Source organism: Numenius arquata, chromosome 2, assembly GCF_964106895.1.
Source record: "Numenius arquata chromosome 2, bNumArq3.hap1.1, whole genome shotgun sequence".
NCBI classification, from domain to species: Eukaryota; Metazoa; Chordata; class Aves; order Charadriiformes; family Scolopacidae; genus Numenius; species Numenius arquata.
In genome coordinates, this window is record NC_133577.1 from 35,974,017 (window position 1) to 36,045,455 (window position 71,439).

General features: G+C 44.5%; 2 protein-coding genes across 2 annotated transcripts; one reads left to right on the forward strand and one right to left on the reverse strand.

The window, feature by feature from the left end:
• Nucleotides 1–9,317: 9,317 nt before the first annotated feature.
• SUPT7L (SPT7 like, STAGA complex subunit gamma) lies at nt 9,318–22,953 on the reverse strand. The gene is made up of 4 exons (XM_074168959.1): nt 22,541–22,953; nt 15,251–15,575; nt 13,110–13,347; nt 9,318–9,580 (listed from the first exon to the last, which is right to left on the reverse strand). The coding sequence occupies exons 1-4, from the start codon at nt 22,951–22,953 to the stop codon at nt 9,318–9,320; spliced, it is 1,239 nt and encodes a 412-aa protein (XP_074025060.1).
• Nucleotides 22,954–23,764: 811 nt separating this feature from the next.
• SLC4A1AP (solute carrier family 4 member 1 adaptor protein) lies at nt 23,765–41,485 on the forward strand. The gene is made up of 14 exons (XM_074168441.1): nt 23,765–24,314; nt 25,185–25,368; nt 26,089–26,211; nt 27,100–27,160; nt 28,042–28,181; nt 28,318–28,478; nt 29,222–29,291; nt 32,980–33,169; nt 34,023–34,134; nt 34,716–34,956; nt 36,306–36,380; nt 37,409–37,479; nt 39,691–39,763; nt 40,986–41,485. The coding sequence occupies exons 1-14, from the start codon at nt 23,781–23,783 to the stop codon at nt 41,033–41,035; spliced, it is 2,085 nt and encodes a 694-aa protein (XP_074024542.1). The 5' UTR covers nt 23,765–23,780; the 3' UTR covers nt 41,036–41,485.
• Nucleotides 41,486–71,439: the final 29,954 nt, after the last annotated feature.

Here is a 71,439-nt window from a genome sequence, read left to right on the forward strand (position 1 = left end):
TGTCCAGCAGCAATAGACGAAGCAGCTGAGAAGACCCATCAACGTTTACACCAGAGACAAGAGGTTAATTTCTCATAAACCTCCACAGCTTCTCAGAGGAACATGAAGTCATTAGCACTCGCTCTACACTAATAACAACCCAGATTATCTCAGCACATGACCTGAAAATCCATAGTTTCCATGCAATCCAGTATCCCACCTCTGACTTGCCTCCCAATCAGATGGACTCCATGGGCAAGGGGACAGACAAGCCCCGGGGACTGTATAATGCTCATAACAAAAGGACAGAGGGTCACCACCCCAAAGTCTCATCACAACCAAATTTGGCCTTTTGAGAGAGGCATCTTTCCTTCAAAGCATATCCAAGTTCCAGCTTCTTTTCCTCCAGAAACAAAAAAAAAAAAAAAAAAAAAAAAAAAAGAAAAAGGAAAACTTTGGCTAAAGTGAAGATAAATAGTCTTTTTAGATTTTTATCACTTGGAGAAAAAAGTGTTTCCTGAAACTGCTTTGCAATTCAAGACAGGTAGCAGCAATGTGCCACGAGAAGCTGGGCAGTGAGGGCACAGAAACGCCGGCAGGAGCTCGAGAGGAGAACGAGCGATGCAGGTCAAGGGAAGGATGAGGGCAAACCCAGGTGAAGAGCCAGGGGTGGCACAGGGCGAGCAGAGCGGTGGGACGCTTGGATGGGGCATGATGCTGAGAGCGAGGCACAGCTATAGGAGTTCAGTTTGGGCTCAGAAGCAGCAGCTGAGATTTGAGGGAAAAGCACAAGAGAATGGATGCCAGGACCCTGACAGACACCAGGCATCAGCACAAAAGGGGCGAGAGCCCCACCACCCCCTGCCACAGACCCCCTGACCCCGCTCTCCCCGCTGCAAGGGTGCTGGGCTCCCAGCCCACCCCAAAGGAGATTTCATCATAACTCATAATGAGGTCGTCTTCTTTCATGCGAGGGTTTCCATAGCAACGAAGAGGCGATTCTAATCTCCAGTATAAAAGACGCAGCGAAAATGACATGGTTTGGGGTTTTGGGGGGGAGGAGAGAGGTTGTTGTTGCAGCTGCGAGCAGCCCTCCCTGGGCTGCAGCATCCCCCCGGCTGGCAGCCCCCCGTCAGTGGCGTGTGGCCAGCACCACCACATGGCCACAGCCGCCCCCAGCCCTGCAGGCCACCGGCCACAGCCACATCTGCAGCAGGGCAAGGGGACAAGAGTCAGAGGAGAGCTCAGGAGACAGCACAGGGAAGCGGGGTCTCTGTCCATCCCCCCGCCCCGCCCCGCGGTAGTCTCTATCATCAGCACCAGCACTTCAGGTTGCTGGAGCAGAGGGAAATAAAACTGGGATGCAACTGGACTTGTGCTTTAATCTGGTGGGGTGCAATGCCAAGGGGTGATTGCTGTCCTCTTCCTCCAGGCCCTGCCAGGGAACTGGAAAGCACGCCCCCAAGGCTCACTCGCAGCCTGGGAAATTAATTGTTGTATGGACTTTGGAGGACAGCAGTCCTGTGGACAGACTGCTCTCAGGTACAGGGTGATGGGAACCACTATGACTATTATTCCCTCTCTCCTGGCAAGCAGCACAGGCCTATATCCTAATTCATGATGTGCAATTTGCAATGGCTTAGCCGGGCTACTGAGCATCAAACACACCCCCTCAGCTCTACGATGACAGTCTGAGCAGAGGGGAAAGTATGCCATGCTTCATTCACTGCAGTCTAAAGCAGTCCCTGACAAAAAAGCGGTACGTAGAACAAGTAGACCAGCACATAAAAGGGGAAAGCACAAGACTTGGAGCAGGGCTCCTAGGTAGTCTGGTAATAGAAGAAGTCCAAGTTATATATATTTAAGTAGTTGCTTCAGAAAGATCAACTTGTGTATGCCAGATGAACACCAATACTAGCACTGTGGTACTAATATCATTTCTGGGGCTCACTATCACGGGCACCCATGAAAAATAAGACTTCCATTTTCTCTGGCCACGTCCTGGAATAACATCTCTTCTTTCCCTAGTTGTGACAGTAACACTGCTATCATCTCAGTACCATATTCAGTCCTGCAAAAGGTCTACTCCAGACCTCACATAAGAGTAGACAGAACCCGAAGACCAGGCTCTGTGAACAGTGCATTCACAGCACCATTCTTCAAAACAAACAAAAAAATCCACACGACACCTTTAGGATTTTTATTTCCAAATAATTCTTTTTATTTTCTTAGAAATTACAAAGAAACTCTCTCCAGGAGAGCAAGGAAAAAAACCCAAGTCCTGAAATATTTCCAAGCATTTTTGTTCCATATAAACACAAGCAAAGTTACATATTTCATTCACATGCATGTACAAAAACACTTGAAGTAAAACAATCTTCACACATAACATGTGCATTAGTCTCAGAATTGAGCACATAATCAGATTGGCCTCACCTACCCTACCTAATCCTATTTTCCTGTTTTCTTTTTAAATTGTAAATTTCTATGCAGGAAACATCTCTTTTTCTGCACAGCATTATGCATATTCAAATTAGTACGGATGGTATTGGAATTAAATCACTAGGTAGCACAGTCTGATATACAGCTGTATACTAAAGTTGTTACACTGCTGTTTATACAGTGCGCTTTGTTGGATACCAGGCAAAACTCTTCAAAAGGAATAAAAAGGTATTGCTAGAGGGAAAAAGGAATATGATACACAGCGCTCTCTCAACTACAGTCTTGTATGATTCCCATGCAAAACACTTCAAAAGCCAAGTAATTCACAGATCTTGCTCTCCAAATTGATATCAAAGTTCCCCCAATTTCAATCATAGCAATATAAATCACTAAAGACATCAATGCTACTGGATATGGACGTGGTCAATACTCAATATTCCAATTTGTCACCCACCCACCTTTGGAAAGAGAAGGGAGAAAGATGAAAGAACCAACAAAACTGCAGACAACGGAAGCGGGTGGGTCGGCAGAGTGCTTTACCAGCCACCAGCAAAAAACAACAACTGCGAGAGCTGAGCTCCATTCCAACCCACTGCATAATCTAACTGTGGCTTGAAATTTGAGGATTACATGGTCAATGAACTCCTCACTAGTTGCCCAAGGCTGCGTTAACACCTAGAAAAATCGTATTTGATTCATCAAAAGAGCATATTGTCTGTATCTGACTTTGTGAGCTAGATTTGAGATTTTACTATTTCATGCATGATGAAGACCACCGTAAATCTAAGGACGGTAAACATTCAGAGCGGGAGGGCTCACCCAGAAGGTAAAGCTTCCATATGCATAAAAGGAAACATCAAGCACACAAATGTCAGAAGCAACACTTAACATAATGGGGGGAACGGGAGGTACAGATTTTACTCTGCCATCATTTTTAAATGTACAAGTGATGCATTTCTCATCTTTGCACAAACATGCATCTTAAAGAGAATCAGTAACATCTCTCTCTTACACTGCAATGACACAGCTGAATCCGTGGAGGGTGAATTTCCACTGTGTTTAAATATACTTGAAGCACTTGGGCTTGGCTTGTTGCAGCGTGTGGGTGTTACAGAGCGAAATGGGTGTGGAAAAGGGTTGTGAAATATAAAAATACAATTAAAAGTAAGACAGAACACCTGTACACGAGCAATATAAAGAAAGCACTTAAGATTGACGCTTAGAAGATTTAACTGAAGCCCTAGAGAACAGCACATTTTCATTTTTAGCCCACTTGCAATCTTTCAAATGAGCAAGCGATGCTGGCAGCAGCCACTCTGTCCTCTGCCTCCTCAAAACAGTGCAAGGGACTTAGATGCCCTGGCCTCAAGAATACTTTACTACAACAGTTTGGCAAAGCATCTACAAAGAAAGGCCCAATGACAGGTGTTCTCACATAGTATCAAAGACACAAGGGCCAAGCCTCCAGGCCCCAGCCTCGCACATTGTGTGTGTTGTGGAGAACACTGGATCTGCTGGTTTAGGTAAGATGGACAGTCTGCTTTTAGCCCAGTACTACCATTTCAATGGCGAGCTCTACAAAATGTGTAGGAGAGAAAAAGCACCAGCCCAGTAGGAGGGAGTCTCCTCTGATTAATCTCCATCCCTTACTGGATGCGGGGGGAAACATTGAGACCAAGGATGAGGAGAAGGCTGAGATACTTAATGCCTTCTTTGCCTCTGTCTTCAATAGTCGGACCAGCTACCCACAGGGTGTACGGCCTCCTGGGCTGGAAGATAAGGATGGAGAGCAGAACAACCCTCCCATAATCCAGGAGGAAGTAGTTAATGATTTGCTTATGCACCTGGACACGCATAAGTCCACGGGGCCAGATGGGATTCACCCAAGGGTACTCAGAGAGCTGGCGGGAGAGCTCACCAAGCCTCTCTCCATTATCTATCAACAATCCTGGTCAACAGGAGAGGTACCAGATGACTGGAGGGTGGCCATTGTGACGCCCATCTACAAGAAGGGCCGGAAGGATGACCCAGGAAACTATAAGCCTGTCAGTCTGACCTCGGTACTGGGAAAGATCATGGAGAGGATCATCTTGAGTGAGCTCTCACAGCAAGTGCAGGGCAGCCAAGGGATCAGGGCCAGCCAGCATGGCTTTATGAAAGGGAAGTCCTGCTTAACCAACTTGATCACTTTCTATGACCATGTGACCCACCTTCTCGATGCAGGGAAGGCTGTGGACGTTGTCTACCTGGACTTTGGTAAGGCCTTTGACGCCGTCCCCCACAGCGTTCTCCTGGAGAAGCTGGCGAATCATGGCATAGACAAGTGTACTCTTCACTGGGTAAAAAACTGGCTGGATGGCCGTGCCCAGAGAGTTATAATTAATGGGGTGAAATCCAGTTGGCGGTCGGTCACCAGTGCTGTCCCTCAGGGCTCAGTTTTGGGGCCAGTCTTGTTTAATATCTTTATTATTTAATATATTAATATATGGGGGATATGGTATAGGGGAGAACTTTGTAGAGTAGGGTAGATGGTTGGACTCGATGATCCCAAGGGTCTCTTCCAACCTAGACGATTCTATGATTGATGATCTGGATAAGGGGATTGAGTGCACCCTCAATAAGTTTGCAGATGACACCAAACTAGGTGGGAGTGTTGATCTGCTTGAGGGTCAGCAGGCTCTACAGAGGGACCTGGACAGGTTGGATCAATGGGCCAAGGCCAATGAGATGAGGTTTAATAAGGCCAAGTGCTGGGTCCTGCATTTCGGTCACAACAACCCCAGGCAACGCTACAGGCTTGGGGAAGAGTGGCTGGAAAGCTGCCCAGCAGAAAAGGACCTGGGGGTATTGGTGGACAGCCGGCTTAACATGAGCCAGCAGTGTGCCCAGGTGGCCAAGAAGGCCAACGGCGTCCTGGCCTATATCAGGAATAGTGTGGCCAGCAGGAGTAGGGAAGTGATGGTGCCTCTGTACTCGGCCCTGGTGAGGCCTCACCTCAAGTACTGTGTTCAGTTCTAGGCCCCTCACCACAGGAAGGACATTGAAGTGCTGGAGCGTGTCCAGAGGAGAGCCACCAAGCTGGTGAGGGGTCTAGAGAACAAGTCATATGAGGAGAGGCTGAGGGAACTGGCCATGTTTAGTTTGGAGGAGGCTGAGGGGGGACCTCATTGCCCTCTACAACTACCTAAAAGGAGGTTGTAGAGAGGTGGGTGTCGGCCTCTTCTCCCAAGTGAATAATGGCAGGACCAGAGGAAGTGGTCTGAAGTTGCGGCAGGGGAGGTTTAGATTAGGTATCAGGAGGAATTACTTTACTGAGAGAGTGGTCAGGCACTGGAACAGCCTGCCCAGGGAGGTGGTGGAGTCGCCATCCCTGGAGGTATTTAAGAAAGGTGTAGACATGGCACTTCAGGGCATGCTCTAGTGCCCGAGATTGTTGGTTTGTGTCTGTTTGTGGGTGGGGTGGTCTGTGGTTGTGGGCGTTTGGTTTGGGTTTTTTTTTGTTTGGGTTTTTTTTTGTTTGGGTTTTTTTTTGTTTGGGTTTTTTTTTGTTTGGGTTTTTTTTTGTTTGGGTTTTTTTTTGTTTGGGTTTTTTTTTGTTTGGGTTTTTTTTTGTTTGGGTTTTTTTTTGTTTGGGTTTTTTTTTGTTTGGGTTTTTTTTTGTTTGGGTTTTTTTTTGTTTGGGTTTTTTTTTGTTTGGGTTTTTTTTTGTTTGGGTTTTTTTTTGTTTGGGTTTTTTTTTGTTTGGGTTTTTTTTTGTTTGGGTTTTTTTTTGTTTGGGTTTTTTTTTGTTTGGGTTTTTTTTGTTTGGTTGGTTTTTGGTTTTTTTGTTGGTTGGACTCGATGATCTCAAAGGTCCCATCCAACCAAAAATATTCTGTGATTCTGTGATTCCCAGACAGGAAGGGCTGAAGTTGAACTCACTTTACGGGCACACAGAGGAAAAATAGACATTTCTAAAAATGCCATTCATCTGAGCAGCTTTATACTTCTACTTCACAGCCAGATGAACAGTGACCTAAGAATGACTACTTCTCTTCAGCTGCAAATGGGGCCCAGAGGAACAAATTTAGCTGCAGACATCTAAAGCTGAGTGAGAAGATACCATCCCAAATGCATTCCTTGTACCTGGGCAGTTAAACAGCACAACTGTACGTATTTCTTCATAAGCTGTTTTCCTTAGAACCAGTATCATAAAGGTCAGTAACATTTCAGTGTCCATCTAAGCATTCTCCAGCCAGCGACAGTCCCACCCAAATGGAAGAAAAGCTCACAACTCTCATAAAACTCTCTGAAGGACCACAGTGCCTTTTTTGAATAGTAACTAAATCTCAAACACACTTCTAAGAGGCAAATACTACTATTCTCTTTTTTACAGCTGAGAAAACAGGGACATTGCAGCATGCCTAATGGTGACTCAGAGGGAATCAAAAGAAAGATTTCCTGATAGGCTGGTCCACTGTTCTACTACTGACTAGGCTTCAAATAGCTAGAATTTACCCCCCAGGAGAAATCTTTAAAACTGTGATGGACAATTTAACTCCAATGTCCATAAAAAAAAGCCTGTGGTCACACATTCTTATTAGACACTGAGGAATTTTATGTTTGGCTTCCTCTTCTATAAAGTGGAAAAGAAATATAGTTAGGAAAAAAGAATTAAAGCTAGGCATGTTATACAGAAACAAAAATACTATGCCTGGAGCTCATTCTTTCGAAAGATAAACTTGCAATTGTAAGGACAAATGGGAGGTTTGGTAAATCTCTCTCAAACATCCCAATGGGTTACAGGTATAAAGCCAGTTTAAGTGGCTGTTCATTCTTGATTCATGTTCATTCTAGCTTTTTTGAGAGATACACTCACTGAATCAAGTTAAAGACTGAGTTGATCAACTGAGGATTGTGCAGAACAAAAAAAATACCATCAGTCAGCTAAGCCATAAAAGCAAGCAGCAAAATAGATTCTGTTTCAGACTAAGTTGTCAAGATAACAACTTTGAATAGGAAACCTCTGCCAGCCTGAAGTTGCTGCACTCAATCCAATGAGAGCAAAGGAAAAGTCTGCATTGCCAGTACTGGCTCACACCAATAGTAAAAGCTGCTTTGTTCTCTCCAGAAAACCGTATCAACTTCCCTGATTAGATGATCAAGAAACCAGCTAGAGAAGCAGCTCTGCTAGACTTGTTACTAACAAGGAAGAATTGGTGGAGAATCTGAAGGTCTTGGCTGCAGCAGACATGGAACTGTGGCATTAAAAATCCTGAGAAACATGTACAAGACAGAGTCCTGGACCTTTAGGACAACATATTTTGGTTTATTCAAGGAATGCCTTGGCAGGATCTCAGGAGGAACTGCCCTGGCCTCCCAAAGGGGACCAAGAGTGCTGCCTTATCTTCAAAGACAGTTTTCTCAAAGTAGAAGAACAGACCTTTCCGATGAGCGGTAAGTAAAGCAGGTATGACAGAAGACCAGTACAGATGATCGAGGAACTCCTGACTGAACTCAAACACACAGAAAAAAGTACACAGAGGTGGAAGTGAGGATGGGCTGGCCAGCAGGGATACAGAGACACAGCCCAAGCATGCAGGGACAGTTAGGAAAGCCAAAGCTCAGCTAGAGTTGAAACTGGTAAAAAATATGAAGGGCTTTTTTAAATATACTGGAAGCAAAAGAAAGGTTAAAAAAAACTTGGGTTTACTCCTCAGTGATGCAGGCAACCTGGTGACAAAGGATGCACTTTGTAGTTTGAGGCTGATGTACTCAACACCTTTTTCGCGTGTTTTCACTGGTAAGGTCTGCCTTCAGGCCTGCCAGGTCTGGCTCTACTGGCAGAGTGTTACCTCCAGCAGAGGAGGACTGAGTTCACAAGAACTTAAGCCAATTGGACATACCCAAGTCCATGGAACCAGAGTGGATACATCTGAAGGCACTGAAGGAGCTGGCTGATAGCACTGTGAGGCCACCCTACACCATCTTTGCGAGCTTATCATCAGCGATGGCTCCCCAACCAGTGAAATATCCTTAAGACTGTTTTGTTGTCCACAATATTTGGCAAGAGTGTAGCCAGCACACTGACGGAAATTATTATTTCTCTCTATTCAGCACTTGTGAGGCCATATCTGGAGGACTGCGTCCACATTTGTGTTCCTCCTTACAATAAGGGCACTGCAGCAATTTCAGTGGAAGACCACAAAGGTGGTTAGGAGGCTGCAGCACAGAACATACAAGGAGAGGCTGAGAGAGCTTGGTTTCTTCAGACTTGAGAAAAGCAAAGGCTAAAGAGAGATCTCATTGCATACAACCACTTAATGTGCAGGTTATAGAACACAAGAGTCAGACTCTTCTCAAATATGAACAGTGATAGAACAAGAGGCAATGAACGCAAGTTTGAACATGGGAAATTCCAACTAGATGCAAGAATATATTTTTTCTTAGTATGAGGGTACTCAAATATGAGAAAAAGTTGCCCAAAGAGATATTCAAAACTCATCTGGACAAGGCACTGAGCAACCTGCTCTAATTGGCTGTGCTTCAAGCAGGGGACTGGACTAGAGACTAGAAACCTCAAGACATCCCTTCAACCCAAATTATTCAGCGATTCTATGACATAGCAAATCTCCTCACAACTACTTTCCACTGGTAACATTCTCATTAATCCACCAAAGCAAGCCATGACACCATCAAATTTAGAGGATGATCTTCAATCTCATGAGTCAGGATGGAGTACAGAAATCATTAAAGAGGGGAGCTGGGCACTACACATCAAAAGGCTCATAATGATTTTATGCAAGGTCCCTGACACACCATAGCCAGCCCTATTTATGAATCATAGCCATCATAGTGCTCTCTTTGTTTCAAGTTTATCACATACCACCGGGATTAAATAAAAAGACTGTCTCTTTTCACATCTTCTTCATTTTTTTCTTGCAGCGCTGGTTGAAGACAGGTGAGGATCCCATCAGACTGTCAGCAGAATGAGAACCATAGCTGCTCTCAGAGCCATTGGGACTCTGTGGCATCCCAGCTTCGCTCATGCCTGACATAGGTTCCTCAAAGACATCACTGCCTAGGACCCCGTGGCCATGTACATTAGCCTCCTCATTTTCCTGTGGCTCCATTTTTACCTGTGCCAAGTTCCAGAGTGGGGAAGCATTCACCTCAGCCCCTAGAGAAAGAAAAAGCACACAGTTGTAACAGAGTAAAAAGACCAATTACAAACAGCATGCAGATGCCTGGGACAGTAGCACTGGTAAAGAACAAGCAAAAAACAGAGCTACAAGTGAACTAAACTTGGGGGGGTGGGAGGGGAGGGAGGAGGGGGAAGAGAACAAAACACACAAACCAGTGTGAAAAAATATATTTAAAAAATCTGTTTTTATTTTTTTAATACCCCATTAATTGCCACTCTAAAAAATGCGATGCTATCCTTTCACAGCAATCCTCCATGAGGTTTTCTCCATGTGAAACAACAGCTTAAAGAGTCCACATCACTCTCCAGAAGGAGTGTCTCAGCAGCAATGAGTACACCAACAGCACATGGACGAGGCCCTGCACAAGCAGAACTCGGAAGCAGTCCAGAAGCCATTCACGATGGTGAGGTCCTTGCAATATCAGCAACCTCCTTTAAACTGTGAGACATACTAGACTTCTGGTAGCTCTGCAGGGGAGGTGAAGGGAGAGGGCAGAGGACTAGGTCAATGAACAGTCTCAAATACCGCTTCCAGCACTGGAATGCAGGGACATCCAAGCTGCAGTCAGCCACCCGACTGCCTGCCTCCTTGTACTCAACACCCAGGAGTTTCATCCCATCCTGCAGCAGAACAGAAAGAAACCCTCTTGGCTCAACCTCGCAGATAACCTGCTGGGAAATAGCACCCCCCACTCTTTTTTTTTTTTTTAACTTTTGGAGTAGCGTGCCATCTGAGCAGACTGAGGATTTTCTGTACAAGATTACAAAACCATATTTCTTGATAACAGCAAATATTTTTCTCCCCAAGAGCAGTAATTATAGATTGCGTTATTTCTGCTTATTTACAATTTTAAGAGAGACAAAAATCCTATTAAAAATACACTAATTGGGCCCCTTGCTGAGATGGGCATAAACAGCCCAGAACTGAACAAAGCCTGAAATCTTCTCACTTTTAAAGCTGGTCCCTCTTGTGTGGGGTTAAATTCACATGGAAAATAAAAAAACCTAGGAAACCAGTTTTAGTAGGTTTTCCAAAGCTTTTGTCTCAAGGAGCTTGGCTACAGTTTGAAAGCACAACCAAACCTCTTGTACTCAGCCAAACCTCCTACTATTCCCTATTATCAATATACAACTAACAATAGTCCCTTATTAAAGCAATTACACAGAGACCAAATCTTCCACCATGTATTTGTACCATGAATTCTCCCTTATGAAGAAATCAAGAATCTTTTCCAGAGCAGCTTAGCCCAAACCAGGGCTAGTGAGACCTTTGTGGTAACGCAGCCCACATTAGCTCAGCAGTTAAACAGCAAACCAGAATGAAAGTGCTTGTTGGTGTCCAGTTGTCTTAATGAAAAGTCCTTTTTATGTTAATTATAAGTAAAAGTTCCTCTTAACAACAATAGGCACATCATTAAAATGCTATCAGTTCCACAGAGTTGCAGCTCCAGTCTACACAATAATCAAAGGTGCTCACTGAACTTACTGTGTCTTTCTTTCATCAATTGCTCTTCAATGCTCAGCCTGGCTCCTTTCAGCTCTATCACCTGGCACTGACAGTGTCACTAACGACTAAAAGTACTAAAGCATCAACACAGGACGTTTTATCTTCAAAGCACTTCAACTTCAAAGCACATTAACAAATGAGCTAATCCTCATGTTATCCTGCTGGGTGGAGGAACAAGGTCCCCAATTTTGCCTCCATTTCCCCAACTGCAATGAAATTAAGCGGCTAGCCCACAGCCGCAGCCGCAACATCAGGCATAAGCAGAAACACCAGCAGAACACGGAAGGCTGTAACGAGAGTTTTGCCCTCAGACACTGAAGTCTTGCTGCCCTCTCTACAGGCCTCATACTTGTATTTTCAAGATGTTGGTGTCCTAATTGCAGCAGCTTTTTCTCACTCCTTATGATATTATGCTCTCCAGCCTACCCAGCTCTAGACTGGGACTTCTCAGTGATGAGATTTCCAAAGGCCCTTGTGAAGTGAAGAGGGATTTTCAAGGAGGAACAGAGCACTTGTATTCTTAATTAGAAAACAACAATTTGGTATCAGAGAGGCAAGAGGCGTTTAATATACAGCCAGCGTGCTAACCTCTGGGTCTCAAGTGGTAGGTGCTAATACAAAGCTTTCCAGATGAATCACTCACAACCCCAGATGGGCCAGAGGAATCTGCTGTTCCCTCTCCCACAAAAATGTGAGCATTTCACATTTCAGAAGTACTATGGAAAATAATATGAGCTTCCAGAAAAACATCATATGGATTTGTGCTGTTTAAAAATTCAGTAGAATGTGCTATTTAAAAAAAAAAAAAAAAAAGAGTCAGGTATATTCTAACCTCACTATATATACTACTTAGTTTAAGAGGACAGCCTTCATTTTTTTAACCAGATTTTTAAGTGAAACAGTTATTACTGCGTGATTTCCAGAGTTCAGAAGGTTCTAAACAAAAATCAAAACTGGCTGTCTTTGGGAGAAGAATATCTTCTTCATTTTCCAGGAAATTTAGCACTACTAAAGAGTGCACAGAATAAAACTTGTATATAGATATAGAAAAGGCACAGTAGTAGCTGATTCCCCCATGCTGGCCACCAGTGTGCTTCAATATCAACATCGAGGGATGGCACTTAAAGGAAAAGAGTGCAGAACCTGACTACTTCACTCACCATTTCACTTTCCACTTGGCCTCAGCTAATACAGCAGGCTTTGGGATAGAGATGCTGGAATAGGAGGGACTCCCACAAGCCCATTTCACATAAGTCACTGATAAGCTTTCATAAAATAATGATTGTCATTACCAGGGTGACTTCTGAACGTGGAGGACTGCACCACGTATCATTAGTATTTCCATTATTCATTCAGTTCCTAAACTTTTGAGGGTCTTGAATTTACTCCAGTCACAAGGAACATGGCCTTCAACTTTTCAGTAACATAAATCTCTGGATAAGAATCTAAAACTACTCAGAAAAAAAAAAATGAAAAAAAGAAATAATTGGTACTCTCCTCACTAGCAATAAGGATAAAACTCTAGTATCTTTTAAAGTAAAATATATAAATAAACCCAAAAGTTATTTTTGTCTTTGTTACATCAGACTGGAAAAAAAATAAAAAAGGTACTCACATCTGCAGCAAATACCCTAGTTCACAAAGCAACAGCAAAGCCCTTGGGCCACCACAGTAGAAAAACAATCTACCTCACACCAATAACAAAGACAAGAACTTTAACAATCCCCTGAAAATAAACACCATATAAAGCATTTCGTGTTCTACAGAGTCCACAAATGGAGTAAATATTTAACGAACCCTCCTAATTGATACTCTTGATTCTTCAGTTTTGCATTTAGAAAGCAAGCAAGGGTTTCTCTCCCATCCAAATCTTTTTATTAAAATCTAAAGAATTTTTCTCCCTCTCCTTCCTCACATTGGGATCTGCTATTAAAAATGGAAACAAGATCACACGGAACAGCTGATAGACTGTTTCCAGCAGTAGCAAGAAATCCCTACCTGAAGTCTGTGGTGAAGCTTCTACTTCCAAGTTGGCAGAGAAGCGCTCACTTTGAGCTCCAAGGACTCCAACAGGTAAAGACTGGTCACCAGAAGCCAGATCTCCTTCCAGCTCCTCACTTATAGGGAAAGTAATATCACTAACAGGTTCTTCCTTAATTTTCACAGGCTTTGTGTCTTCTGCTGCCTTTTCAGGGTTGACAATCTTCTCATACTCTTCAGAGAGCTGCTTGCTAACCTGTCAAAGATCAGTGGGGGTGAAAAAGAGTCCAGAAAGGTCAGAGTGACTTCAGAGACTCTGATGGCAATTACATTGCAGTGCGCTCTGTTCCCAGAATATTATTAACAACTGACCTGAACGAACAAGTAAATAGGTTATCAGCTACACAGGAAAGATTCTTTTTTTCCCCTTTAAAAACACCTTCTAGCCTGTAACAAGCGACTTTAATAAGAGGTTTAATCCATTAACACATCTGCTTGATAAACACGAGCACCTTTATTTCACAGACGGTCATGATGAGGCCCAGAATTTTAAACAGAGCATGAAAAAAAAGCAAAGTGTCTCAGCTTACTTTTTGGTTTTACCTATAGGACTATCGCCCATCCACCAGTAACAACTTTACTCCAGCATTAAAAAACAAACAGCTCAGGTATTCATCAGCTCTGTAGTCACCGCTGGGCAAAGCCTCAGTACCTTCTGTTAGGTTCACAGCAAAAAACACAGAAGTTTCCTCCAGTCAGAGAAGTGAAGCAAATACAGGAATGAGATTTAGAACTACCCTGTACTTCCAGAAACTTAACAACTGTAAGCAATTAAATTAAAAATTTCAGATTGCATCTGCTTCTAACAAATGCTTGTTTATAACACTGAATCCCAACAGTCAGTGAACTGTGCCCAGGAAAAGTCCAAGGCTTTTTAACAACAGAAGCAAGAAGGAAAAAGAATAACAAAGCCTATTTCCCCCTTCTAGATGTACTTCCAAACACAGAGGCTACTGTGGACCTCAGCCCTGCATGAAGAATAGAACAAGTAAGAGAATGACCAGCTGCAGTATGAGAGTGAACTGTATCAGCAAAATGGTGCAGAAAACCCAAATTCCAAAAGGAGACATCTGAACAAAAATGAACTTTTTTTTTTGAAAAAAATGTTTTCAATGAAGACAGGTCTTGATGATGTTATTTTTATGCACAAGGTCACAGTCCCTCACAATTTACATACTACATGCACTTACAGATGCCTCTGATTTATATTGCCTCTGTAAGCCACAAAGTACCACCCCTGGGAAAAGAAGGAGCACAAGGTAGCTGCTTCAGGATGAGTCATCTGGCACTCAGATAATATGACAAGGAGGAAGGGATGGCAGGTTTTGCCTTTGGTCACGGTCTCCCTACTTGATTCAAGTCTTGTTTTTTGATGAGTGGGAGTAAAATTCCCACTTCAAATCCTTGCATTTCTGTAAGTTAACAGCAGACAGACAGCCTTACATCATTCAAATAAAATGCATATGTTTAATTTCACAGAATACCCAGACCAAGAGAAACCATACCCTTATTCTTACAGCCTACACTGATATGGCAGCTCTTACTCCAAGGAATTCAACAATTCCTCTTCTTTCTCCACAGAAGAACAGTCCCCTCTAGAGTGGAAGGTACTACCTGTGTGACAACCCAGATCAGCACAATACTACCTTATACTCTTAAAGCTTAAGCAAGTCACTGCTTGCTTAAGCGAGTACAAGCCACTCTACAGACAAGTAATTTTCGTTCATCTGCTTACCTGCTTTCTGAAATGGTAAGCAACCAAATATCCCATTAAAGCAGAAAATTTAGTTAATCAGTCAGTACTGATTTTACCTCTACTTGGTATTTTTGTCTGGGCCATTCAGGAGCTGGGAGCTTCCTCTTAAACCCAGACAGATCATCAGTAGAGTATTCTTAGACTCAGTACGGTCACAAATAAAGGGCTCTCTCTTCCAGTCAAAAAAAATCCTGCTTCTCTTTTCCTTGAAGACTCCCCTCCGCACCCAAGAGGTTTCGTAATCAGATTTTACTTCAATAAGACCCAGGACTTGCTGTAGGAATATGGAATTGTACTGGAGGTACATTTATTGGTGTTGCCAGGTCCCTACTGCTCTTCTCACCTGAAGCATGTAGCTGTGATAATCCTTAATGCGGTGTTGCCAGAACTTCTGCAGCGAGAGCACACTGCCAATGCCCACTTCGTGGAATACCTGCTCCATGACATCTGGGAAAGGAGTGTGCCCAAGTCGAGCTTCTCGATCCACAGCAAAGCGCAGCAGTTTGGTGAACTTCAAGCAGTACTCGTGGGCAATGTCTGTCAAGGTCTCCAGGACACTCTCATTGGCACACTCAAAGCCTGTGTGAGCCAGGATGGTGGCCATTGACTGGTAGAGAAGCTGCCGGCAGGAGGACCAACTCAGCTCAGTCACTGGCTCCCCTTTTCCTCTAAAAGCCAGAAAAGATAAAAATAGAACATCTCCAAAAACTGAAAGGAACGTATCCGTGGAAGAGATATTGTCAATAATAAGGTGATGTACAAAGGGAAAGCAGACTGTTTGGGGCTCTCCACAGCTTCTCCATTACATACAAACACCACCTATTAAGGGTTTATCTGCTTTCCCTTCTTCCCCTCCAAATCAGCACTGCCAATTCTCATTTTCCCTTCTAATGCTGGAAGATTCCTTGGGTAATGCATGAATGTGGGATGCAAATCTTCTGAACCCTTAAGCAACTCCCTTCCCACCCAAGAGCTTTTCTCCTGGAGATGTGAATTAAAAGGGTCCTTGACACAAACAAAAAAAGGCATTTTAAATAACATGAATGCAAATCATTTCCCCTCTCAGTTAATTACATTTCTCTTCGTTATTATCTCTGATGTCACAAGCCTAATAGTCAGATACAAAGGCTTCTGGGATAGACAAGATCTGAATTTATAATGCAAAAGACACATATAAAAAGCAAGAATCGGGATACATACGTTTCATAAAGGTACACTGTAGCCAAAAAGACAAATTTCCCTGCCCTCATTTCCAGTAGTCACTACACATGACACTGAAAGAAACATCCCTGTATGCAATCTAAGTAGTGAACACCAGGCTCTGGGAGGAAGCCTGGAGAGGTTCTGCTGTAGAGCAGCACTCCCTGGCCTTGGCTTTGAGACCTCTCTTCTCAGTGTTGCTAAGCAGGAAAGAGTGACCATGCAGGATGGAAGAGATGGAGAACAACTGACATGAGCACTTCAAACACCAGCCATTTACAGTCAGGCAAATGAATTTTTCATCAAGATGAGTTAACAAATAGAAATTCCACATAGGAAAAAGAGAAGATGAGATAAGGCAAGGCTTCTGAAGGGTAAACATATTTCTACCAGATTTCTCAACTCACAATTAAATGCATGTGATGTATTTGCCCATATCTGTAACACGGTCTTCAAATGCTTTTGTCAAAAAATCAGATTTCCTTTCTGCTAAGTATGGCATTTATATACTTTTTTACACTTCATTCAGCATCAATGGCAGAATTAAGCTAACAATTTCACCCTTCATTTGTTTCTGATCAATTTCTCCCAACATCTTCCGCAGCCCACCCTGAGATTCGCCTCGCTCTCACCCTAGATTACTTGCATATCACCACACACTTTCCAGTTACAAGGCCTGATTAAACAGTACGCAGACACCATTGATGCCCTGATAAAATTCTCACTACTCTTGTTTCTCCAACGAGTGCATTAGGTACCCTTCAGTCTCGCTGAGACACTGGGTCACAGAGCCTCAGCTCCCCCTGATCCTCAGGACTGACACACAGAAAACCACTGAAACACAGCGGTGAAAAAGGGTAACATTTCAGGGGAGTGAAAATGGAAGGTTAAGCTTCAAGATATCAGGACCAAAATCATTCCTTTTCAAGAACACCAGCTCAGCACTTTCTGATTATTCAAATAAAGGGGGAATCACACCATATTAAGAGCTGCAGATGATGATATTTCTAAGTGAATATTAAGAACAGCATGTGGATCTCAGGTCATGGATTCATCCCAGTTATTAATTGCTGGAAAATGACTCACATCCCAATTCCTACTCAATTATGTAACTACTTTGTAAAGAAGACAGCAGGCGCTCTGACAAGATGAATTAAAAGATCATCAGTTCCCTTATAAACCAAGTGTCACCCATACTGTTCTTACGTCTCCCTCATCCTCCCCTCCGCCATCCAGTGACAGATTTCTGAAATTCACAAGCACCATGTCTCATACAACACTGGGACCAGGAGGTTACAACAGAAAAAAACAACCATCAAACAAAACCAACCAGAAAACAACCATCAAAATTAATGCCTATAAAAAAGAATCTTTTTTAACACATATAAAGAACATACCTAGTTTACCAGCAGCCATCAGTTGAGAGCATCTTATGCTACCAAAAACACTGACCACCAGACTACTACCAATACAAATAAAGAGCCATTATTGACGGTCTGCCATTCAATCAAAACACTATAGACAAACTTAAACTAGATACAGAATTTGGCAAGCCCAGGCAGGATACTCAGCCACTGGTAAAGTAGAGCACAACAACCATTTAGCAATGCATATCACTGCTCAGAAGCAGCAGAGAAAGTTATAGCTCTTTTAAACTCCTGGAGGAAAAGAAACTAATTGCCAACATTAAAATGCAGCTAGGTCACTATGCTGAAAGGGATATAATCAACTTGAAATCTCATCAATTAAAGACAGAGAGAAAAGAAATTTCAGGTACTGTACTCAAATCCAAATCCCCACCTCTTGTTCTTAGTAAGGTCAGTCAATTATGTTTTGTTTTTCTTATGTTTTCTTCTCTTGCTTTCCTGTTTCCAAAATAAACGATAAGAGATGATGATTAAAAGCCTGATTAGACAGCAAAAACTGAAATATTGTTATAGATGTTAATAGAAAACAACAAATGAGAAAATATCTTTTTTTCTTTATCTCCTTTAACCTTCAGGTACTGTCTGATAAGAATGTACATAAAAACAAAAACAGCCATATAGACACATTTAAGTTGAAAGCAGCTATCTAATGTCAAGCCTTCCCAAAAAGGAGCAGCAAACTTATTTTCCCTGACGATCATAGGTGAAGAGCTTTGGTCTTTGATCTCATCCAGACACCTAGCACCTACAAAAGCACCCTTCCAGATACTACCATTATGCAGAATGTCACCCTCAGCAGCACTTATTGCTTTTGTGAAAGGCTTCCCATCCAGCTACCATCCAAAGCCAAGCCTATTTAACATATTACCAGGGTCATACAGCTGCAAGTAAACAAGAGCACTTCAATCCCTAAAATTCTGTCACCAGAGATTAACAAAACAGGCAATTAGGCCTGTGATTTGGAGGTGATCATCTCTACAGAACATATATAGTATGAAGGTTATCACAAATACTGGCCAACTTCTCGCTCTTCAATTTTGTATTTTCAATAGGATCTAGATTTTTATAAATGGATCACCAACACTGGGTGATGTTCCAGACAGAAATCTACCTGCCAAGCCACGAATTCATCAGACCCAGCCTAGCCTTCTCCCACTGCTGCCAGCAAACCTGCAACATGCAGAACTTCACAACAGAAAAAACTGTCCGTTTATACCAACTGGGCTTATTTTCAGGATTAACAAGGTTTCAGAACTCACAGAAGGTCCATCTTCTGTATCAATAAGACATTCCCAAAGGCACCACAATCCATTCACCCAAGCTCCTCTCCTGTAAGGCTGTTTTTCTTAGAGGAATGGAGATCTCATGGTTCATTTCCCATGCAACTATATTCAGGGAAAGTGTTTGGGCTAAGTCAGTAAAAGGATCAACAGCCAACATTCGTTCAACTGCAGTAACCAATTGAAGTGCTCTGCTCCCTCCTAGGTGAGCATAAGCTAGCAGCAGATGGAGGGAGGGATTGTTTTTCCTATGAACACATCAATTTTATGAAACATTAGATTGTGGAGCTGAATTTCTACCAAATGAGGTGCAACAAGGTCGCTTCACAGCCATTTCCCCCATATCAGTAAAATAAAGAAGAACATTGGAAAAAACAAGATTATACTAGTCAGTGCATCAAAGAATCAGCAGACTAACTCAAAACAGAAAGTTGTTTCCTTTTGGAAAAGGGCCTCTTTCCACCTCATCCTCTTTTTAAATATCTCTGCTATGTCTACAGAAGGCTGCACAGGTATAAAAAGAAGCTGCTCAACAGATAATGGCAAAAAGGTAATAGATAACATTTGGAAAATAAATTAGGTCCCAGTGGCCCAATCCAGAAGACCAGACAGTTTAGGGGCTAAGCCACAGCGCTTAGTCCAGCAGGGGAAGTACATTCTGCCAGCTCTAATATCCACTGCTCCAAATTCTTCGCAACATTAAACCTGCTATCCCACCGACACTCCTTACTTCTGTACAGATATTTCTTAACTACAAGCCCTTCTGCCATGAACTGTCTTCCCATTGCAAACTCCCAATTTTGTTCAAAGACTAACTTTCAGTGCAAAGCACACATCCAATGTGGTCAAGAACACAAATGAGAGAATGGCAGAGAAATCTGTTAACAAACCAACCATGCATACACAAAAAAAAAGCATCTGAAGAGGCACATAAAGAGTAGGTTAGGTTTCATTTCAGACGGATCCATGCTAATTGGAGGAAGCTGAACAGAGAAGAAAAAGTTAGCAGCTGTATTATGGCAAAAGCCTCCTGTTCAAATGGTAGTTTCATGTCTACGGTTCTTTACTCATTCTTCATCAATTATGCTTTAAGCTTACCTTCTGTTTCTATACTAACCAAAAACAAATGTTAATCCCTTATTGCGTATTCCAAGAACCGTAACATCAACAGTTGCAAATCACCAGCACCAGATGGCAATTCATCCAGGAATACTAAAGGAATTCAAGGATGAAATAGTTGAATAGCTGTGGTGAGTCACCTCTTGCTTCGAACTCCCTTGGCCCAGACAGAAAACGTGAAAACGTTTTCTGCTAATAGTTTCAGAAAAGACGTGAAAAACTGCAGGCTGGGAAGCCTGATATATTCTGGTGCATCAGGGAAATTCAAAGAAATTATAAGAACAGAATTAGAAGACACATGGGGAAATATAATACACTCAGAAAGAGTCCAGATAGCTTTTGTAAATGGAAAACCCGCTTCACAAACCTACTAGAGTCCTCCAAATCCATCTACAAGCAAGTACGTAACAGACCTCCACTGCGGAGCGCAGGTCTTCCCTGCAGGCTCTGTGCCAGAATCAAGGTTTGTTTCAACATACTGATAAAGAGTCTGGAAAAATGGAGGAGAGGAATAGCACGATTAAAACTGCCACTGGTACCGATTTTGAGCAGTTGGAAAGACCACAACAAGTGAAAAATAGCAGTAAATTAGGCTCTGCCTCTTCCTCAGCTCAAAAGGGATGAGGAGGTAGGGGTTACAGGTATGGGGCGGGGCAGAGGGGAGGAAAACAAAAATGAATCCAGGGAATAACAAAATAAAAGACAAGGGTGTGAGGTCAAAGGATGAAAACGAATAATAAGGAAACAGAAGAGAACATGGCAGTAATAAAGAAACTTGTGATCTGATTCTGGAAGGCTGCTCTTATCTTCCTTTCTTCTTATGTCTAAATATACCTATACACTGCTTCTCAGACCCAGGTTACTGCCAAAGAAAATGGAATTAAAATATGGATTTAGTTGAATACTGTAACTCCAACAACGGCACTTCAGAAGGCAGCATAAAATTAAGCACTACCATGTTTTATCAAGGGGAAGAAAGCTCTTCCTTAAATTGTTTTTACACACTAAGAACAAGTGTCAGCAAATCATATAACTTTATTTTTATTACTGTAACAGAAGCTGCTATTCTTAATTCATGTAAGTGCCTTAAAACAGTTAAGAACAAACATGCAACAACAAACTCAAAGCTTTTCTCCTGGTAAAACATAAATGTGTTTGGTTTAGCAAGCACACAATTAAATTCTAGTCTACACTGCAATTCATTATAAATTCACTCTCTCTCAGCCACAAAACATTTCATTTCAAACTTGTCTATCCGGTTTTTACAATCTAGTCCTTAAACTCCCCCATGCGGTTGACTGCTAAATAACATTCCTTTACTGGAACCCCAGAAACTCTCAAGGGACAACAAAAAGACAAAGCAGCCCCCAAAACATGGACAGAGCCACAGAAAACTGAACTTAAAGCTGAAGCCACCAGGGAGGACAGAGCAGAACACTGCTGAATTCTACAAACGACAAGGCCAGAAACAGCAGGAGTCACAGGGCTCAGACTTTATCCTCAAGACAACTGGATTTCCCTTCACCCCTCTAAGCTAATTTATTTCTTCCGAGAAGGATGATCTCCACAAACAGCACTGGAGAATCGCTCTTCTATTCAGAAAGACTATGTTACCAAAAGCAACATCTTTCAATAAAATGCATTTTATACAAAATCAGGCCATTAAAGATCTCAGTGGCATTTAACTGATACATAATATCAGTTATACGTAATATAATATATGTATATAATCAGTAATACGTATATATTATTGATGCACATTTTCCCCATTTTAAAAACTAAAATTTATTATCCTCTCCCATATCGTGTTCATTGGTGCACAGTCTTTAATCTAAGAACTGAAAGTTATAGTAGTGTGGCTTAATCCCTGAATTTAAATGCACACAACCTACAAAGTATCATGAGGTCCTGCACAAAATGTAATACCTCCTTGTGAATGTTGTGCTTTTCAGAGGGGTGATGGTAATACTATCTAATCAAAGACTGGCTGCAGAGGCAGAAATAATGCAACTTTTCTTTACATTTTCTCCAGCTCTTGGCTGGTACAGCCAGTATCAGAGACAAGAATTCCCTTTACCCATATTCATCACCACTGACCGGAATAATGCCAACAAACAGGGTGAAATGTGATCATTACTACATCGCAGGTCCTCGGCCACTGAAATCTTACTAATATGTTATCCATTCATCTTTTTAGAATCTACAATTAAACAGCCAAAACCTGGCCATGCATCTTCTGGATTTTCAGTTACAATAAGGCAAGCTTATTTGCGAGTAAGTGACCTAAACACGAAACTTCACAGCCTATAACTAGACCTGTCAAAATACCATTGAAACTAGCAAAACCATTCACAAACATTTAGTGTAGCACTAACAAGACAGAAACCAGCACTACACATCCACATTTTATAGTCAAAAAAAAAAGGCACGTTTCTTTTAAACAACATGCACATTATCCACACAGAAGAAAGCTAAGCCTTTCCTTTTTATTCTTTACATACAACTGTTTGACCCTTCAGCCTAAGGGAATCAACATAACTACATATATATTTAAAAACATTCCGCTTTCCTGCGGTCAAGAACTAACCCAAAGAAATCCCAACACACCTGTAGAAATCACTCTCTGGGTCACTGTGCCTCAGCTGAAATGGCATTTTGGGGGTCTTGCTATCCAGAGGAAGCAGGTCATCAGGGAGAGGTGGAGAGGCCGGACAAGATGGCAGCGGTTCGTTGTCTTCAGTTTTTATGCCTTCTGCTTGCTGCTGGTTTTGGGCCTGAGCCATGGCGATCAGGCCGCGCAGCCGCCGGTTGTGCTGGATGAGCTGAATGGTGTGAATGGTGAGGCTGCAGGGCTCCGAGGGGATGTCCAGCATGGTGGTGGGCCGGGGTTTGTTTGCGGATGGCTGGTGCAATGGAGGATCTTGGACTTCCACAGTACGGAACTCACGCTGAAGCAAGTCGAAGGAGCTACGGTTGGCCTGGTTGGATGAAACCGGAATCTCACCCCAATATCGCAGCATTTTTACACAGGTCACGTATTGTCCTCAGAGCCCAGAAGGTGGCTACCAAACAGTGTAGCAGAAAGGAGGCTTGTCACAGGTAGAGGTGCTGGGCTTTGGGCAGCCAGAGGAACTGGGATAATGCTCTGAGTAAAGCGAATTATGGATGACAGGAGAGCTCTCGAGTGGCACCCCACCGACCGGCGCCGATCCCACGATGGCAGCCGGAGGCAGCGCTGGCATGTGACACATTACATTGCTGCTTCTCCTGGGGGGGGGGGAGGGGGGCAAGAAGAAAGAAACGCACCCGTGAGGGAGAAGTTACTTATGTCTGCAACGGGGGCCGGTGTGGCTCCACCTGGGCCGCGCCACCACCTCGCCGAGAGGGACCCGCGGCCCGACCCGACCTGCCCGGAGAAACTCCGGGGGCCGCGCTCGGCTCGCCCGTCGCCCCCTCGCTCGCCCGCCCGCCCCGGGCCCAGCTCCAGGCCCGCGGCCGCCCCTCGCCACGGCGGCGCCAAGCCCGCCAGCCCGCCCGGCGCGGAGACCCCCGCGCCCTACCCCGCCGCTCCGCTCCCGGCCGCCGCGCCGGAAGTCGGCCCCAGTCCGTCACCAGAACTGGGTCCCCTGCCACCAGCGCTCCTTCGTGCTGGGAGAGGGGGAAAGCGACCACCGCCACCTCCCTCTCCCCATCTCTCACCCTTTACCCTACCCCGGACAGTGGCTGAGGCAGCGGCGCCCTTCCCCGGAGCTGTGCGACACCCCTCGGAGCTGCGCCCTAACCCCGGTACTGCAGCCGCGACAGCTCTCGTCCCTGGGGGACTTTATATAGGAACGGACCGAAGAAGATGGCGGAGGCCATGGAGACGGAGGCAGCCGCCGAGCCCGCCAGCTTTAAGCGCCCGAGTCGCCCGCTGCCCGCTGCGCCCCGCTTGGCTGAGGGAAGCGAGCCGGGGCCCAGCCCGTCGCCCCCCGCCCGCCCAGCGGCCGCGCCGCCGGCGCCGCGCTACGAGGAGCCGCCGTGGGGCAGCCGCCCGCCGGCCGGCGCCGGTTACGGGCTGGAGGTGCTGAAGGGCGGCGTGGCGCTGGGCTCGGTGCGGCTGGAGGGCGGCAGCTGGTTCCTGGTGGGGCGGCTGCCCGGCTGCGCGCTGTCCCTGGAGCATCCCTCGGTGTCGCGGCACCACGCCGTGCTGCAGTACCGCGGGGCGGGCGGCTCCCCCGAGGGCCCCGCTGCGGATGCCGCCGGCTTCTACGTATACGACCTGGGCAGCACCCACGGCACCTTCCTCAACAAGGCGCGGGTGCCGCCACGCACCTACTGCCGGGTGCGGGTGGGCCACGGGCTCCGCTTCGGCGGCAGCTCCCGCATCTTCCTCCTGCAGGTGGGTCGGGGCCCGGGCGGTGCTCCCCGGAGCCCGGGTGGGGTGACTCGTGTGGGAAAGGCTTCCCCGGATCGCGCTCAGGAGCTTACTCGGCTCCTTCTACCATCTCCTCGGCGTCTTGGCGAGGAGGCGTGACAGTGCTTTGGTTTGGATGCTTTGAAAGCAGCCCAGCGCTGTTGTGGTTGTTTTAGTGGGGGAGAGCTGTCAGCTGCTCGGTATCCGCTGCTGGCTTTGCGGAGAGCTTTGGGATTGAAGGACGGAGTGGGGCTGCGGGGTCCCTCCACCCTGGTGCGCTGGGCGCCGGGCAACTCTGCCGGGGGCTCAGCCCGAGAACGGCCACGGCAGCTTCTGCCCGACGTGCAGTGAGAGCACAGGACGTTCCACTCCCTCGGTGTGCAGTGAGACCGGAGGGCATCCCTCTCCCCCAGTGTGTGGCAAGACCGGAGGGCATTCCTCTCCCTCAGTGTGATGTAAAGCACTAATGGTTCTTTGTGATCCAGGGGACCTTTTAATAGTAGGAACTTGGAAAGCACTTAGAGTGCCTTACATGCACTTCAGAGGTTTTAGTTGCGCATTCCTAAAATTCTCCTGTGTGGCACTGTTAAAAAAGGTTGTTGTGTTCTGCTTTTAAAATACAGTCATAGTTCAGATTGGTCTCCTTACAAGTACACAGCAATGCTTGTTTCTTTTTTCTCCTCCTTTAAAAAGGATATTAAAACATATATTTGGGGATGGAAACCATAACAAATGGTCTAATAATGCCACTTTTTGAAGAGCACTATAATGATTTTAATAGTCTGCATGTGTGATGAAAATACTTTTTTTTTTTTTTTAAAGAACACTTCTGTAAAGTTACTGTTTGTGACCTAGGGACCCGAAGAGGACCAGGAGTCTGAGTCGGAACTAACTGTGACACAACTGAAGGCACTACGTAAGCAGCAGCAAGCAAAATTAGAAAAGACGATGTTGGGAGAGGACTCTGATGAAGAAGAGGAAAAAGAGGAGAGAAGTGAGAAGAGTCAGAACAGTGATATGAGCTGCTCATGGGGAATGGGTAAGTGATGCATAAATCAGCTAATACACCTTGGGAGGTCTTTAAGCCAGTTTTCAGTGAATACTATGGCTGAAATTCCAGCTGGATACCCAAGTGTCCCAACCCAGTATAAGTTCTTGAGTACAGATTAATCCTTTTCCTTTTAAAAAAAGAGCGCTGTGACAAGGCAAGCTTATATCTTACATAGGTGAGAACTATGCTAGAGCCCCTTTTAAAAGGAGAAAGTAATTTGCTTACACCTATAAAAGTTCACAAAACTGAGAGTTTAGGTTAATGCTATGTGTTTTTTCCTGTGATGATGTCCACAATTTTGCCTGAGAGGTGAAATTTAATTCCCTGAGGCTTCTGTGCAGTATAGCCGTCTTTAATTTTAAATAGGAAGTCCACATCTTAAAGCTACATAAATTCTAATTAATGAGCTTTTCAGTATAACATAAGTTGGTTTTTTGAATGGAAATGTATAAGCACATCTCTTGAAAGTGCTGAAACTGCAGTGATGTTCATCTGTAAAACTGTGTCATATAATGGAATAACTAAAAGCAAAAAAGAAGCAGGATTGTGCATTTATTTTTTTTTATTGGATGCAGAAATACTATTCAAGTTCGGGGAAATAATTTTAGTGTGATGCTTCTTTCAAACTAATGAAAGCTGAAATATACCGATGTTCTCTTTCTATGGTTTTGCCTTCTGTTTTTTTGCACTTTGTGTGTCTTCTTCTAGGGGAGGATGCTGAGGAGGATGAGGTTGAAGAAAACCCTATTGCTATTGATTTTCAAGATGTACAAGATGCCTTCTATATGAAAGATCCCAGAAAGGCCTTACAGGGCTTTTTTGACAGAGAAGGTACTTTTTTTTTTTTTTTTTTTTTTAATTAAATTTAATTTCTTCTATTTAGCAAAGTGTGATGTTTGTGCTCATGTTTCTGTTTGGGAATTAAAATGTGGGAGCTAAACTTTTCTGTTGCATTGTGGGTAAGATTTTTTTATTTGGTCACATTTAGAGTGGGCAGGTTGGAGGTGGTTTGGTTTTTGGGGCTTTGCTTTTGTTTTTTATTAAAACTTAGCTCACAGTTGTATATCTGAGATTTAGTTACCAATTCCTAAAGTGGTAGTTGGGGAGAGCACTTTGTATTCCTCTGGAGTGACACTCAAACCACACCTGCGCTTTGAAGCTATGCTGAAAAATCCAAACTCATCAAATTCCATGCTGTTCTGTTTGGAGACGGCTGTGATTGTTAAATAGAATTGGAAAGTATAAAAAGACAAAAGACAATAATGAATTGGTCTAAACTTTTGATGTTTTTTGAAACTTATAGATGACTCACTTATGTGATAAAATGAAAAATTAATCTTCAAGATAAACAATAGCTGTGAATCCACATTGTAAAGTGTTGTTACTTCAATGTCATTTACTTTAACACATACAGAGGCAAGATTGTTTTTCCTTTGAACTTTGTTTTTCTTGAACAGGCCACTTAGAGATATATTTTTTTTTTTTGATCTAAAAAAGCCTTGATTGTGAAAAACAACAAAATTAACATAATACTAACTGAAGATCCCATGGCTTAAAAAAAATAATAAGAGAGAGAGAGAAGGCAAATTCAGTCCTTTGATACGTAACAAGGGCATTTTATCTCTTTGTTTAACCATGACATTCTTCTCTGCTGTAAAGATTATTCCTGCTTATTTCAGTTTTGGTTACTACTTCACCTTTCTTTCTTTTTCTCTCTAGGAGAAGAGTTAGAATATGAATATGATGATCGTGGGCACAATAGCTGGCTATGCAGGATCAAGTACGTATATCTCCATTCGCTTTTGTATGTAGAAGCTGCCTTCATTGAATTCACAAATAAAAGCTGAAGGAATAACTTGTCACACTTTGGAGGCCAGCTGGAATTAGACCTGAGCCCTCATGCTGAAACAGAAGTTCAAGGATCAGTGACTAGTTCAGTGTCTGCGCTCCTTTCTGGTTTGGTAGCATTTGGTTTTCCTTAGAGATGAAAATCAGGAAAGCAAGAGTCTAGACTCTTTCAGTTCCCCTTGTTTTGAGAAATACATGAAATTGAAATACGAGAGAAGAAACTAGGACACAATATCTGTCAATTCCTAATGGGAGAGAGAAAAAAAGTAATTCATTCTACTATGTACCAAATTTCAGTTCTTTTATGGTATAAGGCAGTTTTTGATGGGTTTGTGCAAGAGGCCACTAATGTCATCCTTTTATAAGACAGGAGAAGGTGAGGTGGAATTAGGTTAACAGAATAGGTCTCAAACGGGTAGGTACAACGTTGCAATGTTTGTGCTGCTTAAGAAACCTTTGCTTCAGCAGGGGAAATATTTGTTACTGGTGTTGCATGGATGCAAGATACTGGTGCTTAAAAAGATTCGGGGATTGATGTTTAACCTTTTAACTTCTTGTATTCCCAATAGAATTAATAGAGGCAGAATTATTGTTTGGGTTAGTGAAATAAAAATTTACTTGCTTGCTTTGGGAAATCTGTGCTTGTTTTTTGATTGGTGGTGTATGAAATGAAAAGTTAAAATATTTAACCCACAAAACCGGACTAGAGTGAAATGGAAAGAACAATGCCAACATGATAAATGAAATACCTGAGTAGCATCTGTGAAAAGCTGTTTGTATCTGAGCTGTTCTCTGATCCTTCAAACTGAACAGGTTGCCTGTGGATGATGCATCAGGGAAGCAGCTGGTGGCAGAGGTTCTCCATTCAGGAAAGAAGAAGGAAGCAATGATACAGTGCGCACTGGAAGCTTGCAGGCTACTCGATGCTCGAGGAGTACTGAGGCAAGAAGCAGGTGAATAACTACTCAAATGCTGTGATCATTCTAAAAGGCCTAAATTGGGGATTTTAGATTGCTCTCTTGAATTTGTTTTATCGCTTAGTGGTATGCAAATCATCTTGGTTCTTGCATTCTCCCTTACCTTTCCCAGTATCCCGAAAAAGGAAATCAAAGAACTGGGAAGATGAGGATTTTTATGACAGTGATGATGACACCTTCCTTGATCGAACTGGTGCCGTAGAAAAGAAACGACTGAACAGAATGAAAAAAGCTGGTAAAATAGAAGAAAAACCAGAGACTTATGACTCCCTGGTAAGAAGAATTATTATGACATGCCAGGCTTATTCTCTTATATATGTATTATTACTAAAAAGGAAAATAAAAAACATCTTCCTCTGTTAGCTTGAGCTCTGTAATCATTTCAGGCCTTCAGCTCTCAATTGACAAAGTCAGAATAAAATAGAGGGGTTCTGATTTATGGAAATATCTATAAATACCTGAAAATATTGCTTACTTTATTTTGGTGGAAGCATACTACCCTGCTTTTGCCTGCATAGTATTGCATTCTACTTTGTGGATCACAGCAGTGGGTGAATGAAATACCAGAGCAGGATACTTTTAAAATAGTTTTAAAGCATCAGAAAATAATTGCAAGCTTTCAAGTGCACAGGGCATATCCCAAAGAAGGATCTCATTCTGCTCCAAAGAATAAACAGCCTGGAGTGACGGGACTGACAACTAAAAGCCCTACACAGAAAATAGGGTGTGGGGGAGCAGGGATAGGGAGGGTTGGAGGATCACAGTGGTGGTATAACACTGTTTCAGAAGCATTTTACATATTTTTGTGTTTCAGAAAGAACATTATTTGAACTGTATGTGAAAGGACTGATCAGTTGTTTAGGAACAATCTAGACTATAATTTTTTCAGCCCAGAAACTCCTGGTCAAAGACCAGAAGTAGGAAAATGGAGGTAATTTGGTAGGATATTTGAGTAACTCTTAAAAGGGGATTTTAAGAAGATAAAAAGCTCTTCTAAGCATGTTGTTCTTTCATAGGTCACAAAGCTAAAAGAAGCTGAAAATGAGCTTTCTGAGATAACAGAGAAGCTGAAGGCTTCAGGGAAAGGTAAGGCCTGAAGTTTATTTGATCGTAGTGCTTTCCATAAAGAACAGCAGAGATATGAAAATACATCGTATGGATGTCTGTCTTAAGCACTTTTGTTTTTTAGTGTTCTCTTTTCACAAAAGGGTAGGAAGATTTGCAGGTCTCTGAGTTACCTGGAGAAGCTACTTAACGCTTTTCATCCAGTAGTTTATGTACTCTGTGTGTATTGTCATTTGCTAATGCATGTGGCTTTTTCCAAAGCAAGCAACATTTAAGTTAAGGTAAGGAGGTGAGTATACAAGCTCCTGGAGCTTAAGAGGATGAGCATTATTACTGTTTGTCTGCCCATATTAGTGAAACTGACCCAATTTAAGGAGCACTTTTTTCCACTCCCTCCAAAACCCTTCATAAGAGAAGAGCAAACAACTGACAGAAAAGACAGTATCTTTTATTTCACTTTTCCCATTGTAAATGCGCAATAACAAGGAGAGAGGAAAAGAGAAATGTGGAGTCAAAGCAGTTGGCGCTTAGCCCATGTGTTCAGTGAACTTGCTAGTTTATGAGGGTGCCATTCAGGTTCTGAGATTACGCCTTTGTGTAGGAAGGCAGAGCCTTTCCAAAGTGCTGATTGTATCTGGCAGTGAGTTAGACTTAAAAGCATATTATACAAATAGCTGCATTTTGCTTTCTGTTACTGCTGATGTCTTGTGGAATAAAAGGAAGGCATGAAGGAAATGTGTTTAGGCAGGTTCTTCATACAAAAACCTTTTTAACAGAGTTGGCATTTATAAAGGTTGCGGTGTCAGTTTGTCAGAAGAGTTTCTCTCTGAGAAGCCTAGCAGCAATCTGACAGCTGGGCTCTCTCTCCTGCATTATATGGGCATGTTTCTTTCTGGTTATTCAGCTCAACACCAGAACTCATTTGTATCAACATTTTTGTTGGTGATTGATTATACCAGGTCACTGTTCAGAAAACAGTAGTTCCACTGAGCATTCTAACTGATGGGTCAGTTCAGTATGTTTGAAGGAATTGTTCTCAGCATGGCTGTACTGATACGGAGTTAACGGTTGACTAGAAGAAGCTAATGCTTTATATTGTCTGAGACATGTAATTCCAAGATTTCATATGTTATGATGCATTTGTTTCTGCTGATACTGTTTCTCAACAAGATTGTTAAATCATGTTGTAGTAGAGGCTGGGAGAAGGAAGGATCAGTTCATTTATAGACTTTTACTAACAGTATATAATTCTGATATATGATATCATGGCTTGGTAAATTGTAACTCGTTACACACCTAGTTTAGAGCCTTGGAAAAATTGCAGTCTCAGCACTTAGTGCAATACAGAGTAATTCAGTATTGGATGTGAATTTCCTAGAATGAGGGAAGGTTAAAACATAGCAAAGATTGCATCATAAGTTACTTTGTGTGTTAGTGTTCTGGATATTTGTGTTTTCTCTGATTTCTTTGGGTGTTTCAGGTTAATTGCAGGTGTGAGTTCTTGAGTACAAGTGTAAGCCAGGAGCATGTGTATTGATCACGGGTGATTCTTACCACTGTCATGAGCTGTCTGGCAAAGCTGCTGAATTACATACAGTTCTGAAACCTGAACGCACTTTTGCTTCCTCTAAAGAGTTATTTGTAGCCTAAAGGCAAGAGTGTAGAGACACCAAAGAGTGAATGACAGGCTAAATTGCAACACCTCTTACTAAGCACTTGGAGAAATTAAGTGGTTGTCTAAAAGATCACAGTAGAAGTTCACAGATTGTTCTCTGGAGTTCTTCAGAACTAACTACTGATGGACTAACTTGGGATCTCTCATTTGCTGATGCAGCTGAATGAAAATCAAGTTCATCAGTCACATCTTTGGTTGCCTGTTCAGAAGAAAATTATCAATAAGTTGATGGTGCAGTAAATAGCCCTGTAGCTTTCTTCATTGAAATATAAAGCTACCATTGATTCACCTCCTAGCATTGTCAAATTTTATTTCAATAGCGTAGAAAACTGCTGCAACAGATATCAAATGCTAACAGTAACCCCGTAAGCTGAACTTCCTGATCTTTATCAAGATCAGGATATCTTTATCAGGAGATCTTTATCAAGATCTGCTCGGAATCAAGCAGAGAATCCTGTTTGCAAGAAAAGTCATCTTATTTGCTGAAGATCATTCACTGGCTGAAGCACTCTTACGCTGTTCTGCAGCTAAAGCAGCAGCTTTGGAACTGTACATTTAATTGTTCTGAATTATCTGTCTAGACACTAAGCCTTATCTTTGAAATTTGGTGTTTAAATCAAATGATCGTTCTGCTCAGCCTCTGCCTGCTAGGAGTTTCAGACTTTTTGTTATCAGTACCTTTTCATTGATGATTTTTATCTCAGCTCGTACAAATAGTTAAGAGGGAAAAAAAGTGTATTTCTAACTGAATTTCTTCTGTGACATGTTTTGTCATCGTTTGTATTTGCATGGAGGGGGATGCTACAACTGTTTCTTATCTTTTGGAGCCTTTTAATTCTGTATTTCTTTGAACAGATACTGTTGTGACTTTCATATATTTGCAAATTGTAAGCTGTTTTGTTCTAGATAAGTAATATTCTTTTCAATTGAGTCCATTTGTAAACATGAGTCTTACTAGACTTTTTTCTAAATATCTAAGTCGTGTAAAACTGCTTGAATATGGACTCCTAACAATAACTTATACTATTTTATTTGTACACATTTAAAATTTCAAGTGCTACTTAACTAGCTTAAGCTGAACTGAAAATAATCACATTGATCACATAATTATTCTTGTGCATGTATACATAAATGCTTATAATGCAGGAAGTAAATACCAGATTTGCCACTTTTTGTATATTAAAAGGCAGAAGATTGCCTGTCAAAAGGCTTGTTAAAATTCTAGCAACTGCATTTTTCTTTCTTTGCCTCCAAGTTATTTTGGAACACAGTACAAAAACTGCTGAAGCGTTGTTCAAGACCAAGAAAGGAGTTTTCCTGGGGTTAGAACTCTGTATTTAGTTTTCTTGGTCATTAGAGCTTTAGTTTTTCCTCCTTACTTTTATTTTAATTAGTCAAGTATGTGTAGAATGATTAATATTTGAAACCAGGTGGAGTAGAAAGACTGTCATTAGTCTTTTTCAAGTACAGAGCAGTGTTTTCTTGATAGAAAACGCAGTCAAAAGAAAGGTAAATTTTGTGTGATTGGCTAACATATGAAACTATTTTTGTATGCACTCAGTCATCCAGGAGACAGCATCATGTGTTGATTCATTTCTAGCTTTGCAAATGTCATTACATAAACATTCCAGGAAAGCCAAGATGGCATTCCCCGTGCAGTGGTGTGGGATTCTTTGTAGCTGTGTTTATTTTAGTCTATGACTACAAAAAAAGAACCCTTAAGCCACTATTTTAGGGACAGCAGATCTTGAAGGAGATGAGCAACCTAGAATAGAGACACTCACTTGTAAAGAAACATTCAGTTTTAAGAGAGATTTTGGTATGTAAGTGGATTAAGGTTTACTGTTGGGCTTTGTTAGGTGAAATGCTTTTGTCTTTCCAGGGCTAACAACCTCTATTACTTCACCATTCAACAGAAACTTGCAGAAAGGATAGTTGTTCCTGTATACCTTATTCTCTAAAGTTGGGATTTGAGGAGTACAACTCTCATCTCCCCACCTGTAACAATATGTATTTTCCCTTTATTTTGCGTAGTCCAGTCCCAGCCAGCAGCTCAAGATTCCTTGGATGAATTCATGACCGAAATAAAATCAGGATGCGCCTTAGACAGTGTGGCACGAAAGAAGCTTCACTTGCGGTCATTTGAACTGAAGAAAGAGCAACAGAGACTTAAAGGGTTAATAAAGCTTGTCAAGCCTGCAGAACTGCCTGAGCTGAAGCCTCAGTAAGTCTTGGCTAAAATGCAAAATAATTGCTTTTGCTGTTGTTATTGTCCATGGGCAGTTGTGCAAGCCCTGTAGCGCAGCTTTGTAGCCCTATCTACGGCTTTCCAAACACAAAAGCAGGATGGCCTTCCAAACCACCTGGCTCATCTCTTTAAAGAGCTGCTGTGCCTTTTGGCCCTTGCTGCATCTATGGTCCAGGCAGATGCCTCAAAACAGTGGAGTAAGATAAGCCCACACAGGGGGGATGAGGAGGAAGGGACTGGAAGCACGGTGTCAGCTTTGTTAATTTTTTTTTCTCCAACCTGCATCCAAAAGGAACTGAGAAATTTTACAGTTATTATGTACAACGTGAAAACCACTTTCACTCCATGAAATGTACCTGAAAGTCAAGTGTAGTTGCTGTTCAACTACTGCCTGGCAACACTGCTGCAATTCAGTCAGGCATGCGCTGGGTTCATCAGCTCGTGGAAGCTTGATTAGAGGCTTAATTACTTAATTAATTTACTTAAATTGAGGTTTGGCTTCCGAGTGTGTTTATATATATACATATATATTATGTACATATGTAAGTATGTGTGCGCAATTGAATTTGAGGGAGTCTGTTTGATAGAGATTTTTTTTTTCTTTCTTTTTTTTTTTTTAATTTCCTGTATGGCAAGTGTCTGAATCCCACAGCAGGTATGTAGGACAGAGGAGTCACCTCCTGCAGCTTCCTCCTTGGGTGCCTTCAAGTGAGACAGAAATAAATGCATTTTTATATATCTACTTCTAATTTGCAGGTTTTTTGCATTTGTAAATATAAGATGTTTGATACTTTGTACATTGTTTTCCTTTGTATCTAATTTTTATTAGGAGTGGGAGTTACAGCCTGGAAGCAGAGAGCAAGCCTAAAAAGATTACCCTGCCTCTCTTTGGTGCAATGAAAGGGGGGAGCAAATTCAAGCTGAAAACTGGAAGCCTAGGGGTAAGTTGGACTTGTAAGTCCTGCGAGTCAGAAGCTATTTCTCAGACACCTTCTCGGGCTGTGGAGAGTGTCGGTGGCAGCCATGTCTTCTGACGTGTGGAAACAGCAGGGAGGCGCAAGCCTGCAGCAGTGGAAGGTGCACACTGTTTTCTGCCAGGAGTTACCACTCTGTGCCCTTCTACAGTCTGTCTCCTGGCGCATGGCCTTGGTCCTAAGGCAGTGGATCAAGTGGAGGCAGTTTGGGGACGTCAGGCTGAACTGCTGCTGTACCTCAGCAGCTGGTCCTTTACTTTCTTTTGTTTTCCTTGATCCTTTAGCTAAATCGTAGCCAAGACTGATTCGGTTTCCAGTGTCCCTCTTATGAAAAGGCTGCAATCCTTGTCTATGGACTTGACAAATTTTTTTCATCTTCCATCTCTACTAATAACTTCTCCTTAAAACCTAACTATTCTTCATCCTGAGAGTGTTTCCTTACCAGCTGTCTCTACGATGGTAATATGTGTTCTTTCTCCTGGAATGCTTATCTGTGACATCTACCTCCATATTATCTCAGCACTGATGCACAAGTCTCTCTTCCACAGAAGTTGCCTGTTAAGCGTCCAGACATCCCTGAAAGCTTGTTAAAAATGAAAGATGATGGACCGGAGGAGGAAGAGGAGGAAGAAGAGGAAGAAATGGAGGAGGAGCAAGAAGTAGATGCAATAAACAGCAGAGCATCAAACCTGGAAATGAAAATGACAACAGAGGAAGAAACAGGAAAAGGAACTAATGATGCTGATGGTTCTCCTTGCAATAACAAGAATCTAGAATCCCTTCAGGATGGTAAACCATTGGTTTTGATTTTTCCAGTAATGAAGCTGAGTCTGTTACTGCTGAATTTTTCAGAGCTGTGTGAATTTCCTAAGGTTTGAGTCACAGGTTCTTCAGCAGATTTCTTTTCCATAGATTTTTGCCGTGAGTCCAGCATGTGTGCCAACAGATGAGTTTCACATGGTTCTGTTTGAAACTCTGCTTGGCAATCAGTTTTTCATGCTTTCGGTAAAAATGTCCTAGAAGCAAGAAAGGTCCTATTTTGTTTTCATTCGATTGAGTGTCCATATGATAAAATACAATATATTGTTGGCAGGGAAAGTGACTTAATAAGAGAAAAAATGTCTGTGTAAAGCTTCAGATCAGTTTGTAAGGAGGAAAAATAATTTTTAAAGTTGTAATGGAGGGTGTATCTTCCTTGTATTTGCGTGGTTTATCTCAAATCATTGAATAGTTTGGGTTGGAAGGATTCATCCTTTTCTGTATCGTAGAATTGTCTAGGTTGGAAGGGACCTTTCCAACCATTAACCTAACTCTGATAAAAAACCATCTCTAATCCATATCTCTAAGCTCTATGTCTATCCATCTTTTAAATACCTTCAGGGATGGTGCCTCAACCGCTTCCCTGGGCAGCCCATTCCAATGCTTAATAACCCTTTCAGTGTAAAATTTTTTCCTAATATCCAATCTGAACCTCCCCTGGCACAACTTGAGGCCATTTCCTCTTGTCCTATCGCCTGTGACATGGGAGAAGAGATTTACCCCCGCCTCTCTACAGCCTCCTTTCAGGTAGTTGTAGAGAGCGATAAGGTCTCCCCTCAGCCTCCTTTTCCCCAGACTGAACAACCCCAGCTCCCTCAGCCTCTCCTCATAAGACATATTCTCCAGACCCCTCACCAGCTTCATTGCCCTTCTCTGGAGCTGCTCCAGCACCTCAATGTCTTTTTTATAGTAAGGGGCCCAAAACTGGACACAGTACTCGAGGTGAGGCCTCACCAGTGCCGAGTGCAGGGTGACGATCACCTCAGAAAAATCAGTAATGATGCTTCTCACTAAATGATCTGTTTCATGACAGAAGCCTAATTCTAACTTCTTGTCTTAATGCTGGACAGGTTGCGCTTGAAAAGTGTTTTAATGGGTCACAAGGTTTTCTTTACTATTGTAGTATGATGGACTTGGTGGATGAAATAGTTTGGAGCACTGTTAAGTGGCTCTTCCTGAGACAAATGTTGCTGTGAGTTCCCTTTTGTACTTTGTCTCAGGGATGGTAGCGCTCTATTCATCACAGTTACTGTAGAGTGCTCACCAAGCTCTTTCTGTTTTTTTTTTTTCCTCTTCTTTCTTTTTTTTTTTTTTTTCAGAGGTTCATTTTCAGCCTGAGCCAAAGATACTAAGGAATAAATCTCAATTGGTACCCTCACAAGAGAAATCTCAAGGTGAGCACTACAATTTAGACTCTATTGTACAGTAGCTTATGGGTTTAGAAACTGTGTAAAGGACCTAGCGTTGTCTTCTGTCAGTAGAAGGAAACTAAGCCTAATCTAGAGCCTAAAGTAGGAATCTAAAATTCAAGTGAAGGATTGTGTTTTGCTTGGGAAGTGGGAAGTGTGTGGTGAAGGCGGGTCGCTTCAACTACTCTTCAGTTCTCCTTGCTTTTCATAGTCATTAATTGCTTTGGGATCCTTTGTTTTAAAAAAAAAATAGCATGAGAAGAGAAGAAAAATTATTTTAACTTAGGAGTGCAAACATAATGCTTTCCCCTCCTTATTTTCTTGCAGTAGCTCTTAACACTACAGAAGGACAGAACTTCCCTTTTTATAAACTGACAAATAATACATAAGGTTAACTAATAGTCTGTTAATGCCCCAGATGACCCCTCTATGTGTCCACAAAAAAAATGAGTACTGATTTATTTGGTGTACTGAATATTTGGAGATCTGTATAAATGTTCTACTTTTTCATAATTCAGACTCTTAAGAATATGTTGTCCTGTCCTCATCATCTCCTCCATAGACTTAATCCACAAGAGTCTCAGTATTTCACAGATTAAGTGGCAGAAAAGCCAGGTGTACTTCTATCTTTACATCTTCATATGTTACTATGAAATAGCTGGTTGGTCCTGTGCATTTTCTACTGTTTCCTTCCAAATCAGTCGCTGCATTGGTTACAGATAGATAATATCTTTTTAGAAAATAAACATCTGCCATTAACTAAAAGTGTTATAGAGTCCCAAATATAGGGCCTTATTTAAACTACATTCAGGTAGGTGACTGGCAGTGTACTAAACACAAGTTAATCTATGAAAAACAAAAATATGTTCAGCAGTCGAAGTATGAATTTTGTTGCAGTGAGCTGTCTTGAATTTCCTTTTAGATATATTCACTTTTGTGTGAACTTTCTATAAACTTATTTCTGATAGAACTGGTCATTCATGATGTGTCCTAAAACAAATCTTTCTTGTCAGCATCTGCGGCAGTATGTAAGGAACCTGAAGAGACATCAGAGAAAGTTAAGAAAATCAATAGCTCAAGCAAGGTCAGTTATGGTACCATGACTCCGGTAGGTCAAGGAATTGTTTAGTAGTCTCTTTATTAGTGAAAAAGTAACAATTCGATTGAGTATGATTTGGTGATAGTAGTGCTTTTCTGCTGACTAAGACCCAAATGTAGAATCACACATTGCCATCGGACACAGATTTTTAGAGTCTCCAATGAGAAGGTAAAGCACAACATTTCAAGCATGATAGAGGCTCTCAATTCAATCACAAATTTATTTCTTCATCTTTTCCCTTGGCAATTAGACTCTGCTAATTGCTGCTTCTCCTGTATCAAAAGTGTTGTAGAACATAAGCGCTCTCTGGGCTTTGGGAATGGCATTGCAAAACTTCCTGTGGGAAGTAGCTTGGGAAGTGTGTATTGACTGACACACAACATGCTGGACTAAAATTGTAGATAGTTTGTATTGCTATTACCAAACCTCATCCTTCCCTGTAGATGTGGAAAAAGAGAAGTCTAAGAGTCTTTTGCAACCCAATTTTTACTAAATTTGAGTAGATGTATCAGACAGTGTTCCTCCCGTGCATAAGATTTGTATTAAAATGTAAAGTATATGAGCCTTGCCGGTTTTGGGACATAGGCAATTGTTGCCTTCCTGGAGCTGGGAGGGAACCTGTGTGACAGCATGCTCTTAGCCTTGTGATTATTGTGAGGCTCTTCTGTTTAGGGTGCATCCCAGCCTTCTGCTGACTGCCATCCAAGAAGATTACTGTGCTTGGTGGGCCATGAGTTCTGACCGTTATGACAATTTCTTTGTGGTGGACATCTAATTTTAGTCCTGCACCACTTACTTAAAGAAACTTCACTCCCTGCAGCCTGTGTGTGCTAACTGCCACCTTGTTAGTCCTGGCAAAGGACCCAAGGATTGGGTCAGCACAGCCTTTGAAATTGTCTTTTGTTGCTAGCCTATAAAGTGTGTTGATAAAGAAAGCAAGAGTAAATTTATACTGTTAAAGCCCGAGTTATACCATTTACCATATGAATATGGGAGAACAAGGCAGCTTCTCACGCTGAGGCAGTCAAGTCAGCACCTCTCATCAGCACAGAGTTCACTCTAACACTGAGCATTCTCCAAATACCAGATGGCTTAGCTGTATTCTCTCTCCCATCGCAAATCACTTTTTCCATATGCTGTCTCTGCCTTTGGGCTCGGATCTAGCATGGAAAATATCAAGCAGAAGTCAGCTTTGGGGTTTTTTTCCTCTTTTAATATTTAAGGAATAACTTTGAATCATGTAAAACTGGAAAAACAATTTTAAAGTGACTGTTCACAAGCCATATTTAAAAACTGTTCAACTCTGCAGTCTACTGTTTTGGAAAACATTAGTCTTCCACAAGAACTGTTTTAGAGCTTAAGTTGGGGAAGGAAAGTTTTTGAGAGAATGAAAAATTGCTTCAACTGCATAACTTAAGACTGTGTCATGGTACTACAGAGTAATGCAAATCAGTGCTGAGTAATTTGGCTACATTTTCAGCTCTTAAGTCTTGCACTCTACAGTTGTATGATTTATTTTTGATAGCTGCCTGCAGTTGTTGAAAACAAAAGTTGTTGAGAAAATGATGCTAATGTGGCTGAATGAGGAACTAAAAGACATTGCTGTGTCAATACTTGAATTGCAAGTGAACTGTTTCAGTTTACTTTAAACATTTCAGTGATGCCAGTGAGACATGAAAAAATTGGGGTTAATTTTCTTTTGAAACACTGTTACCTTTATATAACAGCTGAACTTTTATATACTCAAGTGTGAAAGTCACCTTAAACCTGAAGTTTTCAGTGGGATTACATGCTGAAAGCAGTAAAGCACTTCTTGAAAACCCTACTCTAAATCTTTTCCCTGCGTAAAGAAATTCTGTGTCAAGTGACACTACCAAACATTAGGATGACAAGATTAAACTGTCCGGAAGTGGACAGTTGGCAATGGTCCTGGTCTGATGGGGAGATTGGACTGGATGACCTTCAGAGGTCCCATCTAACCAGCATTTCTATTATTTTGTGACTCTACTGGGACTAAACTGGATCTATTTGAGGGTTTGATATTTCTTTTTTTCTCTGTATTATTGATTTCATCCCTGACTCTTATAGAAATAACCCTCACCTTCAGTATTTGTCTCTGAATTAACGCGAGATTTAGTGGCTGTGACACAGTGCTGGAGGGGTGCGGCACCTTAAAAATCTTTTCTCCTTTTGCAGGTCCAACAACCTTTTTTTTCCTCACAGTACCCAGATGATGACCCAGACTACTGCATATGGATTCCTCCTGCAGGTATCAACCACTTCCTTACCGCTTTTAGTCTTATAACTCAAGAATCCACCTAATAAGTAGTCAGGGTATCCTTGTAACTTCCTGAGAAGAAAGTAATTCAGGAATACTTCACCCAGAACCTAATGTTTTCTGGCATGTTATGCCCTGTATTTGCTGTATCACCGTGCAAGTCTTGATGGCAAATACAGGCTGTATCTGCAGTAGCTTCATCTCAATGGACAGATACACCTGAAGTTTTTCAGTTTTATAACACCTGAGAGAGCTAACTCCATTCACACATAGTGTTACGATGGTCAAGTTGAAAGACAAGCTCAAACCTTCACTAGAGATAAATACTGCAACAATCTTACTATTCTCAGTTTTCACAAAAGGCTGTGAAATCTGAAAATCTTCACTGCAGATTTTTGTAAAAGTCATTGGAATGCAAACTTCTGGTCATGTGGAGACAAGTCTTGGTAATGCTTTGGTGAAGGCACTGAATGATTGACGCAAGCATCCAATATATGTTAAAGTTGAACAAAATTTTTACTGTAGTTTAGTGTTTTAGCTAAGTGAGGTTACTCTTAAGCAGTGTAATGAATTTTAAGTTTCTCTAAAATGGGAAATTTATTTTCATGCATTGAGGCTTTCATAGTAAGTTCAAAGCTTAGCTTTCATTTGGTAGATTCATTACTATAATTTTTATAAGGCTGTTGCAGGCTTATAATATACTTAAGCTCCAAAGGGAGTAAGAAAAATGTGAATAAATTTTATTGAAAAAAAAAATATAATCTGGTGAATCATCCTTTGATGAAAAGGCTGCATTTCTCTGACATATGAATCCTCTGGAACAAAATACCCGATTGAGTAACTCAGAGGTCTGCTTTGGGATAACCAAGTGAGCTGTGCCCATAAGAGGGAGCTCCTTTTTCTGTATCTGCTTCTTAATAATCAGACTTACTTTCTTTCTAAGCTGGCATAATGAGGACACCAGGGAAAAAAAAAATAGAGGAAAAAAAAAAACAACACCAAACTCAGGAATATATGATGTAATCTTGACGCTATTAGTAAGGTTAAGGGAATTGCAAGTATAAATCAAAAGACTACTTGAATTGTAATATCCAGTCTGACTTATCCTCTTTGTCTTACTAATGCTGCCTAGAAACTATTTCATACTTCGGTACAAATTTATGGTGGATGAGGGGGAGAAAAAATAATGCAACTCTTTCTCTTTGTCCATTAGGTCAAAGTGGTGATGGCAAGACTCATCTCAATGAAAAATATGGCTACTAAGCTTCAGGTGCCCCAGAGTACATCTGCAGTTGGAAGGACTGCTCTATTTTGGATTTTTTTACCACATGTTAAGTGAGGGATAAAAGAGTTGGGTTTTCAGACGCTGTTCCAAATTCATGGACATCAGCAGGCACTCCGGCTGTTACCTCTCCCTGTGTGTCCTCTGTTTGTCTTCCAGATACTTTTTTAAAAGTAAAAGCCCACACATTCTTCTGTCTCTTCTTTAACTTTTAGCTTTGTCCTTTTTATTTGGTGTAAAACTGTAAGCTTATTTTTTCTTTTGTAAATAAAAATATACAAAAAGTATTAAATAATACACCTCTGTATACTTGAAGGCTTGATAAAATTTATTCATGTTGGTTTTATGCAATTAAAATGAGAAACACTCCTGGTTTGCTTCTGTGACTGCTGTTTGAAAGTACTGTTGTAGTAAACACAACCTAAACCCTGAAGGGTTGTTTTTTCTTTCTTATGGAAAAAAACTATTTTGAAAAGAAAACTGCTTTAATGAATGGAAGTAATAAAGCAAAAGCAAAGGGCAGGTTCACGACCCCTGCTTTCCGAGGCTGCGGACCAGCCCCTGTTTGGGGCCTGGGAGCAGTTAAAGAGGGCAGGGGGCTATGAGCAAGCTGAGTAAGCTGGAGTGCGCCTCAGGGCTATGGACCTCTCAAAGGAGGACACCAAGGGGATGCCAGAGCCCTGTGGGCACTGCCAGGCCTGCCCATCCCTGCCCAGAAACCCTGGGCTCTCAGAGAAAAACGGAACTTTTCTGTTTGTTGCACTTGGATCCAAGCCTTCAACTTTTAAGCAGTGCTTTACTCCAAACTGTAAGTAGTGGTAGGATTTGGGACCTGAAGACCCCAACTCGGTAACATGGTCATCACTCATCAGCTCCCAACTTTGGTGACCCAGTCCTCTGGATGGCTTACAATTTTCTCACAGCCTGTGTTGTGGGAAAGGCAAGGGTCACGCAGGACACCCAAGGTATTGTAAAGCTGTAGGCACAAGCACACAGTGGCAAGGAAAGCTGTACTGTTGCACTCCAGGGTCACACATCCTGCTTCCACCAGGCAGTGGCCATATCCTTATGGATAAATCACAGGAGGGCACTTCAGAAGCTGGGGAGAAGGGGTAACTGTACAACCCCTCTGGTTCTTGTAATGGTCGTGTTGGAGCAATGGAGCTCACTCCAGTTTTACCCCACAGAGAATGTAAAACAGTTTGGCAGCTTGGTGTTTTGTAGCATTTTACTTAATATGCCCAAGCTGCAAAACAGCATCTTTTTTCTGCCATAGTCTTCAACATTTAACTTTTTTTTCGGTCAGCATCTGCGCACCAGGCTGGGCAGCCTGCAGCTTCCCGCTTCTGACAGAAGCGTAGCTTTGCACAATCCAAGGAAAGGCTGTTGTTGCCCCTCCGTTCAAAATGCTAGACCTCAATAGTTTCACAGCCTCAGCAGCCCTTCTCCAGAGCCGTGTTCAGTTCCAGGGTGAACCAAGTGTCTGCAAGGGACTTCTGGTCATTGCTGTGGATGCAGAGGCCCTGGCAGGTTTCAGACAAAGTGCAGCACAGGGAAATCAATAGTTTGCCATTTATGCTTGTGGAAAACACAGGAAAAAAGAGCTTATGAGGTGTGCACACTTTGACCATCCCAAGCCAGGTGGTCAGTGTGTCAAAAGTCTCAAAAAAAAAAAAAGACTTCTGCGTTCCCAAGAGAGTATTTTGTTAGTTTTGCTGATGAAAGGAGAGAGGCTAGCAAAGTCTTAGCGATGTATCTTTTCATCGGGGGCTGCTTTGTAGTACAAACAAATGGTATTTGTCCTGATGCCAAAAAGCACATCTCTGGGGATCAGGGACTGGGCAGTTTGGTCCTGGCTAAGACCATGAGCTCCCCATCTGTTTCTTTTCATAGCAGCTCACTTGTGCTCCCATACAGATCTGATATTAAGATCTGCTCTCCTTAGGTGGTCCATCTTTTCTTGCATTGTGTTATATGAATACCCAAATGGGGTCCCTACTGGATGATTCCAGTTGTTTTCATGGTAGCATTCAATACAACGATGGAAAAAGCACCCATTATATTCAAAAGCTGTAGGCATCCCATCAGTGATCACTCAGCCATCGCGGAAGTAGGTTCCCACTTGATACTCATAGTCATGTAACCCATGACAGGTTTGAATATTTTCCTTTTTGGCCAGGTACATGCATCATTAGTCAAATATCTTTTTCCTCCAATGATAGCCACAAACTAGTGTGTGGACATGCCAGTGGAGGCCACCAATTATACAGACAGGGATCTATATAGTGATAAATCTTCGCCATAATCTTATTTCTGTATGATCTGCAGACCACCATGAGAATTTGTACATCTTGCTGGCAACAGCAACTCAGTTCTTATCACAAATCAAAGATCTTCTGATGGTCTGTGTATGTGTCAAGATTTGTGGGCTTTTTTCTTAAGGACCACGTTGTGTACCCTGTCACAATCCTGTTGTGGAAGAGGGCCTACATAACTTTGATTTTCAGTGGCATTGAAAAAAATGGAGGAAACTACTTTTGCAGACCTCAATACCCAACACTTAGGGAAGACTGCTTAGTTTCATGGGCAGAAACTTTAAAGACTCTATGAAAATGAAAACTCTGGTTGCATATCAGTTTAGCACCCTGGGTGATTAATTACACCCATTTTTTTTCTTTCAGCAACTGGCTGACAGGGTCCTGCATACCCCACTCCCAACAGCTTTTACTGTAGCTGGGTGGAAAGTCTGATCACATCTCAGCTCGCTCTGACTTCGTAGGAGTGTACTGGCCCAGTCTGAAACTTTTTTCTGAATTCATAATGCTTAAATTAACAGTGGAGGACTCTAGTTGAAGCTGTGTGTGTAGACAGCTTTGAGACAGAGCTGTGCAAAGTCAGCAGGATCGAACATCTGGCATAAGCCATCAGAAACTTGCTCTGCACCCCAAACTTGGTGAGCTTCATGCAGCAATACCTCATCCAAATTAACAAACCTGTGCTTTTCGAAATACTGCCCAGCCCTGAACCTCTGGATGGGCCTTTCCCACTGCTGCGTGTGCTCTGTGGAAGCCACAGGTTGGGCTGACATCCTCTCCCCCACCACTCATACATATGAGGGTGGGGGTAAAAACAGACTTTCAAATACACACCCTGGAGACTTGGAAGGGCAGCTGCTTCCACCATAAGCTGTCTAACAGGACTGCTTGCTGGCTTTTCTGCCTCTTCTTTGCTGCATTGACCAATGGATAAGAAAACATACAGCAAGGGCTGCATCTCAGGCATAGCTGTAAGGTCTCCCACCACACAGTGACCCAGCGCTATTGCATTTTCTCTCCACTTCTTTCAAAATCACAGGTTAGAGCCAACAACCTCCAGATGGAGCTCACGATGCACAGGCATCACCGTACCTTAGGTCTCCTCCGACCACAAGGAGGGAATCCCGGCTGTGTCTGTGGGTATGGTCCCTTGAAGAATGCTTCCTCTTGCTTATCTAAAGAAAACTGAAGCTACATGTAACACTCCACTTTCTGGACTGGAAAGGAGCATTCATAAGGTCCTTCAAAGGAGCACAGCACCTATTTGGTTACCTACTTGTCGAACTGGGTTTACAGCACTGTAAAAAGCTACAGGACACAGAGAGATGTCGTTAGCAAGTAGACCATCCTGTAGCCAGCTCACAGGTCTTGCTCCAGCATTCGAAAAGGGATTGTTTAAAGCTGCTATTTCCTGCACAGAGCACACAATTAGTTGGTATTTTCTTTGCAACATGTGTTTACCTCATTATCATACTTACTTTCCACTGCCACAAAACTTCCAGTTCTGTATTCACCTAATAAATACAATTAAATTTATGGGGCATCAATGCCCTAAGGCCCATGAGCACCTAATATTTGGGCAGCTGGATGCAAGATATTTTCGTTTGCAGTTATATGCATAAAGCAATATATATTTTGATACCTGCATAACAACACATTCTGCTGTTCTGGGGCACAGAATTATACATACACACTCAGCATAGCTGTAGACAAGATACGGGGGTTTTTTAGGTTTATTTTTTACATTCTGAAGTGCTGTTTCAGGAGCTCTCATTTTCATTTTCAAAGTGAATGTGAGGTAAGATGTGTAAAACCTTCTTTAAGTTAAAGGAAAGGTCTATATATCAGCTCAATTTGCTTAATTATGCTTTTAAATTGTGGAAGTGTTTTGTTGATTGTGCAGCTGTGTGGATGTATATGCAGGTGTATGCACACTTTCGACCATGAATATATTGCTTTGTTTCTCTGCTTTGACCAGTTAAACCACTTGAAACTTAAGTTTATGCTTTTGCTGTACGCAGTCTGCTGAAACTGCAGTCCTAGGGCATTTCAAGCAACTCGCCTGTTTATGCTGAGTACCTGTTTCAAATCCAGTTCCTTGTAACACCTAGAAATGAGATATGCAGGCTAAGAATAGCAAACGATATGAATCCACATGCAGGTGATTGCTCAAGGGAAGTCTAATTGAGATTAGGCTCGTGGAACAGTACATCAAAACTCACCTGTGCTGGCCCAAGCAATGAGAGTGCTTGAACACGTGGTAGAAGACACACCAGCTCCTCCAGACTCGAGGCAAAGACACTGAGCCTCCCTTTTTGTAGGGACTATGTTTATACCCCTGTATATAAAGATATACTCGCTGAAGGCTTGACCATATGGTCAGTATGCAATGTGTGCAGTACTTTGGTTTAAATGCACCACATGGACTCTGACAAAAATTGATGTTCATGTGAACTGCAAAAATCTTCACACATAAGGAAATTTTTAAGAGCTGGCATATGTAATACAAGAAGAGCAGAGTCTGCTCCAAAAGGGCAGTTGCAAAAGGGAAAGGTTTACCCAGCAACTTCTTACACTTTCTTCTGTTTGGCAATCGATTATTTTCTTTTCATGCAGAAGCCAGGGACTAGCAGACAACTTTTGAAGCCGTCCCTTGATAAAAGCTTCTCCTGATTTAATTTGCTCTTGCATCTTTTCTCTCACCAGTCTTCGTTGGGTCTGCTTTGCTGCTGCTGGCCCTCCTCTGTTCTGCCATTACTTGAGTCCAGTTCAAGCTTCATTGTTCCCCACGGGGCAGAACAACATCACGCTGAGCATCTTCCTTTGTTCATCTTCATTCTGAAGCCCACCTCCACCTTACCCGTACCCCAAAACATTCCCTTCATACTTTTTTCCCACTCCTGAGTTGCACAAGTGGTTTTGCTGGGAGTTGAACCTAACCAGAAACCAGCCTGAACCATGATTTTCTCCCTCCTCAAAGCAGAAACTGAATCTGAATTTTTGTTTCAAAGTTTTGCGTGGGGCCTCCTGCCCCAGTGGAACCTGAATCAAATATTTTTTTGTTGGGCACCTGTTTCCCACCTGCCCCTTTTCTTTGGGGTCCTTTTTGGGGGTCCATCCAGTGCGGAACAAAGTGGGCAGTATCTCTGGCTATAACCAGCGTTGCCTGGTTTAGCTCCAGCCCCGGCCTGAGGCTGTTGCCTGTGTGCTTCCCTCTGCCAGGAGTCAGCCCAAAGGGTTGGCAAGGACTGGTTGGCCCTGTCCTGGGCAGGAGGTACGTTTGCTGTTCGAGCAGAGCTGAGCTGAGCAGGCTGCTGGGTTATGAGCTGGCAGTATGAAGCGGCACAACGCTAGGCAGCCGGGCAGCCAAATCTCTCCCTTCTTGTCCTCCCTAATCAGAGCGGAGTCGGAGAAGGTCTGAGATTTGCCCTTATAAGTTGCTTCGCGGGGGGAGGGGAATGGCAAATGTCAGAGCCATCAGCTCATGATAGGGTGGGATGACGTTTCTTTGCAAAAAGCCAGAGGAATATTGATGTGAAATCTCACAACTTACTCATTCACCTCCTTATTCCCCAGCCATAAATAACTACCCCATTCCCACTACACCTCTTCAAGAAACAGCAATCCAGACTGCTCCATAAGAGCAAGGCAGTAACATCATAATTGCTCTTACATGCTAGGGTAATTATAATGGGGTCTGTGGTGGGAAGATGATTTATTTTCCAGTGTTGAAAGCACAGCTGTAAATACACAGACGACCTCTGTGCTTCCTCCTGAAACGGCCCTTTTGGTTTCTCAGGTGTCTCACCGCAGAACAGATGAAACCATTTTCTCCCTCCAAATTAGCAGATTTGCCTAAGAACTGTCATCAGCTCTTGCGAAGCAGTCAGACAAGGAGACATGCTGTGAAGCGCTGATGCTCTGCAGATCCTCTTCTGCTGCTCAAAACACATAGACAGGTATTAAACAGTTCAGGCTCAGGCCCAAGCAGAATCAACTACTGAGCTTGCACCCTGACTCACTCCCAACCTCTGACTTCCCTATGGCATTTACCACTTGCTGCCCCAGGCACCCAGCAGTAAAATGTGGCTAATTTCAACAGAAATGCAGCTGTACTCAATGAGTGAAACCTTGACCTCTCTGAAAGACAGTGGTACCAGGTCTAGGACTTTTGTGAAGAGCTTTATTAGCCAAGATTGAAAGGTGCCATCGAGTGTCTCCTCCCCCTGAAAATGGGGGTGGTGTTTGGGGTGGGCAGGAGAGAGGGAAGGATGACAGGATCTCTCCTGTGTAGGAAAAGGCAGAATTCAAGCTACGCTGGAAATGACTACAGAAAAGCTTTCTAGATACTTGGACAGGCCGATGAGAGGTAGCAAATGGGCAGGAGAAACAATTTTATTATGCCAAAAAAATTACCCTAATTAGCTGTGTGGCACCTGGGTAATTAAAATCCTGCCTCAGGTTAGACCCAGGTTGTTCCCCAAAGACAAATGTGAAGATGTGCTCTCTTTACAGTATGGAGTTATGGTTAGAGGTTACAGCTCTGACCGTATGATTGCTTTCATCTTATAAAATGAGAAAAGCATGAATGAAAAAACATCCTCTAACATCCATTAGGGAAAGAGTTGGCTGAGTGGTCCACAGGTACAGATAGTTTAATCTGTCTTATACTCTACCAGAAATAGATTCCGTGCCTGTGAACACTGGCCATATACTTCTCTCTAATCATCCTTTCGCAGGCTAGATCACATCAGCTATGGTCTGCTCGGTGACAGAACAGCTATGAAATCTGGAGTGGCTTCCCCAGCAAGAAGATTGCCTCACAATCAAGCAGCTTCCTCATTTTTGCCTCTGAGCTGGGAGATAATTGGTCTGTATTCTTTTTATGGGTGTAAGCCCAAGATATATGCAGCTCTGCCCAAGAAAGTCCTGTATCCAGCAGCATTTACGATAGCTCTTCTCCAGCTCCACAGAGCTGATCTGTGGTGGCTGTATACAGAGAGAGATGCAGAGTATCTACAAGCAATATTGTTATCATCTCGTTTAAAAATGATAAAAAATGGACAGCAAATCAGATTTCATTGTTCTATCTTGCCTCCCCTCTATTTGGAATTTGCTGAAATGTGTCACGACTGTAGGGTTAAACCAACCCAGTTAAACTCTTTTAATAATGACTTATCTTTGTCTCTACTAGTGGCAAAGATTTGCTTAATGTTCTGTTGCGTTTTTTAAGAAGTATCCAGTGTCAATGGGACTTCATTAGAAGAGTTTTTTTAACTACAGTTCTTGCTTCAATTTGTATTTTGTAATAATCATGTTTAAAGAGGAAAGAAATGTCATGTCCCAAGCCGTGAGGGGTCCATGCGTCAAAATAATACAAAGGAACTGGAGCTGTGCGACAGCAGGAGAAGAAAGAAAATGCCAGATCTTCTCCACAGCCGCTCGGAGTTTATTAGAAATAGGAAGAGTTGCACTGGGACAGACAAAGGCTCCACTTAGCTTGTTATCTCTTGGATGCGCAGAGGAAGGAACATAAGAAACTCTGTGTGTGTTTATGCTCGTATGCATATATATGTGCGTATGTATATGTACGCACATACAGCTATATGTCAGACTGTCCATAGAGGTGCACAGTGGTAGGACAGAGGCAACAGTCACAAGCTGCAGGAATAAAAATTCTGATTAGGTATTAGGAAAAATTCTTCACAATTGGAGGGGCTCAGCACTCAATGGGACAAGGGCCTGAGCAGTCTGAGCCAGGTTGGGCTGGCTTTCTGGGGATTGAGCATGCTCACCTCCAGAGGTGTTTTCCAGCCTGGATGATTCTAATTCATGCATATGTATATACGTTCACATGCACATACACACATATATTTTTAAAATATATGAAGATACATCTTTGTATGTATGTGGTGCATTCCCTCTTCATATTCTGTATGGAGAAGGGTGTCTTAACCTGTTGCACTGTTGGCTAGTCTTTTCGGTGAAAAGAGAGACCTTTTAGACAAAATCCTCCAGACACTCTTGTTCAGCCGTGTTACTCATGCAAATTTCAATGAAGAGATCTTTCCTCCTGAATTGTGTAGAGTTCCTGGCATGGGCCATTGTCATGAAAGGGTTTGCAAAATATTGCTTAGAACTATAATTTAAAGTCAAACTAGAGAAATCATGCTACAAAACAGGCTTCCATCACCAGCTAAGCTGCTGGATCTTTCTTTTATGAGCCTGAGTAAGTGTTTGGCCAATGGTTGAGGATGGTTGTTGTGGAATTGGAAGGTCAGATACTGGGGAAAATTATGACCTTTCTTCTGTAAGGAATGACAGTGTGAAATGAGCGCTGTGCATGAGGGAGTGAACGGGCTGTTGTCTCTTAAACTCTGGGTTTAGTTCTTGCTTTGGATCCTATTACCTTTTGCACAGAAACTTAGTTTATTTCTACATTCCCTTCAGCCTAAAGCAATTTATAGCTCTTGTTCTTCCCCTTGTGAGTGGGTGGGAAGCTCTTATTTCAGAATCCTTTAAATAACCGGACTCAATTTCACCCTCATAAACTTGATCTCCAACACACAACCCCTCACTAAATAAGCAAATATTTTTCCTAAAACCAGTTTGGCTTATTCCTAGGTTGACCTTTTGTCAACAAAACATGAAGATATTATCATGATTGGAAACACTTCTCTCGGGCCCATAAACCAGGCAAACAAAAAGGGGAGAGGGGAGGGGTGAAGGGCTAGGGCTTAAAAAACTCATTTTGGAAATGTCAACTGGGCAACAGCATGAATCATAAGAAACAGTGAAAAAGGCAGAGAAACAATGTGTGAACAGTTATTGCAGTGAAAGAGCTGGTAATTCATTGTATACATAACAAATCTGTCCGTTAAGCTGAGAAACAATATTTTACTTAGTCCCATAGCACAGCCAGGGGTTTTCCACGCAGCAGGATGGGTTCAGATGGCATGGCCTCCTCAGAGGAGTGAGGGCAGGGAGAAGCTGCCAGGGTGCCTTGCAGAGGTCCTCAGCTCATGCACCGCCACAAACAGCCCTTGCTGGCTTTGCCAGGAGGGATGTCAGGGATGCATGGGGTCCCTTCTCCAACCCAGCTGTGGTTGCCAGCCTGGTAGGCAATTTTCATGTCCTTCAGGGGAAGGAGCAGCTTCTCCAAGGTGCTTGTCACCTTCCTTTGCCAGTGAAATTAAAGGTAAGGGGTGTTTGCTCTTATTCCCTTGATAGGAATTATCCTGGCCAGGGATGCCAGTCCTGCTGCCTCCTCCAGAGGTCATCCAGAGGTCCTCCAGAACCCACCTGCCTCTGCTGGTCCCCAGAGGTCCAAGCACATGGGTTTGACCTATGGCAGGGGTCGCAGGATCCCCCAAAGCACCCAAGTGTAGTTGGTGGGCTCAAGCTGGTCTCTCTTTTTCCTCTCCCAGTCCAAGCCCAGGCAGGTGTCAAGTGAAGTGAGTGGTTAGGCATAGCCTGTTCAAACAAGCTGCTTCATAAACCTAAATAAAGAGCTTTCAGGAAGCTAAGAAATGCTGTTCCCATGACTTTTGTGGTTTTAGTGTCATTGTGAGGACAGGCCCAGATAAAAGCCCACAGGATAGATGGTTCAGTAAACTCCAGAGTGGCATAGTTCCTACTAGGGAAAGCTTGCAACTTGTAATACAGGTCTTCAGTAGCAGTGGGACAGGGTGACCTATCGTAGTGACCTCTCTTGGATGTGCCCCTTCCCAGATGATTCAAACCCCTTTCATCACAGCAACACTGCTGACCCAAGAGGCAGCATGGATTGCCAAGTATGTGGTGTTGGAAAACTGGAAAGGATATTGCCCACCACCAAAACAAATCCCTTTTCAAGGGACTGGGAGGCAGTTGGGCACCTTTAGCTTTTCCTCACCAACCTTCTGGATCTACCAGCAGCTACTGATCCCTTCTTTTCCCTATGATGCTGAATGGATTGAGTAAACCAAACAAGGTTTGGTGAACAGGAGAGTCCAGTCCGGGCTGTGACCTCCTGGAGCAGTCTGGATGTCATGTCTGTTCAGGTAGCCATCCTCTCCTGTCATTTGCTTGTGACTTTTCCCATCCCTTCTGGTGGCACATGCTTGCTTTGAAACATGCTCAGGTGGGGCATCATTGACCAGAGCACGGCAAGTGAAGGAGAAGGAACATACTGAACTTCATCATGGAGTCAGGTTAGGTTTGCTTCACCAGCAGAAGTTGCTCGCTTGTAGCAGAGCATTTCAAGGAAGAGGTCAGCTGGGCAGCCGCAGGGGCAGACAGACTGGTGGCTGCTCACACAGCTATTCCGTCCTGCTCACATCTCTTCTTCCTTGCCTTAGACAATCTGCATCCTGGGCTAGCCCCAGTGCATCACCACCAGTGCCATCATCAACTTCAAAATGACATAGGAGAGTTGGTGGAAGAACCAAATGGTAAGTGTACAATGCTGCACTAGAGAGTCAAGATATCACAAAAAATATACACAGGATCAGGCCCAGGGCAGATAATGCCCATTATCTGCCATGGTCAGTGGAGTGACAGGGGTCTGTCTCTGTTTTTGTGTCCACGTTACAGCTTGCTATGCTTTTACTAGTCTCCCTGCCATCACAGAGGGTAGAGAGGAGGAGGAGATGAGAACACAGTTCTTAACAGATTTAGGGAAAAGCTGAAGCTGTAAATCAAGATCTTCAATGCATTTCATCTCCTTCCCTTTCAGTATTTAGCAAGAAAACAAATGCATACACAGGAAATAAGGAACAGATGCGCAAGCGCATCTCGGGACAAATAAATTAACATGCAAGTAAGCAGGCAGATGAGAGTAGCAATAAAGGGTGATTAGACCACACAGGCACCATCAACATGGGGCTATATCTCCAAATATTGCCGACACCTGAGAAGGCCACAGCAAAGTGAACTCTGCCATTTTTGGCTATGTCAATGCCAGGCCAGGACTTTGGTTAACAGTACCTGATGCTTTGGTGGTTGGATGGGTAGTGGTGCTCCCTAAGAGGAATACTGAGGAATATGGGAGAGAACCCTCCGATTCAATCCTGTTGGGGCAAATTCCCTCTTTCCACAGCAACTGAGCAAATCAGGCAGAACTTAGGGCAGGGACTGGAAAGCCATCATATCCTGTAGCTGCGCTTGGGTTTGTGGCCAGTATCTTTCATCTCCCACTCTGCATACAGAAAGGCGAGGGTTTTTCCTACCAGATCTATTGAGGTTGAGACATTCTTCTCTTGTTGCCAGTGCTCCATAAATCCTCACCCAGCAGTGTCCCAGGGCACCAGCCTGCAATGTTATGCAGAACACAATCCTGCGGCTCCCACTGCAGCCTTGATGAACTCCTCAAAGGCCAACAGCAGCCCTTAGACACTGTAGAGTCTTAGATGGCAGGGTACGGTTTGGCTCTGAGCACCTGGATCACCTCAGGACCATATGCTTACCATGCTCCCATCTTGCTGTCTTAGTTTCTGCCTCGTGTGCCTGAGACCAGCATCTCTGTATGTGTGTTGCTCAAAGGTCTGCCCAGCCTTTTCTGATTAAACTGAAGGGATCACATGGCACAATTACCACAGTGATTTGTACTTAGGCCCAAGTAAAAATTAAGCTCAGCTTTGATTGTCTCTTTATTTCTTTGCATTCCCCCCCAGTTTTGAATACACGTGTGACTGTATCTGCAGGAAGGTGATGGTTTGTACTGTATTTTGCATTGTTCGCTGAGCACCACTGGATGCCTTGAGAACTGTGTGGACTGCAGATGGACAAATACTGTGCTGCATTGAGAGGAGAGATGACTGCCCTGCCCTAAGGACACCTGAGGTGTTACAGCTGCCAGAAAAAGGGAAAAGCAGAGACACGATCACAGCAATACCTGTGTGGCATTTCCGTGCCCAGCTTTTGGAAGGGCAGCTCTGCTTATCAAGCGCTACGGGAGAGTTGACCCTCTAGGGTCAGCAGAGCCCACCACAGCTCCCAAAATGTCCTCACTGCGTCACTGTCAGATCATGCCCATCCCTCTACGCACAGCCTTCCAGGCAGCTGCTTTCCAGCTGTGCTCAAGGACTGAGATTGCATTTCTTTATCCAGGTTCATTTGCAAAGTTTCCCCGAGGTGGTGTTTGACTGGGGCTTTCACTCAAGGCCTGGGAGGTCCCCACTCCTGCTCCCCACCGCCCGCTGAGGTGCACCTGGGGATTCAGAGAGTGTGGATAGTGGGGTCCCCTGAGCCAGGTGAATTAAAGAACTGGCAAAAAATGCTAATATCATCCCTTTATCAGCTCACCTTCCACTGCAGAAGAGAAGGGGAGGGCTGCTCCTCCTGCCTCACTTGGTCCAGATAACTGCACTCTGCTTTCCAGCTAGACCAAAGCATTTGGTTAATATCTGAGTTAATTCCTGTGCTCCCCAGATAGGGCAAAGGTCGGGCACTTGGAATAAAATATCAGCAGGAGGCCTGCCTCCCAAGTTATAAATGATACCAGCATGCTATTTCTTTCCTTTACCCCTTCCCTCCAACCACAACACACATTGCTCCTCCTCTCTCTCCTTTATCTGTCATCTACCTCCCCTGGACCTTGCTTTTCAAGTCCTAGCAGCATTGCCTTTTCTCTTGATCCTCCCTCCTCTCCTCTCTTGCTGTACATTGCACAGATCACTCGACTGTGCAATTGGCAGGAGCTGGGCTTCTTTAGATCTCTTTAGTTATCATGCTCTTTCATTAGCTGCCCAGACACATGCTGGAAGCACACTGCAGGCTGTCCTTCAGTGGTCAAGCACTTTGGTGGGGTGTTGACATGAAGGTCTTTGCAGGACCTTCAACAGGAGCAGTCTGAAAGTAGTACCAAATGCTGTCCATCTTAAGCACAGCGCAGTGTGCAGGCAGGAGGGAGGTGGTACTTTCCGTTGTCAGGAGGGCATTTTCCTCCATGTCCTCCAGCCTTTTGCTGGGGGAAATATTTATTTTTTCCTCCATGTCTCCAGATCAAAAGGACCATTGCCCCTTCCTGCCAAACAGACCATCTTAATGTGGCCTCTCAAGTTATTTCTCCACAACAACAACCGCTGAAGCTTTTTGCTGCTGTGTGGAGGATTCCCTGAGCAACCTGCTATGGTGAGTATTGCTCTGTAGTCACAGGACAACACGAATGGAAGGGACCTGCTGGGCTGTATCTAGTCCGTTCTTATCACAGGCAACTAGGTCATAAAATCCTTTGTAGAGACCTGTCCTTAGCCCCATGGAGCTATTCCAGGGAATGTTTGGTTAGCAATAGTAATATTTATGTTAAGCATGAACCAGAATCAAACCTCAAGCACAGGGCTCAGTTCTGGTTTGGCATTTCCTGATCCCAATCCCAACAACATTTGAAATCCTAAACCTTCAGGTTTGCATTTCACACTGTCTTACATGAGTGTGTACATCCAACCAGGCTATCTTGGTATTCTGCAGTGTACAAATGACAAGCTTGCATTTAGCTGAAAGACCCTGCCCAGGATTCCCATGTATCACCCACTGAGTGGGTCCCAAAATTCACGACAGGCTATGGAAAGGTTTCTAGAAACCACTTGGGGTCCTGCTGTGAAGCAGCCACCTCTGAACACATTGCAGCACTCACTGAATGGCTTCCAACAATGTGAGAGCTTCATTTGTGAGACTCTCTAAGGAAATTGCATCCAGTTGTCATTGCAAAAGAGGGAATTTAAGGCATGCACAATGTAATTATTCCCACTGGGAACTGCCAAAAACAACAAGGGTGGCACCCCATTGCTGTGAAAAAGGAAAAAAAAATGCTGTGGAGTATCTACTGCTGTGTGTGGGCAGGACTTTGATGTCCCATCTCCTCTGAGTGCAGCTCTTCCCCATGGCTCCCCCTCTGCCAGCCTCCCAGGCCCTCCAAGTGCCACAGGAGAGCACCGACCAGGCTGGAGGCAGAGGCGAGCCCCGCCAAGCAGCCACAAGCTATTTGGCTGCCTGGTGTGAGAGCATGGACCTGTGCTCTGGCAGAAAAAGATGCCTCAGGGTTAGGCCACCAGCTAAAGGCTTGGAAGGTCAAAATTTCATTTATAACATGTTATGGGCAAATCACTTAGATTCAGGTAGGCATTTAGGTACTGAGTTCCCCTGGATTTAACTGGGAGCTTGATGTCTAAATACTTTGGAGGATCTGTCTGTAAAATGAGGATAACAGCACCTCAAATTTTCACAGAGGTTTTGTGAGGAGACAGAAACTCCACCTGGTGAGACGGGCAGCACTGGCAGACACAGGGGGGTATGCCTTAGGGGCATTGTCCCTTCTTCACCAGGAACTCCCTAGCCAGGACCAAAGCAGGAGGCTCAGTGCCACCAAGATGCTGCTGCCCTGCCATCCAGAGGGCTTCCTGTTGATGTCCACAAGTCACAAAACTTCCCACTCGGGTAGCTCTCTGCTTTTGCAGAAGTTCTGCCACAATTAGCCAAAGACAGCCATCACTGGGCTGTCGGGCTGGAAGGGCCAGTGAAATCTCTCATCTACAAGCTGTCCCAGGCTTTCCCACCACCCTCTGAGCTCTGCAAAATGTCTTCTGGTGTCACCAGAGTTTGAAAAGACCTGGGAAGGAACACCTGGATCAGATCTAGGCTTCATTAATCTGTAAAATGTCCTTTTTTCTTTTTTCTCTAACCAAGCTCTTCTCCTCCCAGAGTACAAAGCAGAACACAGCAAAGAGCTCTGGGGGAGGCTGGGACTGGAAGAGGCTCAAAAGAACCTAATCTCATTCTTCTGTGTATCTTTTTGCTTCATATAGTCTTTTGTATATGCTTTTGCTCCAGATGTCAGCAGCAGAACTAAGCAGCCAAGCCGCGGGCAACAGAGCAGCCGGAGAGGCGGTAGGGCTGTCCCGTGCATGCTGACCAGGTGAGTGGACAACCCATGCAAAGGCAGCATTGCTCTTACTCTCCCCCACGGCAGCACCCAGGCTTGGCTGGCATTTGCAAGGCTATTCCCAGCTCTCACTCTGTTGGTATGAAAGACAGCGTGGCCCCCAGCTGTTAAGAGGAGCTATATCTCATCTGATCTCCCACGAGGAGGACAGCTCAAGTGAAACCACTGGATGGGTCTGACCAATGGCTGGAGCTGGCCCTCATGGGCATGGCACAGTCCTGCCAGCTGCCAAAATGCAGGAAGCGTCCCACTGATAATCAAGTGTACAGTGGAATGGGCAAACCCCACATTGATTAATCTCCAGCATCAGCTCTAGATTTCAGTAGTTGTTTTGATCTGTGTATTAAATAACACCAGTGCTTTATTGAAAATACATTTGCAGAGGTTTAACAGCAATTAAACTCATATGTATCTCTCGCATGGGAGCTCAGCTTCAGTGAATATGGTTTCAATAATCCAGTGGTATTTTGTTTACATGCCATAATTATGATATTAAAATCTATACACAAACCTCACTGCAGACAACGATCTTTTAATGTGTGGCAGTCTTTGCAACTGACAGCAGGATGCAGAGGTAAAAGGTGACAAGATGGATGTGGTGTGAGCACCCATAAGATTAACCAACACCACAGACACAGCTGAGGAGGGTCCCTGGCATCCGGCAGGACAGGCACGGCTTCCAGCTCTTCAGCTGAAAGCTACTAGATGGCTAGCTGAAATCCTGAAAGATGAGCGCTAGCAGGAGACCAGTTTGGGGTGCTCTGTCACCCAACAGGGTCACAGCATGGATGAAGTATTTATCCTCATAGCTGTGGCTGTAGGCTTCACACAGCTAGCTAAATGCTTCACTTCTAGCATGAAGATGACACTCCCCTCAAGCAACAGGATGTAGGATCCCAAATCTTTGCCCTTTAAAAACGCTTAGGGCTGCCAGAACGGGCTCAGGGTTGTACAGGGGAATTTACCTTGTGGAGCAAAACTTTTTGGAGAACCAGAGAGAATTTCAGGGGACTGACAAAGACCGTATGATTCAGCATCAACTGCCATAAATCAAGCACAAGTGGCTCAGTACCAGTTCCGGTTCAAAAGCCTTCAGCACCTCACTTTCCCTCCCTGGATTTATATCTCCTACCTTGCAGCTGTCTTCTCCACCTGCCGTGGGAGCTTTTGGAGAAAGAAGTTCTGTTGATACGGAATGCTTGACCCAGAGATTTTGCCTAGCAAGTCATAGCCAGCGCCCCAGCGAGGACATAGCCAACACGTTTAGCCTAGGAGATAATCAGTAATAGGTGGTGGTGGTGGTAAGTACCTTGAGATCTTATGTTTTCCCTCAGTTCTGAATGTGGACAATCTTGTGCCGTTCAAGGGCAAAACCAGATCACGATGGCATGAACAAACCTCTGTTCTTCCACTGGAACAGGGGGAAAGAGCTCAATGCAGACAAGTAAAGGGAAGAAGAGGTCGTATTTTCATGCTTTTCATCTCTCTACATCACAGCCCATGCTTTTCCCTGCCATCCCCATCATCACTCCAGCCACACTGCAGAAAGGAGTGACTGAAGACTGCCCGGCTGGGGTGTCCTCCTCCAGCCTCAGCCCAGGGGTTTAGTGGGGAAGGTCAGTGTACAAGGTCTAAGTGAGAGCTGAAGCTCTGGGCAAACTCCCTTCGTGGGCCCAGGCAGAGGGGTCTCCTCAGCAGCGTGGGTGCCTGCCCATGGGCACCATCACAGCCAGTGCCTGGGCACATCCTGCCGGGGACATGTCAGCCTCGCTGTGCTGGTCTGGACTGTGCTGCACAACCAGCTGAGCAGGATCCAAATGACTGCTCCTCTCTTTAAAATCTGTGGCCACAAAGGAGAGTTCATTTCTTTGTCATGTATTGAGTTGATGACTTTCCTCCAAGCAGAGGAGTTGTGGGGAGAGAAACAGTCAGGGGCTGAGATAAAACGGTACCCCCAGTAATAAAAGCCAAGCAGATTTGCCTGTAGTGAGTTTTCCTTTCCGAGAGCCATGCCTGGATAATCTCAGCTTCTACCTAAAAGATAGCAGAGCTGTCAGGACATACTCCAAGTGGCCACACAAGAAAACACAGACATGACCCCTTGGCTCTTAGGAACAAAGGAGGGGGGGAGGGGGAAAAAGCACTGGCAGGGGAAAAGAAAACAATAAAACCCAAATTCATACAGAAAACAAATGTAAGCACTCCTAATTTTACTCAGTAATTTACACGCCTGTCCCCCTTCCTATTTCTTCCATTTTTAATCTCCAACAAGTATCTCTGAACTGTGCTGAGACAATAAATCTGGGCCCCTCTGAAGACCTTGGGCGGCAGTGCGACAACAATACACTTTATAAACTAAACATTTTAGAGATTCATTTTCCCTTTGATCTGCAGCATGGCACCCCCACTGCATACGTATGCACACACCAACACACGCGCACACACATCCTGCTGCGGTCTGTTTTTCCCTTGCCACTGGCAACGGACATCAGAGAGGTCATAGCTGGACGCAACACGCAATATACACCCTCACAGAGACGCAGATGTGGGCAAAGCCTTTTTGGTAAAAGAACAACTTAAAAGATGTGACCACTCCAAAACTGGTAAACAGTAGAATTTAAGGTCACGGTGGAAGAATTAATTGTTCAATGGTAGGGGCAGGAAGTGGTTGTAAGCAATTTTAGAGTTTGTTTATTTTTAAAGCACAGAAAAGGAAAGAAACTTTATTGCATGATATCTCTCTCGTACCCTCAGGGACCACCAGTGGAGTCACGTCCATGAGATCTACTGTGCACACTTCAGCCTCTAAACTATCAGAGTAAGGGAGGGCAATAGCTATTTGTCATCCTTTGTGTAAGCCTGCTCTGGACACTTTGCCTGTGGGTTTCACAGATAATTGTTGACAGTGAAAAAATAATGAGGCACCAATCACTTTGCCACTCTAGCAGCTGTATGTCTGAGTCTACATGCCTCCCACAGCCATCAAGCTGAAGGGATGCAAAGTATTTATGAACTGCACGTTACTCACCAGTGCATCACCCACGTACTTCCCAAATACAGCTCCCCTGGGACACCGGTATGGCCGTAGATTAGCAAGCAAGCGTAATCTCTAAGCACAGCAATTTGGGGCAAGAAATAAAAAAAAACACAGCTCAAAGGAATAGAGTGAAATCTGGTGTGAGAGGAATGTGTGGCCCACGCACATGTTTCCTGGTCATGATGATGTGAAGTCCCCGTTTCATCAGATCAGTCTCCAGGAGTCAATATCCACAGAGCCCTGTAGCAGTAGGCTGGGGTGATCGATCCTGCTGAGCCAGAAAAGAGGTTGTCATGTCTGGTGACATCTAGGCCTCTCCTCTGAGGACTGTCAACCAAGAGCTGACCTGGATCGAACCTCTTTGACTTACACGAACTGACAGGCTCCCGGTAGGAGCGAGGAGGTCCATGAGCGTATCGCCCAAGCTGCAAATAGATCAGCTACAGCACTCACTGTGTGATGTGTATGTTGGAGATTGAAGCATGGTGTAAATCCTGGGGAACAGACAGAAGGTTGCTGCCTCTCATCCTTACTCATTTTCTTGATAATCCAGCCTCTCGCTATCCTGCCATTCTGCAAACAATGATTCAAACTCCAGGAGGGCAACTTCTACTGAAGGCGAGGAGTTCAGCTGTCATGCCTATAGGAAAGCACACTCAAAGTGTGAGATGAAGTTACTTAAAGCAATGTTGCCTTCCTGAATCTGAAGGGAGCCTGAAACAACAGCCATGAGAGGTGAAAAAGCCTTCTACATTAAGTTCCTAATTCTGGGACAACATTGATTTAAGTATCACTGTTTGACTTACTAGCGTTTTAGCAGAAATATCCAGCTTAGATGTCCAAGCCAGATCTTCTACACTTTTCCTGCTGCCATATTGCCCTTTGTTCAATGGCCTGCTCAATTGTCTTTTGCTTGGTAACAAGATCTTCAGTTTCTTCCCTGTGATTTTTAATGGAGATACAGTTTGCCAGTGCATCAAATTGGTAGTGTGTAAAAACATGAACCCAGCCAAAGGAGTGAAGGAGGCCGGGGAGGAGAGAGAATTCTCAATGCCAAAACATCATTCCAGAACAAAGATGCTTTTGGGGCTCATTCCTGCCACCTATGCCCAAAATGGCTGGATTGTCACCAGGAGTTTTCCCCTCGCTTGCTTGTTTCCCTCTTACTTATCATAGAATCATAGAATCGTAGAACAGTTTAGGTTGGAAGGGACCTTAAAGATTATCTTGTTCCAAATCCCCTGCCATAGGCAGGGCCACCTTCCACTAGACCAGGTTGCTCAAAGCCCCATCCAAACTGGTCTTGAACTTTACTTACTTTTCCCCTCACTTACTTTTCCCCTCACTTGCTACCTGGGGAAGAGCTGCACCAGGCACATAGAGCTGTGGGGCCATAGGAGCAGGGCAATAGCTGCAGCTTATTGAATCAACAGCATCCTCCAAACCTTGCCCTCCAAAAAGCAAAGGAAGGACAAAAAACAGTTGTCTGACACAAATTAATTTCCCGGAAAGACTGCAGTGTGAGTTAAAAGCACACATGAGCGCACACACGCAGAGCCCAAACCCTGAAATCTGACCCGGCGCAAGCTGCAGCGAGCGAGCCTGCCTTGGAAGGTCAGGAAATCTCTCCCGCTCCGCGGGAGATGGATGCAAACCGTGCTGCCCCCTCGTTGGCTGGAGTCAGCGAGCGGAGGGAAGTGCTGGTGTTTGCACAGATGCAGGTCTGTGTCACAGGCTCAGCAAAACACTGCGTTCTCCGCTGCCCATTATGGGTCTCCCAATAATAATTTTCCAGGCTCCTTTTAGCCATCTCAAAAGGGCTCACTCTCCAGCTGCTTCTCAGGTCCCCCTCACATGAGCTCGGCCCTGGTGTAACACAGCAGATGTCAGAGAGGACACCGCTGATTTGCCAGGGCACTAGCAAAAAGTGATTCAGGCCCTGGATTGCCTTCTGATCCTTTAAAGAGGAGCTACAGACAGCAAAGTCTTAAAGAAATTCATTTCAGGCTTTTCCATCTTTCTTTTAGGGTCCAGAGAAGTGATAGTCTTCAGTCCAAACACTGAGTTTTGCAGCCCAGATGTACCCCAGTAGTGAACTACCCCTGAGAAACTGCAGAGAAAGTCCAGATTGTGATCTAAGTCTTTTAATCATCAGGACTGTTGAAGCTAAGCTTCAGGCAACTCTCCCAACCAAAATCAGAAGATCCTTCTGAAAACGTGAGATGTTTTTTAAAGAGTTGATTTCTTTGTTTTGCTTTCTTGCTTTGAAGGCTACACGCAAGCTTTCCTCTCCCCTCAGGAGCCCTGTTGTCACTACTTTCAGGACGTGAGAGATGAGAGCCATGTGTAATCACAACGCTCCAAGAGCTGGAGCTTCAAGATTATTCAAAGATCAAACCCTGAGGGGTAGGAAAGAGGGGCAAGTTTGTCTCTGGTGTCTCAGGTCACATAGAGTGCCTGGGAGTGGTTGGGGGTAGCCAGTATTTTCCCCCAGATAATTAATTCTACTTTCAGACAGTTCACATGGAGAATAAATATGGGACTAAACACTGGCTACATCTTCTGTGTGGCATAAAATTTAGTGGCAGGTCACTTTCGACCCTCCCTGCTTGCAGTTTTCTCCCCAGATGCCACCCCAGCACACCAAGCCATTGTACAGCAGTGACTGGATGTCACGCAGTGAGGGTATGATGCCCATGATCACAAAGTAGATGCCAAAATATGGTGGGCTGCTGCCATTGGGAAGACCTAAGGGCATTCCCAGGTCCTGGCTGTCATGCTGTCTGCTCAGGATCAGAGGACCTCAGAAATTAGGGCTGGAAAAGACCTCAGGAGGTTGTTTAGTCCAACATCGATCCCAAGACAGTATTAGCTATCCCTACACTGCTCCTGATGTGTTTGTCCAACCTTTTCTTTAAGACACCTCCACTAATGGACTTTTACCACTCCTTTATGTGATCCATTAGCAGGGATGACCTAGGACATGCTTAACAGCCTGGGCAGGCAACAGAGAAAGTAAACACTGGAGTGACTTTACTTTCCAGGCCAAGAGAAGAGGAGAAAGACAAACAAAAGTAAGGAGAAGAATGGGAAAGCTGAGAGGCGCAGCAAAAAATCTGCAAAGATTTTGATCTGTGTGTCCTTCAAATCTCCAAGAGCTATGCTAAGCCCAGTCTTCCTCTCATCACATCTGGAGGCCCAAGAGGCTCCCAGATGGTCTACAAATGAAGAGTCAGAGCCATGTCAGCACTTCATGAGGTCACATCACCACTGGGAGGTGATGCGTGAGACCGTGACTATAGAACCCCAGTCTTTGTCACAACCCAGCACTGACCCCAGGAGTCAGATTGTGTGGGGGAAGACAGTCATTGGCATGTGGCACTGCTCCCTCCCATTGAAACAGCCACTTTGGGTTGTCACATGGTGGTGGTGCCAATGCCAAGGCCTCGATGCAGCAGCAGTTCTCTAGCAGTTGGCTTGTTTCAGTCCGATGTTTCCAAGCGGTTGCAGTCCTGTAATAGCAGAGCAACTCCGCTCAATACACTTCGACATTACCACTGCTGTTGATCTTGGCATATTATTTATCCATCTTCCCAGCCATAAATTTCCTTCCTGGACTCCGTGACTTGCTTTATAACCGCACTCTTTGTGCTGAGACTGCAAAGCCCTGAGGGCGAGACCTTTGCCTCCGCGCTTTCTATTTAGGGCTATGCAGCTTTATGGTATTAACAGAAAGAGTAACTTCCCAGATGACTTTGCAGCCAGCACAGGAGTTTTTTTGAAATGCTACTTTCTGGCTACTTAGAAAGTCACCGATAAGAGCAGGGATAAATCTCAAGCCCGAGCTGCTATCACATGGGGAGGAAGAGATCCTGGTAGGTTGCTCGCAAATACAACCTACAAAAATCTGTGAAGTCTTTCACCTGTTCTCCCAAATGGATCAGCATGAAAGTCCACCTCAGAGTCTCATAACCTGGCCTCTGTTTCCCAAGTTTAAAGCCTTGAAGAGGGTGAGTAGCCCCACCATATTTACCACCAGAGACTCAGCTGCCTACAGACATCTTTGCAGCAAGCTGTGGGAACTCAAGCAAGAACAAGGTTCGCACTGCACGTGTTAACGCCTGTCTCTCAGAGAGGCCCAGAGCTGGCCAGGCTCCCGCCTGACACCAATGACCTCAGAAGGGCCAGTGATGACAACGTGGGCCAGCATCAGCTGGCTCAGGCTCCGGGCCCCCTCCCAAAGTCAATCCTTCTTACCAGCCTTCTTCGCTCTGGACCTCTGCAAGCAGTCTGCTGTGGGTCTCTTTTCACTGGGGTGAGTAAATTTGAACAATGATTTCCATCCCTGCCTGCCTCAGCTCGGAGGGGTCCCTTGAGTGCGCCATGAAAGGAGAGGCACATCTGGGCTGGATTACAGGGTGGTGCAGTGGCTTTTATAGCTACAGATTCCTGCATATGTTTCTGAGCAGGACATATATACCCATACATCAAAATGCAGAGAGCCCCCAGGGCTGAGGGCCCTCATTTATATCAGTGGCTCTTGGTTGTCCCCTCTTTGGAGGACTCAGCTACGGACACCTTGGCGGGCCAGGGTCAGTGGGATGAGATTCTCTGGGCTGCCGATAACCAGCTCTCCCACTGTGCATGAAGAATTGCTTTCTTTTGAGAACAGAGGCCAAACGGAGGGAGTAATTTACACCATTGAGAAGTGGGTGTAACGCTGTGATTTACTGGCATTTTGCAGTCACATAGGCACTAACTTCCCATGGATAAGGACAACTGTGAAGAAAACAAGGGAGGAGGCAATGAGGCTCAGAGCAAATCCACAGAGATCAATAACGTTACATCAGATTTATGCTGGTTAATAAACCAAAGGTTGCTCTCCACAGCATCGGTTTATCATGGCTCCAGATTTTACACCACAGTCACTGAAACCAGGATCTGTCCCCTGAGGCTTTAGAAATAACCTCTTTCTCTCAAAAAATCTCTTCTTTAGCTATCCATGGCTTGAGAAAATGAGACAATGATGTGTGGATGGAACAGCAACAAAAAAGAACTAAATTAAAATTAAAACGCAGCAAGGCTCCAAAGAATCTACAGATGTCTCTCCTCTCCTTCCCCCCCTGCTTCTCCGTGGTCAGCTGTAAATATTTATCTGGCAGGCTGCAGTGAAAGGCATGGCCCAAAACACTTAATCACAGTTTCAGTGTGGCTGCCCTCCAGAGCGCCCTGAACTTGGGGGGACAGTGGGTTTTTTCCTGCAGTTTGTTAGAGGAAGGTACCTCTGTCCTTATGCAGGCAAATGAGTGCTATAAAAAGCAATTCATAACGTCTCCAACATGGGCCACTGGATGCTTTGTTTTTCTTCTTTTTAGAATTTTTTTTTCTTTCTAAACAGTGTGATTTTCTTTTTTAACCCTGAGTGAGGGAGGTTGGCAAGCCCTGGCACCCCACCACCAGCAGCCTGCTGCTGATTGCCAGACAGAAGTGGTGAAGGGGGAAATGTGAAGTTGGACTGGATCAGTCAGGAGCTTTGGGAGATCTTCCCCGGAAGCAAAGGAATCATTATATTTCTATAACTCACCCCAAAGTGTTTCACAAGTGTTGATGAGACGCTACCCCATCTTTCCTGGCGAGGGTGGCTGTCTCTAGGGTGGAGCCTGGCAGCTTCTATGGGGTGCTCGGCTCCACTCAGCAGAAATTTGGGACAAGTGGAAGCACTGGCAGAGGCTGGCAATTCTAGGGGCTTCCGTTTTGAGGATGCCCAGCAAGAAACACTGTTGGCCCAGAGGTTCCTACACAGCAATAGGCTGCCTACAAAATAAGCAGCAAATCCGCAGGACCAGGGACTTGCAAGCCTCACTCCCTGGTTTTCACTCCTGCGGTGTCTGGCGTTTTGACTCTGATCTCCTCACAAGGACATTGGGAAAATTTCCCCGTCCTCAATTGCACCGTCCCTCCCCACACATGGCAAACTATTCTTTGGGGCTCTAAACCCTGTACATATATATTTCTCTGTACTGCTGCTTACATTTGTTCCTGCCAAGGCAAGGGACCGCTGTGGAAATTTCCTTTCTGGTTGTTCGCTAGATGGATCCCGTGTCCCTCCAACCCCTCACATCCCCACCACACCACACTGCCAGCGGCCAAAGCTGAGGATTACTACACTTAGGGTCATATTTGGAAACAAAGTCAGAACACTTCCAGCAAGTGCACTTAGCATGGCAAGAGCAGCTGCCTCCTCTGATGGTTGTGGTTAAGGGAACATATTTTGTGTTTGAAGGGGAAAAAATGAAGAGCTTTCTCTGAACCTCTAAGCAAACACTTGCACACCGGGAAGTGGGATGCAACCCTGGAGAAGACAGGCAGTAGCTCGCCTAGAGTCCCCTAGCAGAAAGACCATCTGGACCTCCCTGACTGGTAGTATTTAGAGGTTCTGACACAGGGTATGGATCGTTGCCTTCAGCTACCACCAATGTGACATGCAGGCTGCTCCTATTTCATCCTGTCCAAACTATTCCTCCTTTTTTTCTTTTAACTTCTTCCTGACTCTTTCTCTCCATTCAAATCCAGAGTGTTATCTAGGGCCCATAAATACCCAGCAAAATGCGGCTGTTGACTTCCCTCAAAGGAGACATTGTGCTGAGCCTCTCCAGATGGCTTACTCTCCACTTTGATATGGAGGAGCTGGGAGAGGAGAAAGGGAGGACAGGACCATAACACTAAAAGCTGTGGCCCCTGTGGGACCACCCTCAGGATCTCCCTCTAGGTTTGTTCCAGCCCCATAGGAGCTCAGAGGCTGGAGCATGTAAAGAGGCGGCCAACATTCACTTTGTGATCCAGCTTCCAGCCTCCCCAGCCAACGTGTGGCAGAGTCTTCCTTGGGAGAGGAACTGAGATGTCCAAGCAAAAGCTGTGTTTCTACTTCAGCGTAATGATTATTGCCTCAGACTTCAGCTGAAGCACGAATGGATTTTGTTTTTTACAGTTCTTTGGGATTTTCTGCAGGGAGCAGCACACTGGCAAAGCAAAGCCACGTATGACATCATATTTTCTTATTGGCCTTTATTGCACTGCAATTGCCTCACCACTTGTTGCCAAGTAGTTCGTCCACCACCTGATTATTTATCAGTCTGCCTTTATGTCCTCCTGGGTAATGAGATTCACTTCACTTTTTCCCTCCTTGCCAATGCTTTCAGTGGAAATGATGCTTTGCCGGCACATTTGCAAACTTGCAGAGTTCCTTGAGAAGGCAAGTTCACTTCTTGCAATGAGCTCATTTAGAGCAGGTGATCAGTAACCACACACATAAATTGGTGTGAGGTTAGTCTATTATCGTATCAGTGGCCTTTACAATTTTTAACAGACTCTCCAGAGCCTGGAGAACTGTTAAAGCCCCCTCCCTGTAAATGTAAATATATGAAAATCTCAGCTTCTTTCAAAAAATAAACAAGGCTGTAACTCCTTTCTCTTCAGTAATTACTGTGACTTTGTAATTGCAAGGCTAAGGGAAGCTGAAAATGCAGACCAGCTGTATCCAAAAGTTTTAAAAACCCAAACAGAGGATAAGTAATCAGCCTCTAAACTGCACCGCTTTTAATCTATTTTTTTAAGCCAGTGCTGTGAGATTTGAAGCCTTATTCAGGATTTTTAAATCTCTGAGGCTGGTAATGACACCAATTACAGCGTTATTACCTGGGGACCATAGGATGCTCTGGGAGCAGCATCTCCTCTTAGGGCAGGCTTTTCCAAAAGGCGCTATTTGCTTTGACCAAAATAGGCTGCTGGCTTTTTATTGCATGTAGGGCACTGTACTGTGATTTCCATTCTCCCTAGCCCTGCCGCCCTCTGAGCCCACCCCAGTGACTGCCCAGCATCGCTCCCCAAAATCCCTGAAAGCACCAGGCCCACTTTCTCCTCTTGTAATGCAATAAATGGCAACACACAGGGGCACACGGGGAAAGGCTGCTTTCATGGCAGGGTGCCCGGTACCTGGGAAGAGCCAGGTGAAGGTGAGGAAAGGCTTTGCATTATCACCCCACCAGTGCAACAGGGACAGCCCCAGCGGCGCCAGGCACCACGTTCGGGGAGGACAGAGCAGACCTGGTGCTTTACGTGCCTGTGCGGCAGGGACCCCACTCACACCCCACGGGGTTAACATGGTATTGCGTTTACCCAGCTGTAATTCCCCTCATCTGCTCCATAGTCAGCCCCCATGTCCAGCCTGCAGGCTCTTGGGGTAGCTGGCTCATCCATCAGCCCCTGGTCCATCGGGGTGACCAGTTACTGCTGGCATCATACTGCTGAGGCAGACCATGGCAGGGATGGGGAGGACATGGGGGGAAGGAGAAATATTTTTTATACTGCGACTGCCGCCGAGCTGACAGCAGCCAGCCACAGCCGGGTTTTCCCACGGTCCCTTCACCTTCCCGTCAGTGCCGGGGGTGAGGTGCCAGTTTGGCCCCCCGGCTGCTGGCCCGCTCTCAAGGGGTGGGGGGAGGCGGAAAGGGCTGCCCGGGCCCAGCTGGAGCTTCTCTGACCCAGACATCAAGCACGATGCTGTTTTGGCCATGCACTTTGTCCTCCTGCTTTGTGAGCCAAGAGTTTGTAAACCCGCGGGGGAAAGTGCCTCGTCTTCCTCCTGGGACCGCTGGCCCTGGATTCGGCCGCAGGCAGATGGGTCTCTGCTGCTCGCTCTTCCCTCTTGTCTTATTAAAGAAAAAAAAAAGAAAAAAAGGAAAGAGAAACCAAGCGCCTCTTTGCTGTTTGCTTTTCTTCTCCAGGAACAGATTACACAGTGGGAACAGCAGTTTGTCACCCTGGCCAATGCCACCCTCCTGCCCTCCCATTTTTTGCGCTAGACTCTGCGAAGCGGCTGCTCCAGGCAAGTCCCTGAGGAGCAGGAGGCTCACGTCACTTGCAGGCACCACTGGGATCTGCCTGGGGCCAGCTCCATGTGCTCTGTACACTATCTTCAAGGGACATCCCAAGTTCCAGGCCTTATCAGCTCAGGCCTGTCCCCATCTGCCTGGCATTGGTCTCAGGGTCTTTCTGCCCTCTGCAGACCCAGGGGCAACTCCGTGCTGGCAGCTGTGGTGGGACTCCTGGATGCAGACAGCATCAGGGACCGGAACAGGACCCATCCCTCTGTCCCCACTGCAGGCACTGCCACATGTCCCCAACAGCCCGGCCCAGCCAGAGCATTTCCCAGCATCCTGCAATGAGCCCAAGAGCCTTGGTCAGCCTCACCTCCACAGAGGAGCAGCAATCACTCGCAGAGCAAAGGCCTGGTTGTGCAAGAAGCTCTTGGTAGCATCCCCAGCTCAACACCAGGAGGTGCCCTTAGTGGACTGCCCCAAAGTCCCGGGTCCCCTTGTTTAGCTCAGATGGGAGGAGCTGGATGGAGCAGCTCTTGCTCCCTCCTGGCCTGTGTTCCCAGGTTTGCTCTCAGTTGTGAGAGGGACTGCAGAGGTACAGAGGGACTCTTGGGTCTCATCCTATGCACCCTGGATGGGGCTTCAGTCCACGCTCCTATAGCTCAATCTGGCACTGGGCAAAGTCCTTCAACTGCCCCAGCTCCCCACTCTGCTGAAGAACAGCTGTAACACGTTGACACACAGACAAAGCTCCTTGTAGGAGCGATGCAAAGTGTGAAGCCTGTCTAAATACCTTGGTTGTGGTCATGTCCTCAGACAGCACTGCCTGTGGGCACAAAGAGATTGGATTCCCATGACCCACAAATTATAGGACTTGTTCTTTTAATCATAGAATCATAGAATGGTTAGAGTTGGAAGGGACCTTAAAGATCGTCGAGTTCCAACCCCCCTGCCATGGGCAGGGACACCTCCCACTAGAGCAGGTTGCTCAAAGCCCCATCCAGCCTGGCCTTGAACACCTCCAGGGATGGGGCATCCACAGCTTCTCTGGGCAACTTGTTCCAGCACCGCACCACCCTCCTAGTGAAAAATCTGTTCCTGATACCTAACATAAATCTACTTTCTTCTCTTTTGAAGCCATTACCCCTTTTCCTACCCTTAACTGGTGCTTCAGATGATACCAGTCACCTGGGATCAACTTGGGTGGTTAATCACTCTGCAGTATTTACCTCAATTACCCTGGGTAGTGCTGACACTTCTGTCACTCATTTCCCTTTCCATTTCAGCTACAGCTGTGAAGCCCAAGTCAGCTCTGGATGGAAACAGCCTAAAAGATGTCAGCCTGGAATCTCCTGGGCTTGGCCTCCTGTGCGCCACATGCAGCCAGCACGGTGACTCCTCAGGATAAAATCCCTTCAGGCATCAGGAGAAACATAATTTCCCTTCCAGCCATTCAAGAGCCTCGCTGCTCATGCAGTCCACAAGCAGCCATGGGGAGCATGGGGCGGCATTCGCCTCTGAAGGAAAGTGATGCTCCTGGGGTAGGCAAGTGGTGCGAGACCTACCAAGCACCTGCTGCCGGTGCTCTGCAGGGACCTCCTGTCAAGGTGCTCTGCAGCACGGGGAGGAGCGGTCTCTCAGCATTGTCCCAGCAGGGCAGCAGTGTGGTGATAAGCAGGAGATGGCAAGGAAACATGAGAGGGAGCTGAGGCTCTGGGAAAAACCCATGCACAGTGATAGACAGAGGTTGGCTGACGCATTGCTGCACCTGAGCTGCTGACCGAGCTGCCCCACGGCCAAGTCTGGACAGTCAGAGCCTCCCTATCCCCAGCACCGAGGGAATCTGAAAGTTGGGAAATTTGGTAGCAAATACCTCATTTATTGACAAACAACCTTGGGAGTTAGGGAAGTGCACCCTGCACCTCGGAGGAAAGCTGTTCCTTGCAGCGAAACCATGAGGGCAGACCCTGGAGATGCAGGGCAAAGTCTTCATGGAACCAGCAGTTTCTCTAAGGACCTAAATAATTGACTTACTCCACTCTGTGTTTTGGCTCCAAAGTGAGGATCCCTCCTCTGTGCAGTACCACTGCTGTTCAAAAATAGCAAGGAAATTCAGTATTTTGGTGTCCACAAGAAGTAAAATCCTATTTACCTCGAATATTGTGCTGTCTCCCAAAGGCAATCACAAGGCAACAGTTTGTAGAGCACCACAGTAATGAAAGCCCCAGAACTACCACCGGAGATAGAAAGGTTAGGTGATTTAACATGAACCATACGTGCTGTTCAGAGTTTTCTGAGTAATCCAGCTTCTGCATGTCCTCGCTGCATTACAGAAATGATGCATCATCTCCCCTTTTCTTGGCTTCATTACGGGGAATGAATCTCCCCTGAGACCGTAATTGCTTCAAATGCTCTCTGCTCTATTTATATTTGATTTTACCCAGCGGTTTCAAGCAATTCTGATCTCGAACGACTGTTGATCTAGGGCTGTACCCTGGCTAACATCTGCTTTGAAGGAGTTGTGTGCAGGTCTGTTTGAATAACATTACACAGGGCAGAGAGGACTTGGCTCTTCAATTAAAGGCTTTATAATGAACCAGTCAATACAGTGTTTTTCTTCACAGACACAGCCATGTGACCATGGTGGTTTTCATATCTGTGGATGCAATTTCAGGCTAATGTGTACCTTTCTGTTATCTTTGTGTCCGGTCCTTGCCTTAGACATTCTCCCCCGCCTCAGTTCTCCCTTGCAAACTGGCCGTCGCTCCCCCAGCTTGGGCCAGAGCGGAGCCAAAGCCTCGACAACGCACCACACCCTACCTAAAATGGGGCTTTTCCTTCCCTGCCTGGTGGAAATATCTGCAGTAGACACCACTGCCGGAAGCGCTGGCAACCAGAGGTCAGCAGAGAGGGGTGGCATCGCTTGCTGCTTCCGGGCAGAGCAAAGTAGGGGGACATTTGTGCCCTCCTCTGAGAGCGCAGAGCCTGGCTTCATGGCTGGGGAGAAGTGATGCCTTCTCTCTCTGCTGTCACAAGGACAGAGGCACGGCTTGGTCTGCGCAGTGGCGGGGGGCGGGGGGCAGGAGGAGCACGTAAAGCAAACAGATGGCTACACAGCCAGCCTGGTTATTACCGGAATAAATTGGGTAAATCACAGGCTAAGCAGTTGCTCTCCCAGCGGTAGAAGAGGATCTGACACCGTGATTGAAAATTAGCAGCATCTCGGAGGCAATCACGG

Coding starts and splice junctions, on each gene's coding strand:
- SUPT7L (XM_074168959.1), bottom strand. CDS start 22,953: ATGCTGCGATATTGGGGTGAGATTCCGGTTTCATCCAACCAGGCCAAC. Junction 13,348..15,250: donor ATCACAGCTACATGCTTCAG/GTGAGAAGAGCA, acceptor GATCTTTGACAG/GTTAGCAAGCAGCTCTCTGA. Junction 9,581..13,109: donor AGCTTCACCACAGACTTCAG/GTAGGGATTTCT, acceptor TTCTTTCTCTAG/GGGCTGAGGTGAATGCTTCC.
- SLC4A1AP (XM_074168441.1), top strand. CDS start 23,781: ATGGCGGAGGCCATGGAGACGGAGGCAGCCGCCGAGCCCGCCAGCTTT. Junction 34,135..34,715: donor TGAAAACTGGAAGCCTAGGG/GTAAGTTGGACT, acceptor TCTCTTCCACAG/AAGTTGCCTGTTAAGCGTCC. Junction 37,480..39,690: donor AAATCAATAGCTCAAGCAAG/GTCAGTTATGGT, acceptor CTCCTTTTGCAG/GTCCAACAACCTTTTTTTTC.